This window comes from Pipra filicauda, unplaced genomic scaffold (genome assembly GCF_003945595.2).
Source record: "Pipra filicauda isolate LSUMZ 115617 unplaced genomic scaffold, ASM394559v2 scaffold31_size4109673_pilon, whole genome shotgun sequence".
Lineage (NCBI taxonomy): Eukaryota > Metazoa > Chordata > Aves > Passeriformes > Pipridae > Pipra > Pipra filicauda.
Window position 1 is genome coordinate 2,188,667 of NW_024104443.1, and position 72,089 is coordinate 2,260,755.

Sequence of the window (72,089 nt, forward strand, 5' to 3'; positions counted from 1 at the left end):
GGATCCCACATCTGCTTTTGACCCAGAAGTCTGTTTTCATGATAGTAGAAGGACAGGCATGGGAACAGCACGAATTTTCAGGAAAATGCCACAGGCTATTGAGCACATTGTGGTTTTGGAGAAGTGCTTTTCTCCATATTTTAATCAAGCGTAGATAGTTTTGCTTTCCAGTAACTGAATAAAAGTTTTAGAGTCTTGCTGGTTTGGAGCTTGAAGTCAACTTTTTTGGCCCCTACGGGTAATGGAGGTCACATTCAGTCAGACTGGTTGCAACCAGAGTGAGCAGAGAGAGAAAAGTGCACTGCTGGGCAAGGCACCTCTTGACCACCATCGCCATCAGTTCTCAAGTCCCTTGGATGCAGGCAGAGATTCCTTGTGTGGGAAGAGGATTAGCTCCTAGGAGGCAACAGGGGAGCTGGGTTTTAATCTTCAGGGAGGAGGAAGTGCAGCAGAAGGTGGAGAAGAAGAAGGTGAAGGCACACTGCTTTCTGAATGTGCACATGGCCTGGCAAAGGGCTGCTGTAGCTGACAGTGTAAGCTGCCATTGGTAGCTGTGGGTGGAACCCAGCAAAATCACCTCTGAAGGGAGGTGAACTTGGGATCCTCTGTATCCCAAATGATCCTCATTTTCAACACCTACTGATGATGAGTCCATCTAACTACAAAAATAATCTAATATATAAAAATTATTAAATGTATAAAAAAGCGTATTGCAGATGCTCAACAGGGTTAACAACACTGATGGAATCCTAAGTGTTCAGCTGAACATGTGATGCATTTTTACAGTAGTATTAAACAGAGTTTTGCATTGAATCACTTTTTTTTCTAGAAAAGAATGTACGTCAGCAATTATAGTATAAATATATTATAATTTGAATTTCACTCTCACAGATAAAATGGGCTTTTCTCCTTTTGCTGCTAATGCCTTTTAGAGGTCACTTTCTGACACTAGGTCATCAGAGCCATAGCAGAGAAAAGCATAGAAAGACCAGCTTGATCTGGTTTGTGTGGAAGGAAATTGCAGTCTCCATTCCATTCCACTGAAGCTCAATTAAACCCTTCCTACTACACAAAACTGATTTTCAGAACATAACAACTATTACCAGCAACTTCTCTAACCTTTCTTCACTTCTAATGCCTGTGAGGGAATACTCTCTTAGGATGGAAAAATCTGCACATCACCAAATTTGCTTGCATCTTTCTGTGAAATGTCTGTTACTGAACAGTTCTGGACACAAGATATCAGAGCAAATAGAGCCAGGGAAGGTTCTGTCATCCCATGAGCTCCCACTCTTAACCTAAGCCAAGAAAAGGAAGTCACACTAGATTTGTCACAACCCCCCCCTGGATCCCCGTGGGAGAAAAGTGATGTTGGTCTTGCCTTCTACACAAATGCAAACTTGAGAGCTGTGGGCAGCTCCCTGTCACAGAGCCCAAGCATAGTTCCAGGGCAGCTTAGTCACTTTGAAGAGAGCAAAACAATACTGAGAAAAGCGGATATAGCTAATAATTTATTTTTTCAGGTTGCATTATGCTTTTTTAAGATTTTTTTGTTTCGTTTCGGTTTGGGGTTCGGGGTTTTTTTTGTGAGCTGCAGAGAAACCGCCCCAGCAGAAGTTGGGAAAATAATGGATATGTTGAGACCGCGTGGGTGAAACAGGACGCCGGGGAACGGGGCGCGGGCGGCGGATTTGGCTCCGGAACTCCCGCCAGGGAGTGTGCGGGGGCCACGTCGCTCCCCTCCCGCATGCCCACCTTCTCCCGTCGCGGCTGGGGCAGCTGCCAAGGCGGGCTCCCTCCAGTGCCCTTTTCAACCTCCAACCGTCCATTGGGGCAGAGAAGGGAAAAAAATTAAAAAGTAACAAAAACCGTTCCTTTCCATCGGCACCGCGTTGGCGCTCCTCCGCTCGAACTTTCTGACGCCCAACAGGCCATCGGCGTACTCCCGCCATGTGCCAGGGTCGGAAGCCGCGCCTCCCCCAAACACAGCTACCCGGTTGTACTCACCATCGCTCCCCGGACCCGCGGTTGCCGTCTGTTCGCCGTTCCCAAGGAACCGCCCCCGCCGGGCGCGCATTGGCCGCGCTCCGCCCGCGCCCGCCCCGCCGAGCCGGGGGCGGCACCGGCCGCGCCCCCGGGGCCGAGCGGCGCCGCAGCGGAGCCGGACGCGGAGCGGGAGCGGAGCTTTCTTCTCGGCTCGGCGGGCCAGCAGCGGCGACGGCCGGGCTCGTCTCCCCGGCTCAAGGCGAGCGAGCCACCGCCTGCACGCCCGGCTGCTGGACAGGGCGAAAGAGATACAAACTAAACGCCGAACAGCCCCCCAGGCTCTGCGCCCGCCTGGTTTTATTTTTTTTTTTCTGCTGTAATTATTTCCAGGGGGAAAAAAACCCCAGGCATCGCCGTGTTTTTGGCAGTTCTTGCTGCATGAGGAGTTGTTTCCCCGCACACCCCTGACAAACAAAGGAAAAGGGGGAGGGGGCCCACGTTTCGCAGAAGACATGCGTTCCGTCAGGAAGAGGTGGACTGTGTGCACCATAAGTCTCCTCCTCATCTTCTATAAGACGAAGGAAATAGCGCGGACCGAGGAGCGCCAAGAGGCACCTCTCGCCGGGTAATTGCGGGGCGCCGCGCCGGGAGGGCTCCCCGAGTGGGCAGCGCGGCCGTGTCGGTGCCCGCGGTCCCCTCCGCGTCCCCGCCGGGGTCGGTAGATGCCCCGGCGCCCTCCGGTCCGGAGCGCCTTGTGTCTCGTTTCCTGCCTTGGGAACCTGTCGGGGAGGTGCGAGTTTGCCGGGGTGCAGGTGACTCCTGCCTCCGTCCTTGGAGTTCTGCCTGGGAGCTCGACATAACTTCAGTGCTCCTCAGGGATGCTTGCGCAGGGAGGGTGTGGGTCATTCCGCTTAGCTCCGGAGGTTCCTCTGCTGGAAACTCTGGTCCCTCGCTGAAACCGTCCGTTACATGCTTTCCCCCTCCTGCCTGTCTTCGGCTGAAAACAAAAGGCGAAGAGTCCCTTGCCATTTTTCTCTTTGCACCTCAGGTTTCTCTTTGTCGGTCGCTGTGTTTATGTATGTGAATGCCAGTATTCGTCATTTTTCTCCCAACTTGCAGCTATCCTATGGAGACCTTGGTTTTTCAGCCAAGCTGGGTTTCTCCTTGGAGGAGTATAAGATTTTGTTTTCACTGGAGTATTGCATAAATGTCTTGATCGCTTAATGAAATCAGCAAAAGCTGAGTAGGGGCTCACGCTTTTTGTTTGCTTTTGCAAGTCGACTGGGGGGAGAATGCCATTCACAGCAGATTTTCATCTTCTTGCCTTAATTTGAGGAGTAGGCATAAGGAGGTTCTAAGTACCCGTACAGACCTGGAGAAAGCTGCGGCAACTATAGCCTACTTAGTCCCCGCTTGGCCCCAGAGTTAAAGACAGAAAGTACATCCCTCCTCCCTGTTCAGGCAGTCTAGTGCGACAGCGGGGCACAGGCAGCTGGGCACAGCTGGGCAGCAGTGGCCCCGGATTTCCCGGGAGCAGGGGCTTGCCTCATTTGTGTGCGTGCATTGTTTGCTTCCCATGTTATTCAAGATTTTCACAACTTGCTGGTATCTTTCCCTGTTGTTCAGCCTGGGTGTAACCCCAGCTTCTGCCACAAAGCTATCTGTAGACTTAGGAGATGTACAGAAGTTTAAAATTTTGGGGTTATAGGTGTGTGAAAACACACGTGAAAATCAGTGTGTGAGGCAGAATTGTCATTAAAGATACTCCTTCCTGTTGGACTAGAGGTAGCTGTTAAAATTATTCAGAAATTACCATATATAAGTTTGCAAAGAAAAAGCTCCCTCCAGCTTACTGCACGTGATTTGACACAATTGAAAAGGTACTAAAATGAACTGATGTTTTAATATTAAATAAAAGAAAATAAGTGTAATTTGTCATATGTGTGTTCTTAACAAACACTTTAAAATGTAATGTAATGTACTTCTGCCAGATGATTTAGTGATATATTTATTTCTTTGTTATCAGTGAGACTTCTTGTACAGCATGATGCTAGTCACTTTCGCTGTTGAAATATCATTTCTCTTCACAGCCTGTCATCCCATTCGTTACTGTCTGAAGCAGAAAAAAACTCCTAAGTGTATTGCTACTATCTGCTGCCAATATTGGTGTTACACTTGCCTTTCTCCAGAACTAGGGGTTCATGACATTTGGTTATTTTTGACTGGCCGTGTGGGCGAGCAAAGTCACTTTTCTGCGGGATGCTTTGCTTTCAGAAGTACCAGTAATACAGAACTATGAATGCTCAGGATGGTGTGTTTTATGGTTATCAGTGAAACCTCAAGTAAACTCTAGATATTCCAAAATGGACTGTATGCAGTTCCAAATTATATGATAAACCTTAAACCGTGTGCTTCCGTAGCAAAGTTTGCTATGACAATAATTGCAAAGCACCCCCCGATTCAAATAGACAGTAATGTCCCTTTAAAGGTTAAGCAAGTAATGAAACACGGACGTTGCAGTGTTTCTTAAACAGTGTCATCTTCCAGTGATATGGAATATGCTTGAAGGAAGTTACTTTATTTAATGAGCTATCTTCAGGAGAAGAGATTGTCTCATGATATTGGTCTGATTGGTCGCCAAGGCAAGGCAGTTCAGAGTGAAGGCTGACACTGTAAGCTGTAAGTTGCTGTCACATTATGGCAGCTGTTTCATTTACATGACAGGATTTGCAGTGATTCTAGAAGATACAAAGTAACTCAACTTTATTTCACGGTTATTTACGCAATGAAGAGTTACCTGGAGAAATTTTTTTCTTTTTATGTGTTAGTTTATTTAATATTACTTTAAGTGAAAATTAAATAGAACAATGCCAATAAAAGGGAGAGGAGGATGTAAGTGAGTACATTTGTGTTCATAGTAGTACTTTAACACAAAGTGCCTGGGACCTTCTTTTAGCTCATAAGAACGTACTTTAACACTGTTTTCATGTACAAGCTATATAGCTCACTACAGATGTAAATTGTGAATATGGAAGAAAACGACATTTCAAATGCTATGGCGCTTTAAGTGTTGGCAATGTATTTTGTTGTTGTCAACTATCTCATGTTCAAGTGTCTGCTAAATAATATTTAACCCAGAATAAACTAAAGACATCTCTGAAGTACCTTTAGACTGAGGACTTTACTTGGATATATTTTGGTAATCTTCTTTTAGATGCGTGCACTCAATGCATCTAGAAAATATATGCAGGAGTATAGATGTAATAAATATTATTACAACCATTATGGAAAAATTTTAGGGAATAAAAAAATTTAATATAGCAAAAAGTATAAATTGCATTCTCATTAATAATTTAGGGACTTGCGCAGCATCCTCCCGTGCTCTCAAGTTAGTGGTATTTAGATAATTTGCCGCAGGTCTTGTACCTAAAGTTGCAGGTTTTCGATAGGTGGCAGCCTTACATCTGCATCGGAGAGATGTCAGGGCTGCGGGGTGTTGGTGGAGGGGATGGTGAGGGAGAAAGAGCCGTGAGTAATGCAGGGCTGGTTTTGGTGAAGTGTATAACACCGGTTTGTTACTTATAGAGGCTTTCGCAATGATGGATCTTTTTAGAAATTACTGCATGTTACCCGTTTTCTGAATTTAGCTTAATTAATGTCCCATTGCAGGTTAGCTTGAGTTTAGCCTGCTATATAGTTTACCAGCTATTACTGCTTTATATATCCTGCAGTAATGTTGCTGTAGTTCTTATTGAGGGCTGGGATCCAATTGTTTTAAGAACTTACAGCCACAGGAAAACAAGAGTCAGCAATTCCCTGAAAACCTTACAGTCTCACATCTTTTCCATTTCATTGTTTGAAGGGCTGTGGTCAGAAGTTCTGTTTGCAAGTTATGGTTATTGGCAGTATTTCAGAGCATGCTGATTTAACAGAGAAGGAGATTTCTGTATGTTACTGTTCTGTATACTCCTGTGTTACAAGACGTTCTACATGGTAGAATGTTATATTCAACAACTTTGATATGTTTATGATTAATAGCTGTGTTTGAACTCAGCTGAACATTGCTCTGGCACCTAAAAGAGAGTGGTATGGAAGATAATGGAAACATATGGAGATAAAAATGGATTTTATTGCTAACACCTTAAGTCGTTCTTGCAGTGTTTTGGATTCTTTATCCCATTTGTGTGACCCTACTGGCTAATATTTCAACTGATAACGTTATGATTGCTCATCAGGTGTTCAGTGGTTGACTGACTACTTATTGTAGTTTTTTATTTTTTAAGGTTACCTTGTCAAAAGTTATGAATATTACAAGACTGATGGACATGATAAGACAATTGGGGTGGTTTAGATGTGTGCACACAAATTTCAGGAAGTGAGGGGGAAATTTTGTGGTTTGTGTGCCATTAAATTCCAGAATTTTGTCCATAAAAGTCTTTAAGTATCAACAGGAGGCAAAAAAAATCTATTAGGCCAGTATTGCAGATTTGCAGCAATTGCTGGGCAAAGGCTTGAAAGGTAGCACTTAATTGTTAGTTTAGTACTAGAAATTTGGAACCTAAAAGTGCAGAATCTGCCTCACAAACATAATAAAGTTTCATCCAGGTTCACAATTTGTAGCTTATTGTAGTTTTTCTTATGTCTATTTTATTACAAATATAAACATATTTAGGCTCTTAAATTGCATATTCAACTCTTAGATATAGCTGTCCCATAGATTTTTTCACAGTTACAGTTCATTTGCTTTAGAAAGCAGAGAGAGAATTGCTTATTTTTGTGGTGAATAAAAGGATATATTGCTGGTGCTTGGGATGTAAATTACTTAAAACTGGAGTTAGCCTTGGGTGTAACTGTGTCTTTTATATATTGCATTGCAGAGATGGTGAACTGAGTTTGAGCAGATCAATGATCAATAGCTCTGATAAGATAATTCGAAAGGGTGGCTCCTCAATCTTCCAGCATGCTGTAGAAGGTTGGAAAATCAATTCTTCTTTAGTAATGGAAATCAGGTGAGTGTCTTAAATGAAAAGTTCGTTTCATATTTTCATTTATGTTACTTATAATTTCTGTGGTCTGGAAACAGTAATTTGATTTACAGTTGCAGGTGGATGGTTTATAACTGTATATATTTAGGTTCAGTGTTAAATGCAGTTGCATTGCATTAGACTTGAAATCATGTCATCCTTCGTAAGAATTAATAAAATGTTTTCATCTGGCTGTGGCAGTCAGACCTGTGCAATCAGCATCTACATTATGTATGTCCACATTGAAGCTGCTTGTTTAGAACTCTTCCACAGTCAGTGGTGAGAATCTGGCACTTTTAGGACATGATTTCCTCTTATCCTAAAGGTTTGAAATAGAACAGCCGAAAGTATCCTGAACATAGCAGTTTTCCTCCCTTGACTGCACAGGGAGCTTAGACAGACAGCTTAGGTGCAGGAGTCAAGAGCCAGGGCATCAAGTGCTGTGAATCCAACACTGGCCACGATTGGTCCACATGGCAGGTCAGGCACTGACAGTATCCATGTCCTAGGCAGTTTTCTTTCTTGAAGTCAGAAAGGCCAAAAAGAGCTTTAGGCTGCTGCTGCTGGGGCAACTCAGTAGCAGAGTTAGGGTGAGTGGATAGTTCTGATATGTGTTAGTATTCATAGTGTGTCTGTGCACCCTGAGAGAAGAACAAGCAGATGCCTCTTTATGTTGTTCTGTCATACCTTCCCCATCTTCATCAGGAAGGTGGCCAGTGAAAGAAGCATGTGGAGCGTGACTTGGCAGTGTGGAGGACTAGGAATGTTGCATTCTGTGAAAAATGAGAGAAAATAACTATTTTTAGCAACAATCACATAGCGGACTAGACTTGATTTTCTGAATGTTAAGATTTTGAATAGACATTTGGTCTAATTAAAATGTGGTTTCTGTATGATGTCCCTTTCTACTTATTTTTAAGTTTTGTAATTGTTTTTTTTGTAAATTAAGGGACTTTTTCCAAACTCCTTAAACAGGCATTGTTTCCGTGTACGAAAGCATGGCTTCTCTGAATGAGGAACTTGAGGGTTTTTTTAATGACTGCTATTTTATGTTCCTAATCCTAAAACACGCAGAAGATAAAGGTAGCTCAGAAATGTATGGAGCTGTAGTAAAGGACTGATGTTCTGGAAGCCTTGTGGTATGATGGACACAGTGCAGCCCCATTGCAAAAAGCCAAGGAGCAGCATAAAGGATGGAAAGCGTAGCAGGATTTGGGTAGGCAGAAAATTAATACTATGGAGGATGTAGCTGTCACTCAGCTGCTTGGTAAGTGCTCTGTGGAGTCCCCACTCCTTGACTACCTAGGTTAAAGGACCTCAGTCATTTAGCTGTGTTTCCTACTGATGAAGACCGTGTGGACACTCTGAAATGCAGCTGAGGTGCATTTTAGGAATGGAGTTTGATCCAGAACCATCCTTCAGCCTGTTTGACCAGTGTATGGTTGTTCCATAAAGGCTGATTTCTGCTCCAGGACAGTCTAGGAAAGATAAGCAGATTGTAAACATCGGTGATGGTATTTAAAATTTGTATGCATATAAGTGACAATTTATGTTGGAGAAATATTAAGTAACTTTAGAGGAATACTGTTGAAACTTTGTTTCATAGGCTATGGGTCTGACAACTGGAAGAAAACAACTGTTTTTTATTTGTGAAGTAAACTGATTTGGAAGCCGTTGAGTGACTATAAGTAGAAACAGATAACTATTCTCAGTCATTTTGTTGAAAAATTGAGTATCATATTTCACAACCATGTAAATCCAATATGCCTTGCTGGTCAAACCAAACAACAAAGTAAAAATATGACAATAACTTTTTTTATGAAAATTAAGACATAAAATGGAACTTGGGTTATGCTAATTTTCCACCTATTTCAGATGCAAAATACATCCTTCAGACAAAGAGGTAAAATAATAGAGAATGGTTTAGATTTTTTTTCCAACCTGTTAGTACATGAGTATCATCTCAATGTACTAAAATCACAAGTTGCAAAATAATTTTTTTCTTTACTGTTGGCTGAAGGGGAACATTCATTTAATAAATTACTGTTGTGCACTTAAGAAGCATCATGACATGATAATATGTTTTTTTACAAATATTGTGCAGGAAAGGATTTAATTTTTTGGGAGGGTCTCATAAATACAGTGAAGAAAAAAGTGTATCTTGTACACTAACTTAAGCAGTAGAGGTTCTACTGTATCTTAACATTTTCTGTATAGTAGAGAGCATCAAGCTGAGGTTATGTCCACACTGCCAGTCCTGTTTCGAGATGAAATAGCTACCATCATGAACACTGAGGCAGAGAGCAGGTGTTTTAACTGAACCAGTAAAAGAATTTAAATTATTGTGATGTAGGGCCAAAAGTTGACATGAACTATATGAAAGGAACCAGTGCTACCAGCCAGTCACAGTCTTTCCAGAAATCCTCTTTGCTGACATAGCATGGCATATTCACTTATGGTACTCAGCAGTGAGGGAGGGACATTTGGCAAGCTTTTCACTAAGGAAGCCACATGCAGCCCCTTGTGAGATGTGTTTCAATCTGATGCTGACTAAATGATCTGCTTTCTCTCACTTTTACAGGTGGTTTGCTATACACCTTTCTTCCCTGTTAAAGCAGTAAGAAGCATTTTGGCTGTATTTTTACACTTACACACCTACCAGGACTAACTTCAAATGTGTCTAGTGAAGTCCTAGAGTGTTCTTGTGGTTTAACTAACTGTTCAGCCCTCCAAAGTATATTACGTGCACTGTGTAGACCATGAAGATGATTCAAGCTTTATTATTGCAACTATTAACATGAACAGTGGTCGGTGGTCTTGTGGTGTGAGGTTGACCGTAGGAAGTAACGGTAAGAGAGAAACAAAAAACAAGCTAGTGCCTGTTGAATTATACATAAAACATTTTCAGTTCTTAGGAGTGGGGAAATAATTTGTAAAACCATTAGTGTACAGCATAAAGATATTTCATAAAACTTACAATCACCCATAAATGACAGCTACTTTTATGTATTATATCAGCTTTACACCTGCATTAACAATTTTAGAATGAAGAAAATATTTGATAGTGAGCCTTGCTTTGTGCAAGGACTGTTGGTCAATAGTATGTTGAACCTAGTTGGCTGGCATCTAGAATATTATACTTTGCTGTTTGCTTTGTTGACTGTGGGCATCACCTCCGTCCACTTATTTTTGCTTAGGATGGTGACCAGTCTGTCAGCCTCAAAGGTGAATTCTTGGCAAGGCCAAGCTCAGATAGGAGTCAATGAATGAAAAAGCTCCTTTATCAGGACCCCATGGAAGGATGGGAAGCTTTCACTTGGTTTCTGGTGCTCTGGGACTTTGCAGCCAGAAAAGGCAGTCTGAGGAGTGTAGCAGCTCTCCTGGGAGGGCAGCAGTCCTTTGGAGATGTTAAGCAGACAGAAGAAGAAGGAGCTAGACTTTCTGTGATCGAAGAGGACATTATTGGTATTATTAATTACTTGAGACTGTGGGAAATTTGATGCCTTGCCAATCATGATTGGTCTGGTGGGCGAGTGATTTTTCCAACTGATGTTACCTTCTGATTGCTTACAACTTCTTTGAAGAATAATAGATAATTCTTGTGTCTAGGGAAGGAAGATTGCTTTCTTGGTTCCCTTTCTGTCTGAATGATTTCAGTCATGAGGAAGAGAATCCATCATGTGCTAAGGTTTTATGTCTTAAGTCCTTTCTACTCACTGTAGCAATATGAAGGTTTTCCTTATGGTTATGGAGATAAGGAAACTTCAGTTGTACTGGAAGCCATAGTTTCAGAAAGGAGGGATGTGTCTGAGATGGTGCAAACCTATCTGGGGAAGAATTCCACACAGGGCTGATGCCAGCACATCTCTGACCTATATGAAATGAACTACAGTCTGATGTCTCAGTGTGTGATTTTCTCACACTTATTTTTGATTAAATATGGGCACTTCTCTTGGAAGGAACAGAAGGTTTTGAATTGCAGGAAGGCAAAATTTAAAAAAAGTACATTGAGGATGTATTTATCTCTGCAATGTAACAGAAAATTTCCTGTCAGAAAAGTGTGAGAACTTGTAAGATGTTAAAAGCATCTAAAGAAAAAAATAAGGGCAGCTTCCTCCTTAGAAAGGTTCAGATTGTTATCATTGTTTGTCTTTCAAATTTACATGAAGGAGCTACGATAAGTCCCTGAAGTGCAAGCAGTATGTACTGAACTGGCAATGGAGCACTACAATTGCTCTGAGGCTTTTGGAGCAACATTTTGGGGCCATTTGCACTATTTCCCTCAGATCTTCTGTGTGTCAAAGATTCCATGCGAACTGGGGCTTTCTGGTCTGGTTTAGTCATAGTAAACCTCAGGGGATTTTTGCTTGCCTGTCTGTCTTACTCTACCTTGCTTATCCTCATGAAAAGCTGGCATATGGTAAGCCTAAGTTGAATCATGGTCTGTTTAAAAGTCCTCTTTTCCTTTTGCATGCCCACTCTCCAGCATTACTGTTTGTGTGGCCTCTGTTGTCTGGGGGCTGCCAGGAATTGTCCCAAGGTTATTTGCAGTTAGGTGTGTTTTTAATGAATCCAAATCGTGGTTGGACTAGATGACCTTTCAAGTCCCCTTCCATCCCAGGCTATTCTATGATTCTAAATCTGCTTTCCTTGAAGAGGTTTTCTTTAAACTTCCTTTTAGTCAGACTAAAGCGAAACCCAACAGGTGCAAACACCCACAGTCTCCACTGCGTCCTCAGGAAGCCAACAGGAGCTGGAACTGCAGCCATCTACAGGGGCAAGCTGTGACGTTTTGTGACCACAGAGTTTGTTCTTTTGTGGTTTTTTTTTAAACTAATTTAGCTGACAAAAAGCATGCTTTATCTAGGCTGTAGTCCTTGGTGATTTCAAAGGCTGAGACCCACCTTCTGCCTTCCAGCTGGGGAGCATGAAGCAGTGTCAGGACTTACTAGGGTTAGAAAATTGAGTTGTTTATTAGACTTGTGTGAATTAGTCAGAGAAAGTCTTCAGGAGAGCAAGAAGAGGAATCAGAAATCTACAGTGTGACCTGCACAGCTTAAAAAATAAAAGTTTAAAAAAAAATTTGAGTGGCTTCTTATTCTCAAGTAAATGAAGGATTTTGCCAAGAGTGTAGTCTGCGATCCACAGGCAAGTTACTGTGGGAGAAGTGCTAGCATGAGAAGTATTGTGCTTCTGATAAGGCTAGGGAAGCACTGATACAGGCTGCATGGGGAGTTTGCCAAGTCCCCACCACAAAAGGTTATTAGGAACGTATTAGATAAACACAGTCTGGAAGACTTGTAGATAGAGGCACATCTTCAGTGCACACAGAGAGGATTAGGTAAACACTGAGTTCCATAATGTGGTTGCTGGTGATCTAGCCCAGCTTCCTGGGCACTGAGGATGCCCTTTAGGGGCTTCCCGTCATGGTTACTGTCCAGATGAGCCCAAATACCCCAGCAGCAAGGGTTTCTGGCACTGCCTTCCTCTAAAGAAATGATTTTCCCTGGAAAAGCATTGGAGGTCATACATCAATCTTCTTGAGAATTTCTAAAAATATAAAATTATTTGTAATCTTAAAAGTCAAATGATTTAGTGGTTTATTTTCTTTCCTTAATCCACACAATTCTGCGGCAGAGGAAGAATAGTTTTACATTACAACAATTTCGTAGTAGAAAGGCTACAGTACAAAATAAAACTAAAAAAAAAGGAAGAAAAGGAGAAAAATATCACCATATTGCTCCAGAGCAATACATAGCTACAACATTTGGACAGCTGTGCAGAGACATTACTGTCTGTTACATGAAGTTTATCAGATAACCGGGAGTTTAAGTACATACTTAAATATTGTGAAAATTTGTTTCTGGTTGTCGAAATAAAACTTTAGGTCAACCACAGATTATGACACTGTGTTTTTGTGTGTCAAGTAAAGATGTTGCAAACAACTGCTTGGCTTAAAATAAGAGCAAGCCACATCTGTCTCACCTGCCCACAAAAGGGTTCAGGCTACACCCATGAGAGAGTTTTATTTGTCATAACAAAACTTGGAGACCTCAAATAAAACTGTTTGTTTATACATCGTAGCTTAAGGTTGCAGAACACCTTTGCTGCAAGGTTTGCTAAAAATCAAGCTGTTTTTTTCCTTAGTGGAATTGAGGTTACTTTGAATTTTATATGCAGCTTGAAGTGGATTAGCACTTATTTGACATTATTTTGTCATGTCTGTTTAATAAGAATAACCTTGTTGTGCTATTTTTTATTCTGTGAGACAGAACAGACGTTTAAACAAGTTCTTTTTATTAATCAGCATCTAGACTGACTGAAACACTCATGTACGTGTGTTCAGGTTTTGTCACATCCCTTAGACTATTTCCTCTTAGCACTTATGTGAAAATGGGAAGTACTGCTATCCCCACGGTACAGATGAGTCAGTAGCACAGAGGAACTTAAAACAATAGCATGAACTCTGCATTCTTTATCATATTTCTTTCAGTATTAAAAGATATCTGGATAGAGTCAGACAAATCAATAAAAATATTTTAATGTTAGCAAATCTCTTACATGAGGATTCTATTGTGTTCTGTAATACCTGTGTGTACTTTTAATTGAATATGCAAATGACAGCTTCAGATAAGAAAACATTTTTAAAAATATGAGAAGATACTAAGATTCAGTGATTTCTGCCCATCTCAAAATTTTTTTGTAAAATAAATTCCTTAGACATTTTAGAAATTTCATCTGTTTTAAGTAAGTGGTTGATTATCTGATTTTAATTCAGGTCCACGTGAAACTCTTTTTGGAGGACTTCTGTAAGCATTTAGATAAACAAGTTTTGAATGTAAATAACCAAATTAATAATGGAAGCCAAGGTGCTTTTATTTTTTCGGCACTGTTTACATAACTTCACTGCCTTCCTCTTTTTTAAATAATACATTGGATACTATATTCATGCACAAACATTGCTACTTGTTTGCTATCAAGAAACAGTTTTAGGACCATTCATTCTGGGTGTCATGGATGAGTGCTTTAAATTACTAAAGCAAATCTTCTGGTGATCACGTGACTTTTTGTAATCAGAACTCTAGGTTTCTTACACTTCACGTAATTTTTTTGCTTTTTGAGACTCATTTGTGGTCACCCCTTCTCAAGTCAGAGTGCATGTGAAATGAGTCTCTGGATAGCTTAGGTGATGCTACTCATAGCTTTTGATGCATTTGTCATATCCTTTACAGACCCAGCTATAGTAACTCTGCTTCTAGGTAGTGAATACTTTTAGTAGATTTTAATACTTCTAGATTGGGCAGTTGCTTCTTTCTTGCTCTTTTTCATTGTGTAGCAATTCATGTATCTGTTGCAGAGTGCCCACTAAGTAAAGCTATCAAACCCATGGAGATTTTAAGCCCATTCAACTTAAAGGCTGAAGTTGAGTCATCTTCCTTTTACGGAAATACCTTGCCTGGTCTTACCAAAAGCAACATTTAGGATTTGCCTATCCTGCTCTGTTATTCTGAGCCTCAGTACAAACTGTCTTTGCTCTGATACTGTCATTCATACATGACAGCTGTAACTGATAGCCCAAGATATACCAGATATTCTTTCCCGGGTTTTTTTTCTACCCTAGTTTAAGAAATGTGAAGAATAACTTGAAAAATATTTTTATCGTGTTTCACTTCCCCTGTGGCTTTTAAGATCTGTTGCATGGTGAGTATTTTGTGTCATTGCTTGCAAGATTCAGACATTCTTCCTTCTCGAGGCAGTGACACAAGACCTGGCTCGTGAGCATGGATGTTTCTATAGTTCATCCCTTTTAACTTGTGGGGGATTATTTCCCCTTTATGGCTGTAAGTGAGTGTTGCAACTGCTAGAGTGGCATCTCTAGTTATGTTTTCCTGTTTTGATGTTCTCTAAGGAAGTTCTGCTCTAAAAACTTAATATGTAAAAATAACATTCTCTTAACAAAATATCTGTTCCCTTTCAAATTCCACTTTACTTACTGAAAACAGTGGAAAATATAAAGTTTTTGTTGTTTTGTTGGATTTGCAGAGGCAAAAGTGTCTGTAAGAATTATCACATGCTGAACACCCTGCCCCAGCTCAGCACTGCTCAGTTCCTTGAGAGTATTGTACTTGTGTTCAAATGTGGTCCTACGTCTTTTCACACACATACATGCTTCACAGAGCAAGGGTGGACACAAGTGTGTAAGGCTTTGCTTATTATTCCTGAGCTGCCAGTGGCTCTTGCAGGTCTGGCCTGGAGTCCTTCCCAGCTTTTTATGTCGAGTGTATACTGAAAACTGCTCAGTGCTGTCAGTGCAGGTATTAGTCATCTCATACATTAGTCATTCCATTGCAGTTATTAAGTGCCTCTTTTGAACTTATGTATGAAAAGTGTACCAGTACCCACCTGTCATTGGCAGAATGGAAGCTTTGAATGGCTGGATTCCGTCTTAGCCCCAGACTTGGTCACCAGTTTATGTCTAAAGGATTGTATAGGTGCAATTGAACCTTTACCTAATTTTGTTCTGCAGGATTAAGGATGAGAACCCAAATATACTTACATTAATAAAATTAATTATTTATTGATGATCATAATGATAATTATTAGATTAAAATATTTTGATCAGAATTATTTGTGACACAGTATATAGAGAATTATACCTACTAATATAGTGCACTATTTGTTGAAGCCATATTGAAGCAATGATGCTAAAGCTAGCAAAACTATTGAGCAGAAATTGATGGTACTCAACGCATACCGGTGACTGTGGGCAAGTCTCTTTTGCTCAGTCTTGAGAAGTAACCTTGAGAGGGGTCCCCACTTGAAGGAGGAATCTCCACACACTTTCCAAGAAGGGCTGTGTTAGAAATCCCTACCATTAAAAAGAGGTGATGGGCTTTTGTAGTATTAGTGATTAACTGTCAGTCATACGTCTTCAGGCCAGGTGTGTCAACTCAGCAGCTTTAGGTGAGTTATCAGCTTATTCGTTCCTTTATCAGTGGCTTTGTCTGCTGCATCCTCACCAGTGCCAGTTTCTGTCAGGAAAGATTATTCTTCACATCCCCAAAATGTTTAACTTTAGAATTGACAAGTCAGAGCAGTCTCAGCATTCTTCAAAACCAAAAGTAGGGTCATCTACCCTTCTCCATCCACTACTGATAACTTTTGCAATTAGAGTCAAGTATGAGCTGTTTTACCCACACTTAGGCAGAGCGTCCCGATGCACTAGCCCCATAAGCAGGTACAGTTACCATGACTTGACTTCTTCAGCTGACAAAAAAGCAACCATTCTTGACCTGTTACTTGCTCTAGGCTGGTAGTATATAACTGTTTACTTGATCCATGGTAGCTTATTAAAACAACATGTTTTGGTCACATGTGTCTGAACCTGTCTAACAGTTGAAACAATTAGTTGCAGAGAAGCACAGTAAATGGTTCAAAGTGATGAAGAGTTTGTAAGTGGTTTTGAGTTCATCTAACAGCTTGACTAGACCCTGAGCGGCAGTAGTTTAATTTGCAGTTTAAATTTTAGTTTAATTTTTGTTTAAATTGATACAAAAGACTGTGGGTGTTCTCATTTCAAGTTAATTAGGATAACTTTAGCTGAACTTCAGTTAATTAGGAGGAAGTTTATGCTAACTGAGTATGTTCCTCTTATGGTGAAATAAGAATACATGAGAGACACAGCCATTTCTGAACCAAGCTGATTTCTAAGAGATAATATTTTTAAAATCATAAATACTTCATATATTCAACTGTGTTTCTGTGAAAACAAACGCCACAGTCCTTCTTAAAAATGTGTTTATTCCAGAATTTTGTAAAGATAGTCAAAAACCGTATGCCTTTTAATTTCCAAAGTTATCTTCCCTTGGTCTCTCGGTGCCTTTGTCTGTAGAAGTCATTAAGCTCTATTTCTGTAGTATTTATGTGTTATATTGTAACCATGATCTGAACTCCCTCCTAACAGCTTTTCTCTAACTCCATCCTAGAGCATGGGAAATGACCTTAGTATGACTGACACTGCCTCCCCTCTGCTTTATGTCGTATGCCTTGTACAGTCTGTATTGCTGTTTAGATAAACTCAGTTCGAGCAGGGAGCGTTGGGTTTTATCTGTGCGTTTTTCTGTCAACGCAGAAAGAACATTCTTCAGTTCTTGGATGCTGAAAGAGATGTCTCAGTGGTCAAAACCAGCTTCAAGCCAGGAGATGTAATTCATTATGTACTGGACAGGCGTCGCACCCTAAACATTTCTCAGGATTTGCACAGCCTTCTCCCTGAAGTTTCCCCGATGAAGAATCGCCGATTTAAAACATGTGCAGTTGTTGGGAATTCTGGTATCCTTCTGAAGAGTGGCTGTGGAAAAGAGATTGATAGCCATGACTTTGTAATAAGGTAAGTTTTCATCTGCTGTTGAAGATGAAATATGTTTCTTGGAGAAAAGCTAGGAGAAATGTTTTAATCACAGGTGTATACTGCAGGCATTATCTGAAATTAATCTGAAACAATACTCATCACTGTGTGATTCCTTATGTTTAAATACATACCCGTTTTATTGACAAGGTTATTTTTACAGTGAAAATAAAACAAGGGCCAAAGAGAGAAGCTTGTGCTGCTTATTTTTGCTTTTTGCTGTTCTTATTCCAGACAAAATAAATATTCTTACAGACGCCTTGGTAGAATAAATGCAAAATGTTTTCTCTCTCAAAAAATACCCTTTCTTAGCTCTTAGTCAATACAGATGGCCTTTTGTAAATTACTTTATTACTTATGTGCAGCATGGAGTAAAATTTTGATGTGATGTATTGATGCTGAACCAGGCTGCCATTAAGGTAGTTGGAAGTCACCCATCTATATTCCTTCACATTGCTCTAATAACACATTTCTGCAGTTTGGACAAAAATGTTGATTTGTCACTTTTTATTCATACTTCAAACATGCACAGTAGAATACCTTTGGATTTCATATATCAAAGGGGAAAACTGACCTCATTTGACAGCTTGGTGTTATATAGAGAATGTTGAGCAGGAGATAGGTCTTCTGCTTTTGAAGTAAAAGTTGCAATTGGTTTGGTTTGAGGAGGGTGAAAGGGCAGAAAACAGGAGGGTAGTAACAGAAAACAATATAGAAATAGTTTTCATTGTAAGTTATTTGCTTTTTCTTTTCTCACCTTAAAGAAAGATGGTGGCAAAAAAATATCAAAAGGACATGGAAAAAGAAAAATTATAGGTTTTTAGTGCATAAATCAAGCAGGATATACGTGAGACTTGTATTTCATTTGAAAGGTGTACCAGCAAGCTGCAACTGAAGCAATAACACATTGTTCTTTCATTTTCCTTATTTGTTTTACTTGTACCACTAGGTATTCAAATTAACATCCTTACTGCAGAAGGAATCCAAAAATAATTACCACATTTTTAAACCACATTTAGCCTATGGCATGCTTTTGTACTCTCTCTGAGATTAAATATGATTAATTTAACAGGACTACAGAAAAATTTGGATACTATATTTTCTAGATGAAAATTTTCTTTCAGAAGGCAGGGTACATACTTCTATTTAAATCATGTGCTGAATTTCTTTGAAGTTGTCCCCATGGTCTTCCACATGTTTTAACTAGCCATGAAACTAGGTGATGATATCTGATAGGTTTTAATTTATTCAAGCTATGTGGAAGAATGAAAATATTCCTAAATATTTGGTGAAGCTTAATAGGAATAGTAGGAGGTTACTGTTGCTAATCAGTTATACTGGAGAAACATGTGGGTATTCTGTGAGGCTGGTGAGAAACCGGCATAGGTTGCCCAAAGAAATTGTGGATGCCCCATCCCTGGAAATGTTAAAGGTCAGGTTGAATGGGGCTTTGAGCAACCTGTCCATGAAACATCTCTTATATGGTATATGACTAGTAAAGTGATTGAAATAACAATTAGTCTGACAGTATCATGGTTAATAATCTCTAAGGTTCTGGGAATAGCATGCTTGGCCCTGCTCCCTGTAGGGAATTTTAACACAGTTATTTTATTTTTTTTTTCATTTGCAAATCAAAGTTAATATGTTTTTGAAATCATATATCTCATAAGTTAAACTATATGATATTTATTTGTGTAAGTCTCCATGCATGCATATGTGCATAACATCTGTTTAAATAGCAATAATTTGTTTGTAGTTCAAGTTAAAGAAAAAAAACATTCCTCAGAATTACAGTTTCCCACATTCCTCATCCTCCATTTAGAGAAAGTTATATGCAAAGCAAAATCATGTGGTGTAATTATGAAGTTCTGGTGTACTTCATAAGTACTCACCTCTATTGCTGTTAGGATTCTGGTATTAAAACGTACCATGACACTCTGTTAATACTTTTGCTTTCAGCTTGTCTCTTTAGAAGTGAAATGCACTTATTCTATTTGCCACCTGGTGCTGTTCTGAAAAGGAGTAACTGTATACATCCAGCTGTGTAGGCTGGTGAACAACATTTTTGTAGAATCTTCTGATGCCAAGTGCATTATGCTTATGTGCTGTGACAGTGTGTCATATTGTTTTGGTAAATGTATTATACAGTCATTTTCATAGTATTCTTGGTTTTTTTTTTTTAAATTTGAAGGGAAATTGTGTCTTTGATTGTTTCTTAGAGCAGCAGTTCTAATGTTAGAGCTAACACGAACAATACCATTAATTTAATGGTCAAACTGATAGTGAAGGTCTGTGAAAGTGAAGAGGACACAACAGATAACCAACAGTATTTGCAGTACAATAAACTCAATAGCCTACAGAGGTAACATGAAGGTGTTAATAATAACAAACAAATGCACAGAAGTTACACAAGTTTAGTGAAGTCATCCCTATTTTGACAGCAGAAAATGCTTTCGATCTAATTAAAATGCAAAACAAGGAGACTCTTTGCTATTAAAAAAATCCTGAACTGTGGCAACTATAAACTACTTCCTGTTTCCCATACTCTTTTCCTTTTTACCTCTCATGCTTTTATATCCTTTTAAGTAACTATTGAACTGTGTGCATATACTACTCTTGCAGTGAGCCAAAGCATCCTGCATTTTGAGACCCAGAGAGGGTCTCAGGCATTCCTAAGTCTCTGGAAAGATGAATAAGTACATCTTGTTCCCCCATTGTCCCGAAATTCTCATGCCAGAGCTGAATTAGCTGTTGCATCTTACAGAGCAGATGAACTTGTTATAGAAAGTGGTATGTTTTGAAATGCAGTAGCTACACTGAACTTCCTGGAAAATGTAACTGTGTTTTAAGGTAAGTATAAAGAAACAATGCTAAACCTTGCCAAGTAATAACTTGGAATTACTTCTAGCAGCTAATCAGTATCAAAAAGAATTTAGTTCAGCTGTGGGTTCAGAATTCAAGCAATGTCAAAGATGAGAATAAATATTTTTTTTTTTATTTTTTTTAATTAATATAACTCAACATTCCTGATGAGAAGTATTCAAAAGCAGAGACCAATTTAATTTTGGATTTATTTGGTTAAAACCAACCAGACAAACAAACCAAGACCTAGTAGGTAATATTGTGTATTTTCCTGTGGTGACACCATGTCTGGAAAAGTCCCTTTCATTTTAGTTGGACTATGTGGAGAACAGGCCTGTTGAGTGAAGCTGTTTGACTAGTTTAGGGCTGCTCTGACAAGGAGCAGCCATGAGAGGATATTAATTGCTTTGTTCTTTGAATTGAAGTGACTAGTTTATGTGTTACAACTCTTCTTTTTTCACTGGAGTTTTCTCCTGCTAACTTGTATCAGCATTTAGGAATCAAATCGAATATTTTGATATCGCCATCAGTGGTGATAAAATTTTACTGTGCAAATGCAGCTCTGTATTTTTCCCAAGTAGTTTGACTTTCATTTTTTAACTTGACAATTCTTGTGGTTAGTGAAGTTGACATGGAAAAACTTGGAGTCTTTTTTTTTTTCTTTTAGAAAGGAAGAATATGTCCTTTAATAAATGTCTCGTTTTGCACAGAGGAGGATAGTCTGTTTTGACTCTTTCCATAGTGTATTGATTTTTGTGGACAATTGTGATATGCAGAAGTAAGCATGATATGTGGTATGAGCAGAAGACAGCGTATATATGGTAAGGAAGAAGGACAGACCTAACCATACCATGGAGTTGTGGTTGCTTATTTCAGGAGAGCAATTTAAATTACTAAGAAGAGATTAGTAGTAGCTTCTTTAATCTGTGTTGTTCCTTCAGCTGATAGGAAAAAAGTAATCATACATTTGGCAGAATAAAGATATTTAGAATATTAATTTACTTATATTCTGGAACTTTTTTTTTTTAAATTTGTATCAGCTTTTATGTCCAAATGTTTTCTAGTACCCCTTGCTTGGACAATAGCCATTGTACTGAGCAGAACTGAATGCTTGGAGACAGCAGATCTGTAGAAAGCAAAGTTGCCAATTTAAAAGACATGTTTTAAAACATGAGTCTTCCCTTAAAAATAACATATGAATACATCATGACTAGCTCATTAGACCTTTTTCAGATCTCAGATGTGGCAGCTCTATTTTTTGCCTTCTGTCTCTTCCCAAAAATTGTTACACTGCATTGAAATGAAAGAAGAACAAAGCCACTATCTTCCAATGCTCTTGCTCGGTGATTTGGGTGTCTGAGAAAGGGGAGCGGCAGTGTAGGTCTTCAGTGCCAATTGCTTAATTAGATGTGAGTGGTCTCCACGTCAGGGAAGCCTCTGAGAAGGCCTGAATTTTTGTGGCCACTCTTTTTTTTTTTTTTTAAAGGAAGTTAATTCCTATGGAGGATATTTAAGGACAGAAGTCTAGAAGGCTCAGGAAATATCAGTAAAAGTGATTTCCGTACACCCATATACAAATGATCAAGGATTCCAAAGAGTCTGCTTAAATAGTATCCTGTGAGCATCCAAATGTAGGGCACACGGGGTTAGCCTGAATCTTTTTATAATATGATAATTTATCTATAAAAAGATAAAATTATTTTAAAGTTGCTTACTCCTGCTGTTGATAATACAGAGCTTTTAATTTAGTAGTTTTCTGAATAGCTGCAAACTCAGGAAAACTTTTTCTTTTTTTGTGCATTGACTGTTTTGAGAGGTGACAACATTAAGAACAATTGTAGCCTAGATGTTGCCTTTTTTGCTGTTCTCCATTTTGGAATATTCAAACTACTGCTTCTTTCTACATTCCATGCTAAGAACTCAAAGTGCTTCTCCAAAACAATGAAAATTGTAGTTTGGTCTGAATTTATTGCAAGAGTAATAAAAGTTTTTCAACCCTTTCTGTCCTCACAATATTGTGGGTTTTTTCTAAAATTTTCTTTATCAGAATTACAACACTTTTACAACATCTTGATAATTACCTTATAGAATATCCTCTTTATAGATAGTAATGTGTAAAGTATTTTCACATAAAAAGGCAAAGGTATTCAGGATACTACTAAGTTCCATTTCTTAGTTTTTCTTGCATTAAAATATCATTCTCAGTATTTCACTGCTGTAGTTTTTGTGGTTTCTTTTTTTTTTTAATATATATGAACAAACTTTCAGTGATAGAAATTCCTTGCTTTATTTTACCGTCAAAGGAATGCTGTTGGGAAGAACAGTAAAACTCTAATTCGTGTGCAGCAAGGACACACAGTCAATAATGTGTTTCGCCACTATTTCTAAAATACCACTTAGGCTTTCTCTGGCAGTTCACTATGCTGTATCAGTTGATGATAACTTGCCTTTCAGTCATTGGTGTTAAAGAAGATGCTAGGAAGAAAGAATTTCATGTTAACAGTATAGGTTCTAGTCTAGACAATAAGAATTAATGAAGTTTAGTAGCAGGTGATGTTACAAAAAACATCTTCATACTGAAGTGAAATCAGTCATAAATTCAGTATTCTTGTGGACTTCTGTTGTAAAAGGGGATATCAGGTCAATAATGTTATATTTTACATGACACATCTTAAAAAGCAGCCATGATTGCTGTGTGTGAATAGAATCTATAATGCTGTACCTGAGCCTCTAGGCTTGCAGCTCTCACGAGACATTCTCTGTTGTGCCATGGATAAGGACTGGGATGAAGTGGAATATGTTAGGGGATTCTCTGCTAATCCAGATCCCTGTGGTTAATTTGAAGCAACTTTAGCCTTTTCAGTAGCCAAACAAGTATGCAGAACATATGAGAACCGTACATTTTATTATTAGATTTTTCAGGGGATATAGGAAGTTGATGCATGGCTCTTTTTGTAAATCTCTTTTTTGAGTGTGTGTGAAAGTGATCACAGCACTGCTGCACACCTTTATTTGAAGAGCCACATTAGAAGATGAGCTGCATACACACAGGAATTAGGGCAATGTGCTTCTTGCATGTAGGCTGAGTAGAGACTATGTATTATTGACAGTAGTCTAGGTAATGCCTCATGTTTCAGGGAGGTTTAATATGTCTGCCAGCAACAGTCTGATTTTCATATTTTGGCTTCTCAGACTGTATGTGGTTAATATTGTGTGACTGATATTTTTGGCTTTGTTCTACAAAAAGAGGATATTAATGAATGAATGGTTTTAAAGCACTTTTTTGCAGCCTTTCAGGGTGGTTTCTAAGTGTTTATTTCAACTTGTAATCCTCAAGTGTACCAATTGTTAGAGGATTAAGAAGTGTACAGATTCATGGCCAATTTTTGCATTGTTACTGTATGTAGAATATTATTTCAGTTCTCAATGTCAGGTCAAATGGAAATGGTAGTCACTTTTACTCAAGGAAATTTTCATGGCTTTTATTTAAAATTAACTTGAAAAGAACAACCTATGGTCTATGAATTGTATTGGACATTGGCATTCATATACGTGATCTGTATGTTTATTAGTGACAAAGCAAGTTGAACTGAATCTCTGTGGAATAACTGACTTTTCATTTGAGTTTATTTTTGTGACTATGTTTTCATTATTTTCTTGTTAGGCTCTGCTCTCTAAAAGATTGTGTGTATTATGAATGTACTTGGGCCATAAAGATGTCACAGCAAACCTAGGGCTGATTAGTTTGATGTAAGTGTGGTATAGGAGCGCTTACTCCATTCTTCAGTCTTTCTCATGGCATACAACTCCAGCCATTGGCAGTTTGGGTTTCTTTCCCCTACGCTTTTTCTGAAAATGTCCCAGTGTAACTAATATATGCAACAGATGGTTGTGGAAGAAGAGGGTTTTCAATCACTGAGACTTTTTGACCTGTGTATCTTAGCATCGCAGTTGTTCTACATGTGTCCAAAATACCACGTGATATTTCAGTCGTTATCTACTTTTCCCCCTTTGTCCCAGAGCTCTTTTTAGTGATAATGCAGTGCATCTTCCTTTTGCAAATCTTCCTGCTATTGCACTGAAAACTCGCTTGTAGGAACCCCTGCATTTTTACTATGAATATTTTATATATATATATATATATGTGTGTGTGTGTGTGTGTGTGCCTTTCACTATCACGGTTATACACAAATACTGTGTTAAGTTAGGTGCCCCTATAAACTTATCAATTACCTAAATCATATAATTGATGCCTAATACTTAGTTTAGACTAACTAACCTGTTTAAATGTCTGTACTGAGGTTTTAGCTATGGTCTGGTCTGATGTCATGGGGAGAACAGGGACTGCGGCACTAATTTGAGGCACCTTGCATATGATTGCCTAAGATACTGCCAATCACCAATTATGAATGTTTCCGCTTAGGTTTTTTTCTAACCCCCTCTCCCAAATGTGTAAATCTTTGTCTCATGACACCAGTTTCTGAACACTTCTGCTGTAGATAAGCAGTTAGAAGTAGTAAGGGAGCAAACAATAACTCTAATTATTTGCTAGTTTAATGCAAGGGAAGGATGAAGTAGTAGAGCTTCTGATTAAGCACAATTATATAGGAAAAAAATAGCCATAAGATTTTTGTTTCAAATAACATACTTAAAGTGATTCTCTTATGGGAAAAAAATGACAAAGGAACTCATGAAAACCATTATTTAATAAAATTATTTTTGTGGGGCAAAACGCATTTTATCATTTTCTCTGGAAACAGTCAATAGGTTGATCTCAGGAGAAGGAGGTTTACAAACCTTTTTCTAATGTGGTATATTGTCAGTGCTCATATTTACAGTTATTTGCTTAATTATTAAGTCAATCTTCAGTGCTATGTGTGACTGTTAATTACAATCTGTTCTCATATTCTCGGTGTCAGTAACCTCACAGCAAGTTTATCTTGCTCACCTTCCACCTGCAGCCTGCTTACTTGCACATTAACGTGAAGACAACATTGGAGTTTTTAGAAGGAATGGCATTTGATGGTATGAAGCAGGAAGTTTGTGGTTTGGAATCAAATTTTAAGCAGGCATATAGTTTCAAGGTATCAATAATGTGGCATGTGAGGAAGGGGAAATTCAGTAAATTACAATCCTCTATTTATTCTTCCTGAAATAAACCCCCCAAAAATATGGTTTCATTTATGGTGTGTAAATCCCTAGGTGCATAATGGTAAAGCTTTTGGTGTAGAATCCCTGTCACCTCCTCATCTCTGCTGTGAAAATACTTGGCATTCTGCACCTTATGCCAAATTAGCTAGAATTAAAGATTACAAGAAGGTAATGGTATTACAGTTACTGTTTAGAAGTTGTTCAATTAATAGGCTTCTTAATTTCACTATAAAGAAAATTGTGTATGTTTATGTGTGTGTCTGAATGCAGAGTTTTCTTGAAAGAGTCATGGTAATTGATGAGATCATTGACATTTGCTCACAAAATAAACTTAAAAATTCTAAAAACAGCATGAAACTGAGGCATAGCATAAAGATGCCTTAGAGTTGCAGTAAAAGCTTCAAAACAGGTAAAAGCTATTTTGGTATACTCAGGGCATATACAAATACACATAGCTAGTTTTATGAGCCTTGAAGCACATAAGAAACACAGGGATAAACTTTTTAGCAAGGTCTGTTGCATTAAGACAAGATGCAGTGGTTTTAAACTGAACGAGGGTAAATTCAGACTAGATTTAAGGAAGAAATTTTACAATGAGGGTGGTAAAACACTGTAACCCCGCAGTTACTGAGTGCATTTGGATTGCTCATTATTTTCTGAAGTTACACTTGAAAAATGTAAATATACAGTATGCTAAGTATTTGAACTGCTTACGCTCTATACCTTTCTAAAATACAGTATTTAAGTATATAACTGATGTAGCAGTTAATGACATGCAAAGTAGGAGACTTTGTATTTAGTATACCTATGATGATTTTTTTCCAGGATTTAGGTGAAATTACATTTATGAACTGGTTTAAAAGTACGCTCTTGAGGTTAGGCACTGATGCTGTTGGCAGCTCAGAAAAGAGCTGTCAAAAGGCATAAAATCAAATTAGAACCATAAGACCTATGTTATGTGTGCACACTGTGCATATGGTGTACAGCTTTTTAAATGATGTGGTGTTGTTACATATATGGTCTGCTTCTCAGAGGAAGCAGGGTTTGCAGTGTCAATATCTGTCTTACATTTTTAAGTAATAGATGTCATCATGTGCGTATATGTGACTACCAAAAAAACCCTGCTTTGCAAGAATCCTTCATTATGTTGTGCAGTCTGGCCTTAAAAGAGGTATTTTCAAGAGCAACAGTAATTCAATTAATTTGTTTGGTTGATTTTAAGTACTTGGTTTGAATTTTTTATCATTATTTTTAGATTTTAACAGACTTTTAATAATTACAGGTTACAGGTTCATGCATTAAGCTTTTCAGAAACAATTTTCAAAGCCAGTATTGAATTCAGTGGAAGTTTTTTTTGTGCCCTACCTACCATTTATTTCTCGTAGCAGCCTGAAATGCATGCAGATTGTTTATGGAATAGATGTATGAAGATAATGAAGAATGTAAATCCATTTCCTAAGACAGCCTACATCTGCCCACGTGTTATCAGAAAGTTGTACTTCTTTATCTCCTAGGAATACACAGGTTTTACAGAACATTTCTTTCTGAAGAAGATAGGACCACTTCTTTAGCTGATAATTCCAGAATGAAAATGATATTCTGAGTAATTCATAGTATCAGACTAGATCATCAATTGGTGTTAAGCAATGCTGACTTATTTTTATATGTCATTGGACATCTGGCTGTTAGAAGAAGCTGGTGGATAAGCTTAAGTAAAAAGTTTACTGCACAAAAAAAAAAATAGAAATTGAAGAACTAATGGAGTACTATTTATATTATTTATATTTATAGTAATGTGCAAATGTTTTGAAGGAGCTACTTCTGACATTGCTTCTTAGCGTCCTTTATCTTAACAGAGCAGTCTGTTAAATTATGAAAATACTGTGGTGTCAAGATACATATTTGGGGCACACCAGCTACAGGCTAATTCATTGAGGATGTTGTGGAGACAATTTGTTTCAGTCAGATAATACTGGGCACTGAAATCACAAATGATTTCTGAATCATTTTTTGTCACCTGCATTCAACATATCTGTGATTACATATATATGTATTTATATAACTGAGGTAAAAATCTGCTGAACAAAGGCCCTAAAAAAACCACAAAGGTACTGAAAAATTAAACAAGGTTTCAAAATGAGATATGAAGGAAAAATTGAAAATTTGATACATTTTCCCAAAAATTGCAGTTCTAAGTCAAATAAAAATACTAAATTTCAAAACATCCAATCAACTGCTATGATAATACCAAAAAGCAAAGTACCAAAAACTCATTTAAACATGTGGTAATGTCAGTTTGTAAATAATGTTTAAATACTACATTGTTAAAAAAAAAAAAAAAAAAAAAAAAAAAAAAAAAAAAAAAAAAAAAAAAAAAAAAAAAAAAAGAAGAAAAATGCCTTGACTAATCCTGTATAAGTTATACCTTATTTGACTACCGTGGCTTTCTTTGTGTGAACTCTTGGTAGCATCATGACAAGTGAACATTAATGAGGGGTAATAGGTTTAAGAAAGTGTATCCTTATTCAAAAATGCTGCTTCAGCTGTCGATGCATTCTAGAGCATGATGACATGGTTTTCTAATGTACAGAGAGGGATTTTTTTACTCACAGCATTATGTACACTTAATGTCTTTAAAAATTTGTCTGATGAGTGTCCAAGTTGAGTAAAATGCTATGTGTTATCACATCTATTATTTCTGGTATTTTTTTCTCACATTAAATTGAATTGGACTTGCATGTTCATTTTCAGCTTTCCCTTCATGCACATGTTTTTCTGAGTTAATGTTTCATATTTATTTTCATTTTTCCATTAATTTCTTCCTCTTCAGGTGCAATCTAGCTCCTGTGGTGGAGTTTGCTGCCGATGTGGGAACTAAATCTGATTTTATTACCATGAACCCATCAGTTGTACAAAGAGCATTTGGAGGCTTTCGGAATGAGAGTGACAGAGAAAAATTTGTCCATAGACTATCCATGCTGAATGACAGTGTCCTTTGGATCCCAGCTTTCATGGTCAAAGGCGGAGAGAAGCATGTGGAGTGGGTTAATGCATTAATCCTTAAGAATAAATTGAAAGTGCGAACTGCCTATCCATCACTGAGACTTATTCATGCTGTCAGAGGGTAAGTGTATGGAAAAGACTGGTTTGTCCTTAGCACAATGAAACTCATAACTAGAATTCCTAGCAGGCAGGAAAAAAAAGGTCAATGTTAAAAGGAATTTGATATTTCCCTTATTGATGTAATGGATTGCACTTATGATAAGTTTGTTCAGTAATAAATGTCATCCACTCATTTAGCCTGCTCTAATGCAAATAACTTAAATGCATTAGCACAATAACTCTTAATTGCACTTTATGTGTAAAAATGTACCATCATTACAGTGATAAGCTAATTTAAAAAATAGTCTGAATTTAAAGAATATCTGGGAGTTATCAAATCAGCATACAGTGAAAGTGCAACGTGTCTTCTGTGGGTCAAGACTATGGAGATAAAAAATACAACCTAAGTAGCGTGGGGGGGTAAAGGTAGCAACCATGTAAATAATGAACTCTGGCAGATCTGAAAATACTGAGCTCCTTCATACAACATCTAGGATTTGTAGCAATCTTTCTCCTTTTGAATTTGGCCAGATGCTTGGGCAATTCAAAAACATTGATCAGAATCACTGAAAACATTAATGTAACCACTTGTTAAAAAAAAAAAAAAAAAACGCATCCGTGCTTTGTTGCAGAGATTTTTTTTTTTAACCCCAGAATTAAACAAGACTGTCAGATAAAGGCTCCAATATCTTTGTCACTACAAGTATATGCCCGTGCCTGAAAAAGATTCAGAAGAAGATGGTGGTGCAATACGTTTGTGCAGCAAATTATGACAATATGGTAGTATTCAACTTGAGTTCCTTGAACTGTACTGTCTGAGATAAGTTTAGAAGGGATGTTTAAAATGTTACCTCAATCTAGTATGAGAATAAAGCTTAAAAATAAGTTGTCCTTCAGGATATTAGGACTTTGAATATGCTTTTCTCCTTTTGCCATGTCTCAAATAGATAAACTGCTATTTTCCCCATGTGGTGCACTTCTGGCACTGGAAAAATTTGAAAATCATTTGGAAATCCTTTAATTTTTTACCAAGTTCCTCAGTTTTGTTACAGAGTTACACTTTAGCTATTTTATAGGCCTCGATTGTGTTGACTTTTCACGTATTCGACATGCCCATAGCACTTGGGTAGCTGTAATGGTTTGTGTATGTGTGTGTATAAATCTGAATAAATAAAATTGCTTCCAGTTTACAAACAGCTGCTCTAATTTCCATCTGCTAAATCTGGGAAAAAATATCAAATGTGGATGGTAATTCAGAATGTGCAGTCTTTAAATTGGCCAACTTGTAGGTCCTTTAGGGGACTTTGTCTTAAAAAAAGAATTAGCACCTGCATTGTCTCTCTGAAAGAGGCAACAAAAGCTCTGCCATCAGAATTGAATTAGACAGTGCTGTACTTTACATTATACTTAGCAGTGTCATCAGATATGACTGCAGAAATTTGTCCAGTTGTTGAATCTGTGCTGTAAATGTTAGACTCTCCACTTCAAACCTTGTTGTTTAATCAACTTGCATTCCCATTTTGTTCTTCCAGAAAGTAACCTAATATCTTTGTTACTGATCTTTTTTCGTAATTTGAATAAAAGCAAAACAAGAAGTCCAATTTAGCTTTGGTCTAACTCTTGACTTTATAAAGATGTGGCAGGTATGTCTTGGTGAGTCTGATTTGGAAGTGATACAGTTAGCAGTAATACATTTGAAACAAATATTCCTTAGATGTCTTACATGGCAGTCTTAAAGATACCAGCCCATTATAATGAACTTTGTATTACAGTAAAGTAAAAAACATCTTGGGGAAGAATACTATCTCTTTACAGGTAGAATTACATCTTCCTAGGATCTGTTAGGTTTGTAAATCAAATGGAATACTATGGTAGTAGGAGAATCCAGTAAGCAAAAATTGTTCTTAAAGAAAAGTGTGCCTGAGATAAAAATTAATATTTTCTACAAATAAGAAAAATATCTTAGAAAATAAAGTTAAATGTGAAGCTGCATACCCTGGTTATGAAATCAGTCCATTTTGAATTGTAAGATTGTGAAAGTTTAAGTAAGTTACAGCTGCTAACTTCAGTTTGAAAGTAATAGAAGCTAAGTCTGCTGCCATTTAGAACTGTATGCAACTTACATACTTAGTTTTAAGGAAAATCTTCATTATACTGTATTCTATCTATTATGCTTATGTTTATTTCAAATTCAATTTGACGACAAATGAGTCTCTGGAGAAATAAGGAATTCTTACAAAACACTCCTTGTTTTATGAATCTGAGCAACTGTTGTGTATTTTTTTAATATATATTTGATATATTTGTTTGTATGTTTGATGCCTTTGCAAGCTCTCCACTTGCAAGTTGAAGCCTTTGTGGCAGTTAACAGTGATGACCCAGCTGAGGCCTGTGATGCTGCAAAATGGAAAGGATAAAATAAACAGAATGTGAAGATTGCTGTTAATTGAATGAGGAGCAAAAGCAGGAAATCTACCCACAAAACCTGTGTGTTAAAACACACAGTAAGACCTGTGCAGACCATCTAGTCTCCTTGACAGGATGCCTAAAACGTGCTAGACTGAGATTGCAAGGCTTATGCTGTCTTGCAGCTTCTTAAGCGTCTAAGGGAGATGGAGTTTGGTTTGTTGACGAAAGCATGATAAGGAAAGGTGAACTACAGGAAGTGGGTTTTTTAAACTGTCTTAGTTTACACAGGAGAATTACTTGCATCTGCAACGTTTGTTTTGTAGATTGTGAGTGTTCTCAGGTAGTTATATCTTTGTGCCTGAATGTAGCTAATGATTTTCATCAAATGCCATAAAAGTTCAGAGCAGACGTGTGGACAAGTACCATTTCCAATCACTGTTCTGTATTAGTATTTGTAACATCCCCAAACTACTCTTAACCTCCATACATGTAAGTATTCACTCCTTTAGTTTACAGTTTCTTGCCTTGATAATTCCAAATCATTCTGGTTTAATTCTTTGAATGTGCATATTTTTATTACATAATAATTTATATGAAGATAACTAAAACTGCTTTAAATTAGACTTTAGTGATAGGAGAATCAGTCAAGAAAGACACTGTGGGTCATATGGTGCTTTTTATATCTTGAAGCCCTCACAGATTAGTAACAACCTAAGCACAATAAGATATTTGTTAGACCATGCCAAAGACATAATACCAGGAGGATCTACTGAAGAACTGTCTGCAACACAAAAGCATATTCTTATGGAGGTGAATACAAGGTGCAGTTTTCTGTTTAATAGGCTAAAATATGCCTTTAACCTGTTTCATAAGACTTACACACCCGGGTTGTTTTTCTTTTACCACAGATAACTTGCAGATATGGTACACCACAGGGCTGTATCATATCCGTATAATTCAGCTGGTTGAAATGAGGCTTTTATTTGAAACTTTAATGTATTATGTCTTCTTAATTTAAAAGTATAAAACACTTGGCTAATGAAAACTGCCTAAGAGAGAAGATGACCATCCTAAAAAAGTTACAATTATAAAATCATCTTTTTTGTTTGTTTGTTTTTGGAAACACAAATTCCCAGAGTAAATTGAAATTGATATCAAGAGTTCTTTCATTTAATGCATTTAAAATTTTATTAAAATATGGAAAGATAGTGTATTGTGGGACAAATCATTTAGTATCTAATCATCAGTAAAGTTCATAATTCCAACCTGACATAGTAAATACAAATAAAGAATATTTAATGCTGAAGGGTGCAGGCTGACATCCTCAAGGTTTGGAAAGTATTGTCTCTATTCCTTTCTGTGTATATCACACTGCCAAATTTTTCCGTCATTAGTCTTTAAAGCATACAGTGTAGGCAGTTTCTAATGGCAGAACATGAAGTTTCTTAGACTTCTGATCTACCTGAGGCCAAATTCTATATTTCTAATATACATAATTTTTTTTTATCTAATAATGGGCAGTTTTGCTGCAATCACATACAGTACTTAAATTTTCACTCATATTTTCCCTTCTCTTTTAATGAAAGAACCTTATGAGCAGTATGTAGTATTTCAGAGTTGCAGTTGATCAGAGAGTAGAATAATGACTGCATTGTGAGGTAATTTTTTAAAACTTTTTTATTAGTACACTTTTGGGGTCAAAAAAAAAAGGTAATGTGGTGTTGGAAAAAGAAACTACTTTTTTGCAGATTTCATGCCTTAAACTTCTGTAAGTCATGGCCACTCCTCTAAAATCTCAGAAGGATTTTAGGTTTTAAAACCAGAGTCTAACATGATAACTACTTTTTTAATCAGTAGCATAAAATAAATGGCCATTGGATTCAGATTTTTTTCTTCATTAGATTTAGATCAAGTGGCTTCATGTGCTAATATTTGTCTTTATTTTACCTTTTCACTTTTTGATCAACAAGTTTTGAAAAGTAGATTTGAGAAGTGATTTGGGAGCTGTTGCATGATTTTTTTCAGAAAGCGTCTCTAATTTACAGAACTTTTAATGTAATTGTGCACTTATTGACAAAATAGTTGAGGTAATCAATACGTAACAGAGTTCAAGGTGGAACTAGGATCTATAAATTAAAATCTTAAATGATTAAAAGGATTTACTTACTCTCTAATGTCACTGCCAAGAAGATTAATTATAAAGTGATTATAATGAGCAAACAACACAACTTGAGCCTGAGATTTAATGCTGAACTGTTTCATTAGGATTATTTGTAATAATATTTTTCAAATGAAGTGATACTTTCTGAGGTGTGGACAGTGTCTGTACAGAGTCATGTCTCAGTAGCAGAACTGTGATGGAATATGGATTAAACAGCAGACAAACAGGAACTGAGCCTGATGAGATTAGAGTCCAGATCATGTTGTTTACTTCCAGTGGTGGCAGACAACCAAACTTAAAAGTAGGATCTGCAGACACGTTCTGCTGTGGATCCCCCCTTGCGGTTCTGTGGAGGAATTAAAGAGGGTTCCTAAGACTAACCATGTTGTTGGTGCATTAGGTGGAGGTCAGAGTTAACTCCCAGAGGCTTGCACAGCTCTTTTTTTTTTGTGCGTCTGCTAATGAATATCTGAAGGCATCCTCTGAAGGGGCTGAACACCACCACCTCCTTACCCTGCCAAGCAATACAGTCTTACAGTAAACTAATTTTTTCTCCTATTTCCTTTTCTAACTCCGCAAAACAAAGTTCTCACGCTCATCTGTATGTGTGAGAATGTTTTCTTGGCTTTTTTTCCTACTGGAACCATCCAGTGAACTATTAGTCACTCACCAGCAATATCACTGAAATTGCTCAATGTAAGATTCCTTATCATCTTTTGGGTATGGAACAATTGCGTGGACATCCTGTGGGATTTGCTTGTGCTCCACTTATTTCCTCCTTGATACTGCCTGTAAAAGAGCAGTATTATCCTGCATTAGACGTGGCAGAACTCCCACTGAAATCTCCATGTTTTGCCTATGTAAGGAGTATGATGTGCCTATTTATGGTCACTTTTCAGTGCAGGGTCTTTTTTTTCTATATTAGTAAGAGCAAACAGCTGTTCTTTGAATGTAGTGACCTTTTGCACAACTTTGCCACGAGTCCAGAGTCCTTTACTCTGGGAATTACAGAGAAAATACTTTCAGAAACTCAGACATGCAGAAATCAAGTAGTTCTCCAGCGGCTCTGTTCTAAGAAAACAACTACCGTGAGCAATCTAGAATTGTAAACACTTCTGTTTCTTTTCTTACTGCTAAGAGATTTTACTTAACAGACTCTTCTTTTTTCTTTACTGCTAAAATGTATTTCTGAAGAAAAGACATTTTGCAATACATGGATGAATAAATAATCACCTCAAAAAATAAAAGGTTACAAAAATGGCAATTAAGCTAAAAATAGAATTCTAAATATGAAATGACTATGCCTCTTGCATCACATATTAAAATATTCAAAATATTGGGAAAAAGTTTGCACTAGTTTCCCATCTTTTCAGTGGAGTACAATCCTTTTACATGTATGGATTTTAAAAATAGAAGTTCTACATTATAGTACCCTAACATATCCTTAGAGCTGGATTTGTTTGGTAAGTTATGCAAACAAATTGGATACCACTTAGTTTGGACTTTAATAATTTAATCTGTTGTGTGAAGTTGTTCTTCCAATGCCAGGATTCTGTCCTAAGAGGAGAGCAGGAAGTTGATGCTCCCATTCCTGAAGTGGAGACACTCCAGGGTTGATCTTTCAGTCCAGCAGCTAATTACCAGGGCTGCAGCACCCCTGCACCTCCTGAGAGTGCCCCTTCATCTCTTTCAAAGTTTCTCAGGATAAGCTTTTATCTTCTTTGCACAAGCTTTCCTATTTTATTCTGTTTCTGAAAGATTTAGCGAGGTCTGTCAAGAGAATATCTCACTATTTGGGGGTGAATTTTCAATAGAAGCAAATACAGTTGAAGTAAAGGAGGACATGAGGGGAAACTGAATGTGCACTAAACTGACTGCTTTTTATATTTTTCATTGCCTGGTCCATTCTGTCAGGTAGACCATGAAAAGCCTAATCATGATAGTAGAAAGAGAACCGTTATGCTTATTTTTATTTTCTTTTATCATTCTTATTTTTATTTACCTTTTAACAATAAAATTTGGTGAGTTTTTGTTTGAGGAGAGATTTTTCAACTCTTTTGCTGTGGCAACTGTTTTGTTCCTTATTATCAGCAATGTGTATACTTTAGACTACTAAGAAAAGTCTTCTAAGGTTGAATTTCAGGTTTCAACTAGCAGAGAGCAACAGGATTAGTCATAAGAAAAAATAGTCATGAAATTTCCATTTTCAAGTTTTGCTGCTTAGTTTAACTACGAGCAACAGCACTGTACTTAATGCTAATGACTGCTAGCAGCTATGCAGGGAATAAGTAACATAGTTTATTCATACCATGTATTTGCAGATTTGTATTTATTATGAAAACTATTTTGCTACTTATTATTTTTCAATTTTGGGTGTTTTTTTTCTTTTTAATTTATCATCCTTTACATAAAATCTGTGTTTCTGAAAACTATAAAAATATGTTTATTAACTCCTATTTAAACATATCAGTAGCTGTGCAACTGAGAAGTAAACTAGAAACAGTTTTTGTAGTCTGTCTTTGAGGAACAAATAACAGAGAGGACTGGAGTCCATAGGGAATCATGTTGGCCAGATAGTATTAATAGAATCGAGAGTAGCTTCTTGGGTTTTTTTTGGATGTGTGAGATGAATTATTTGTTGATTCTGGATGGTGCATGTGTACATGAGAAAATTCTATTAGGTTTCCTTCCTGTTTTTAAAGTGATATTTCTAAGGTAGGACAATAATACAAATTCTACTGTTTTTTGTTTTGATTGTAATGCTTACCGAGAGTTTTCAAAGATATGTGCATTTAGTTTTGATCTTACTGAGCTTTTGTGATGAGGAGCAGTTGTATTAAGCATCCAGCTGGTAGTGGATTTCATCAAATGCTTAGTTACTGAGGTAACATGGAAATAAGTAAACAAAGCTGTAGGTTTATGCACTGTATGGTTTGGCATTTCCCCTTGGTCAGTTCAAGTTATTGGGTTGTTAAAATGAATAGTGCTTTGGTGAAATAATATGCTAGCACAGTCCTTACAGTGGTGTCAGTATAGGGAGGAGCAGTTTGGCTTGGAATCTTCTGTAGCCTTTCTTTTTAATGCATATGAGTTTCTTCAAGAATGCTTTAATGGATTTGTTTGAAGTCTCCAAGTTCTTGTTGGTATACAGAGAGAGACTTAATGTTTCAGAAGCACTGAGTAGCATTTGAGCATTTTTTGTCTGGAGTTACCAAATGCCAAGGTTATGGCTACTTTCCTCCCAAACACTTGTGCCGAAATGTAAGGTGGTGTGTTTTGTGTTTGTGGGTAATACAGTGTTAGTAACACACGAGTGTTTTGGCTGTGCCTGAAAGGCACTTGCACAGCTTCAAAACTTCCCTCACTCTCCCTGAAACCAGAGAGTAGGCTGGTAGTGGGCAAAATCTGGTAAGGGACACAGCTGATCTGAACTGTGCCATGCCATGCCATCATTCACCTAGGTGGTCTATCTCTTTATCTTGATCCTCAAGTTTACTTGGTTTTGCCCTTCCTGTTCTCTCCCCATCCCACTGATGTGGGGAATGGGAAAGCATCTGGGCACTGTCAAACTACCATGTGAGGGAAGGAATGTGTTTATTTGCTGCATCAGCCATGTATAAGCTTTTCAGAGACTAAGGGAAGCCTGTTAGCCTGTTTCAGTTTGCATCAGAGAATTAAAAAGTGAGAAAAAGGGTGAGCATTGCTGTATTTCAGACCTGTGGGAGGGTTAGGTCAGTGCTGGGATACCTGGTGATGTTTTAAACATAGAATGTGTTTTGAAAGAAAATAACTGATTATTCAGGTAACAGGTCTGGATTCTACTTCTTTTGTGTTGGGAAGGCACACTGTGGTTGAGTTAGATGCTCGTGTCTGTGTTTTGGGTGGATTGAGATTTAAGTCTCTCACCAGTACTCATTTCTGTCCCATTTGCAACTGAAGTCTCTGTCCCTCTGCATTCTGTTTTACACATTGCTTCCAGCAGAGGTTGTTCCAGTGAATCCTGTTTTAGGTGTCCTGCTGTCGTTATGCTCATTTGTAGACATATGGATGTATCTGTACATGTATGGGAGGTTAGTGTGATTTGTGGATTCACATTATGAGTTCAATACTGTAGGGTTACTGTATTGAAATCCTTTTTTGAGGTTCGGCCTTCAGTCTTCAACAAGTGAATTAGTAGGCCACAGGAAAAATTAAGAGAATAACAGCTACTTCTAAATATATATATATGTAAACCTTTGTTTCTACTTTTTTTTATTTTCAAACAATATTCTGTATACAGTTGATATACCTAATAAGCATTGTAGAAACAGCTTTTTGATGTTTTCTATTCTGTATTTAGTGGGAGAAAGTGTCATAATTTGCATTTTTGAAGCATATATTTAGTGAAGTAGACAAAGAAAATTGACTTAGAGAAAGTTATTTCTAGATTTGCTTTTTCATTTTACACTGAGTTGTGCTTCACTGTCTAGCTTTGGGATACAGGGTACTTTCCAAAGTAAATGAGTAATCAAGAAGACCTATAAAAGGATGTGAGAGAGGAGCCTACTGAGAACAAGTGCAGCTCCTGGTTTCAGAACATTCTGGAGGCTCACAAAGGGGATTTTGTTTGTTGATTTGTGGGTTTTTTTCCATTTCAGTACAAGTGTGGACACACTTACTAGAAGAGTTGGCAGAGAGGAAGTAGTAGTGGGTGTTTCATAGTCATACTGAAACCAGCAGGTGGTACAGCTTCTGATTGTATCAAATTCTTTAGCCTTAGATGAAATGGAATATACGTTAAAAGGACTGAGAGGGCAGTTGTCTTTGAAAGAGTCATGTGTGGCATGAACTTTATGGGGGAGGCCTTGCCTTTTTCACCTTCTGGTCTTTAAGGGTCAGAACACAGCAAATAGAATAAGAAGAAGGTAGTCTACAGAACATAGCTCTCAATGACAAGGAGCTTTCAGAAAATAATCTGAAGAAACCAATCACTAAAGAGAAACCCCAAGGTCTGATAGAGAGGAGGTCAAGGGGGAAAGTAGTCCCTCCATGCTATAGTGCGTTCCCTCTAAACAGCGAGATGTGCACTCCTGATGAGGACCTGTGTGGCTGCATGAGACCTCACGAGTACAGCTGTGAGCCCTGCTGGGGAGACTGTGTGCCCAGGAGATGGGCAGCATGGCCTGCTGTAGGAGGAGATCTGTAAGCTGGCACTGGAAGCAAAATGCAGGGCTTGACCCATAGATCCCTGATGGCAATTAGGATTTCTGCTTCCTGCAAGCAGTTTGTCATGGGTGTGCATAGAGGAGTTGATTTGCTGTAGTTAGTGGGTTTCCCCCAGGGATGTTTCATGGTGGGAGCAGATCGAGAGAGATGATGCTCACTGGCTCTGGAGTTCAGTAGAAGGTGAACTGGATGAATTCAGGAGAGAGAGAAGAACAGGTTTGAGAGGATGTCGGTGGAGGAGGATTTGACTCATGCATTTGTGAATGTCTGCTCTCTGATGTTAGTAGCAAACTGACTTTTCCAACTGAATCTGTTTAGAGAACATTCTCACCAATGGAGATAGTGCATAAAGACTGTGTAAGAGCACAACATTTGCATCGAATCTCCTTGCTTTAACTCATGAGATTGCTGAGACATCATTGCTATTTTGGTGTATGATCATCCTCTAAAGCAGAGGTGAAAGAGAAGAGGAAATCTGTCTTTCTGAGTTCATGTTCAAATCCTATAAACTTGTTTGTGTTATGCAAATATCTGGAAAATGTGCCAATGTGTAAATACACTTTATTTCTGTACCATTGATGACTTGAAGTTGAGTAGCTTGAATTCAGACCGAAGATCTCACTTCAAATTTCTGTTAATTACATGGTTGATGGTAACTTAGTAAAGCCACTGGCAAAATACTGTGGTAGCATAATAGTAAATAGTAGTAAGACGGTTGAGATTTTGTTTAAAGGCTTTACTTCAGAAAGTGACAACTATTTCCTTTCCTTTTAAAATAATTTTTAAATGCATTTACAAGGTCTTTTTTTTTTCCTTTTTCTTTTCTTTTTTAAGATTTTATTTTATTGTAATCTTACAGTCTAGTGAACTAAGTAACTGGTTGTGTTAGGGATTATCATAATCATAATTCCTTTTTTTCTGTATTTTATTTATAACAGGAATAATAATGTAGACAAATAGTACACACCTACCTGCTACATACCTCTATTGATAAATTTTAAATTACACGAAACCCACAAAAAGAAAATAAAGCAAGTTGTACAATGGAGAGGACACATTTCTAAATTTTTTAAGAAATACTAGCCAATAATGACAGTCTTTTGTCATATTTCTCCATACTCCTCTCTGACATACATAGTAAAAAGAAAAATTGATGCACAGGCCGTCATCAGCAAATCTTGGAGGAAAGCAAGCTAAAGACAGCAAATCGTTTTGGAGTAAAAACATCCATTAATCTTCCTACTTAAAAACCACAGAAATTTCTCTTGGGAAGTTATTGCTTGTAAAATCAGTAGTGAGATATGCAGCCTTTCACATAGATATCATATATTTGTTTCTGACTGAGTGTAGCCATGACTGAAAACAGTTTTTTCCTTGGTGTATTGCATATCCTTGTGAAACCAGTTGGTGGGCTTGGCAGAACTCCAGTCACATCTTATTGCTGCTTAATTGGCATTTTGGTTGGCATTGTTTGCAGTGAATAGAGCTTAATAGGATGTGAAAAGTGAGCAATATTCATTCTTTGAAGATGCTGGTCCTTTGACATGGCAATGTGTGGACTCCAGTGTGTTGTTTAAGTGTGCTTTTCATACTTAATGGATTTTCTGAGGCAATCTCTCACTTTTGAGCTCTACTTTAAGTTGTAATGAAGCAAATTGTTTCTCTTCAAACATGTTCTTCAACACATGCTTGCACATGCTTCAGTGAATGCTTTTTGACTGATTAAAGGTTTTGTGTATAATCTTGATCCTGAGGAGTAACTTCTGCCTCTGTAATTTACTGAAGTAGTTTACATTTATTTGCTTGAAGACTCTTCTGGTTGAGTAGTTCAGTGACAACAGTGGGATTTATTAAGGTATAATCAATAGCTTTTATATCTGATTAATCTGCTCTGGTTCATTACACTGATCAAATTTAAGGACCTGTAATGCATATTTTCTATAATAGTCTCTAAAAAGGAAACCTCAGATTGTATTGATTAAATCAAAAGAGGTCCAGTTTTCTTCTACATTATTGAATTTAGTCTAACAAGTAACATAGCACTGAACATGTTGTTTTACTATATCTATGCAGAGCTGATGTTAGGCATTTTGACTTCAGATATCAGGAAAAGTCGGGCACAAGCTGAAAGCAGTTTTAACGTGCTTATAGTCCAATAAGCAAGGAGCATCCTGAACATATGCTCAAATTCACAGGTTGCACTTTTCAACATCAGCTTCAGTATCAGTGCCATTAATAAAATGCTTTCATAGTAGAGGGTATAGTCCTCATCCTGGAGTCATCTTTATAAATTTCCCCCCTTGCACATACACAGCATATAATATATAGCAGGGAACAGAATTTCCCATAGTTTTCTCTTTTTTTTTGTCCTTTTAGGGTAGGTTTAAGATTTGTAAGTTGTTAGAAAATGGTCTCTGAAGAATACAGACCTATGGAAGAGATATTCTGGGCAACAAATGAATTATTACAGGGTTTTTTGAAGTGACAAAAGCAGAATTTGCAATTTGGGTAGATCCTTCCATTATTGTGTTCCTAATTCCTTAATATACATAGTGGACACACTGCATTTTATTCTTTTTCCTCATATATTTGATTTTTCTTGTTTTGTTTTCTGAACATGACTTCATTTGCATTGTTTTGAAAAGAGACAAAATTAGATAGAGGTTTTTTTGTTACAGAAATACATCTACTGGGCATTAGCATAAGAACAGATATTCACATCAGTAGGAAAGACTAGATCTAATGGCAAAAGCTAGAATTAGGGCAAGTTACTAATTTTAATTACACCTCTCCAGTAATATTCTAACGAAATTTTCATGGTAAAAATGCTAATCAATTGTAAATTATAGTAATGCTTTCATACAATGTTAAGAATTCTGTAGGTTTTTGAAAGGTGTGTCTTATAAATTTAATCCAAAGTTGCCTGTGTGTTTCAAAGCACTTAGTAATGTCCCCAGTTTGATGCATCTTACTATTACAACTTTGTAGTAAGACTACATAGTTCTTTTTTTAGCTTACTATCCTTCAACTGAATTGTTTATTCCAACAGAAGATTTTTTCCTGTTCCTAATTTAACAGGGCTTTCCAGGGAAGCCTTGGTTCACGTAGTTGAAGAGCATTATCCAATCAGACCCACTTTTTACAAACCAAATTCCTTTTTCACTTCATTTGCCCATTTTTTACATGGGAGACAGCTTTGCATGTGGTAATCTTTAATGAACATTTTTTCATGCCCTCACTAATTCCCAGAAAAAAGTCAGAACCCCAGGGCACAGTTTACAAAGCACAGAACTTCAGGATTAACATGAATATTGGGTACGTATAACCAAATTACTGGCAGAACATGGGTCAACTTCGTTTCTTGCCTGCAGTACCTTTGCTGACTCAAGTCACTGTCAAATTTCCTACGAAGCAACTCCTTCAGTAGTCTTTCTGGGGCCTAAATAGCTACTCTGAGAAATATAAATGAAGTCTCTTTCAGGAAGGGAGTATGGCTGGTAGAAAGCAAGGAGCCTATTTATCACCCTGCCTGATCTCTGCCTGTTAAAATTACCCCTATGGGCCACGTGAAATTGGTACATTCTTGGGTTCTGATTTCTCAGTTTAGCTCCAGCAGTAGGGGGGTCCCAGAGTGAGCTTGTGTTTCTGTCCTTCAGCTGGAGATTGACCTCTGACCAGCCCTCCTGATGCCACAGACCAGACTTCTGCCCAGGAAGCCAGCCAGCCATCACAGTTAGTCTGGATCTTCCCCTTAGGTCCATGAAATGTTCCAACAGTAGGGAACAGTGATGCTGTCTCTTTTGCCACTCCTGAATGGAAAGGGATCCCCTAGAATATGAGTGAAGAGGAAAAGAACTTTCCAGCCATGGTTACCACTCAGGGCAAAGCTTCTTTTTCAGTGGAGGAGTCTGCTTCAAAAACAGACACAGCATGGTCATGAGTCAAAATATAAGCTTAGGCTATAAATGTCCTAAAACCTGAAAAATCTCAGTGAAGTAAAATATCTATCTCCTATGACTGCCTTCTTGTTGCTGTTAGAAAATGCTGTTTTTTTCTGTACAGTACACATTTTCTGTGTGTGTGTGTGACACTTTTTCCTACTTCCAATCTTATTTCCCCCACCTTTACATATGATTCTGTGTGTGCAAGAGTGGTAGTAGTCTTATTTTACTGAGTAGAAAATTTAGTCTTTAAAACCAATAAAGTATTCTTGTGCCATCTTCAGTGTGTTCATGATTCATCCCTTTGCTTCATTGCTTCTGCTTAATCCAAACTAATGCCAGTATCCTTTTTTTAGAGAAGAAAATAAGTAATATTTACAACATACACTAGAGGAGAAAAAGCAATTGACTCCCTCTAAAACATGCTTCATTTGTAGTCCTGTGTACTTAAAATGCAATTGCTTTCTTTTGCCTGCATTTATAACTGTTTTGTTAGGATTGGGCTCAGTGTGCTTTCCAGAATGGAAATCCAATACAACTTTTCCTACCAAAGTTTTTTTCTTAGCTTATTTTATATTACAGCTATACTTTATATCTATAGACATAGATATATAGTTTATCTTCTGAGATTTTATGCAGAAAGAATGAAACAAAGGAAAAAGGAGGACTACAAAATTATGGCAAATAGTTGCATGGGTTGATATTCCACTTGGTTCTGTTTCTTCCTAGTTAATCAAATACTTTCTCTTGTGTTTTGTTATCATTGCTACTGTACTTTGCTACAGCCATTTGTTTCATATTAGCTTAGATTTGACTGTTTATGTGCCATCTAAACACCTCTCCCATCTTACATTTCAAATTCTCATAAATTCACATGCATGCTTCCTGATCACAATTCGTACACCTACAGGTGACACTGTTCAAGTGTTCTCCACTGTTTTTTAAGGTTTTATCTTAGCCCTTAATATTTGCATGTTTTTAAACTTTTCCGTGAAGCAAGACAAAAATATATGAAACAATAGTCATTTAACTGTTGGAAGTGTAAAGAGACTGTCTAAAGTGTAAAAAAAAAAAAGGCCAGTAATGCTAGCAGCTTTTAACAAATGTGTAACAAAAAAAATAACTTATTTGATTCAGGTTCAGTGTATATTAATCAAAAATAGATTGATTTGAACTTACAGACTGCCTTTTATAAGTGTGAAAGTAGTTCATTAATTTATAATGGGGGAGAGTAGAAGAAAAATAAATTGATGCAATTTTATTATTTATGACTGATGGGTTCTAGTTTATGACCACAAATTGATTAACAGAAAAGGGTTTTTTGAGCAGGTCAGAATTTTTTAACCTGAATGAAACATTAACATATCTTCATGTTTGTATGAGCCAGCAATATATGTTCACAGACCAGAAACCCAAGTGTATCCTGGCCTGCATCCAAAGCAATGTGGGCAGCAGGTTAAGGGAGGTGATTCTGCCCCTCTGCTCTGCTCTGCTCTGCTCTGCTCTGCTCTGCTCTGCTCTGGTGAGACCTCATCTACAGTGCTGCATCCAGCTCTGGGATCCACAGCACTGGAAAGAAATCTACCTGTTGGACTGAGCCCAGAGACGGGTCACAGAAATTATCTGAGGGATGGAACACCTCTCCTGTGAGGAAAGGCTGAGACAGTCAGGGCTATTTGCTGTGGAGAAGAGAAAGCCCCAGCAAGACCTCGTTCTGGCCTTCCAGTACCTGAAGGGACCCTACAAGAAAGCTGGAGAGGAAAAGACTTTTTTTACCAGAAAATAGGACAAAGGAAAGGAGTTTTGTACTGAAAGAAGGTAGGTTTGGATTAGACAGAAGGAAGAAATGTTTTATGATGAGGATAGTGAGACACTGGAACAGGTTGCTCAGGGAAGTTGTGAGTACCCCATGGCTGGAATTGCTCAGGGCCAGGTTGGATGGGGCTCTGAGCAGCCTGGTCTAGCGAAATATGTCCATGCCCGTGACGGGGGGACGTGGACTAATTGATCTTTATAGAATTAGTTGGATTGTGTTGTTTTGAATAGGAATAAATGTATATTGTTTATTGCTTAAACTTTATTTCATTTTCATTTCTTTTTTGTTTTGTAAGGTTTGCAACTCCTGATGCTTAAAGTCTCTTCTGCAGGTCTTTACTATCTGCTTCTGGGACAAACCAAGCAAGGCTTAAACTTCTTAAACAGTTGGGGTGCTTCTAGTAAAAATCTTAACATTTATTTGAAATTTCAGTGCATCTTTTAGAATTTTTTTCCTTTTTGACTGAGTCACCACTCTACTTATTTTAGTTAGTTTTGAACGGCTTTATATCCCTTCGGGTACATGGGCATTAGCCAATTTCACAGATATAGTGTACCTCATAACAGTGTGAAAATAAAAGAGCATTTACCAGTGTTTAATGGCTGAGTGAAGACAGTGATCTGGCTTCAGCTGAAATACATTATGCACAAGTTGGTTTACATACGGTCATATGTGTTCAGGGAAACAGCTTGAATTTTGCTAAAATTTGGAATTCTGGTCACATGGTTTAACTCTTACGGAATGCCCAGTTCTTCTGCAATACCTTGGTCATGGTGGCAGTGAGCAGGATGCCAGGCACCTCATTGCTAGCAAAGCTTTGTAGAGGTGTGGACAGCTTGAGAGAAGAGCTTGGTCTTGTAGGTGTGCTCTGTAGGAGGCCCTGTGCCCATTACCAGTCAGTTTTCACACAGTTGCACTACTGTTTTCTTTCAGCAGATGGAAGATGATGACACTCATTCTACTTTTGCACTGCAGCACAGAGTGCACAGCACCTGCACAGTCTTAAACTTGTCCTCTTCCCCACCTGAGCAGATCAAACCCCGCATTTCCCGCCATAATATTGTGCCTCGTATCTGCTGGGGGCCTTTCTGGAGGAAGGGATGCCATCTGTCTGTCCTGCTGGGATGCTTCTACTTTAAAATAAAAAAATAAAAAAATATGTGGACAGTTTTGAAAGTCTGTGTTTATGAAGGAAGGATCTAGGACTGGATCATGGTTATCTTATGCTTTGAAATTAATGATGGTTTAACATAAAAAACTGTTGCCATTGGTTTATCAAGGATTGAAGCATAGGTCGTTTCCTTTCGGTGAATGCTTTTATCCAATACTTAAAAAGACTTATTCATCCTGTTATCTCCTTCTAAACCTAGGTCAATAATTTCTGTTTGTTTAGATGAAAACAGAAGGAGCTTGTGTGGGTTCAAATAAAAGTACTCTGATAGTTTGGAAATATTGCAGAAGTGGGACAGAAATTGAGACTTGTTCCCAGACTTAAACATATCTTGTTACTTAGCTCTGAAGGCTTTCTCCTTCATGTATCGTCCTCACTCTACCATTCCTTTTAAATGTTATGTAGGGCATGAGGATGTGGAGGATTACAGTTATTAGACTAAAGCCTTTTTATGTATTAGAAGTGTTCATGAACTTAATTAGTTTAAACTTTAACAAGTGTTTCTTAAGAGCAATATTTGTTTATTTTGATACTTTTTGTATTTAGCGGATTATTTTCCTATAGAGGTGATTTTCCAAAAGTTGACTAAAGCACCTTTGGAAGCAGATCATGCCAGGACAATGGTGCAAAGCAGAGTAGTCTCCTACACCAGGGAAGCTAAACAATTTTAAGACAGGTGAAAGTGAGCTTTAATATATTCTTAATTATTTTTCCATAGCCAGTAAAGGCTATGCTCACAGTGGTTAAAATTATCTGCCATGGCAGTGGCAGTGTAGAGCAGCCTACTGACCATGCACTCACTTAGCTGTGGCACTGGAAAATATGTAACATGACTGCATCTACCACTGATATCACTGGTCTTTTCTTTCTCTTGAAGAAAGATTGCCAGATGGAGACCAATTTTTCAAGTGGTACTTGAAATCTTCTTTATAAGTAAGAATTTTAATTCACTTGACAGTATAGGTGAAGAGGTAAAGGAAAAATGAACAAACAAAAACCAACACTTAACATGAAAGTAGTGAATTAAGTTTGATAAAAAGTAAAAGACAATTTTTGGGAGTGGTTCAGCTCTTCATAAAGGGCATTATTCCTTTAAAGAAAAGAGTTTTTTGTATATGCTCTTTCAAAATATTGTGTGTTGAAAACTGTCAAGTAGATCTTGCGTAAACACTTACTGGTGTTTCTGTGCTGGCCATCACATTCTCAGTATTGTTTTTCACACTTTAATTCTTTCACACTCTAGATTCCTTGTGCAGTATTCTGCCCAAAGCGTGTCTCAGTAAGAAAAGGGCAAATAGTGCATTTTTAATTAAAATATTGACATAAATTTAGAGTGTCAGTTGAAGAATTTTTCATATCATTGGTGTTTTTAATCCCATTGAAGACAAGCAAGCACAAGGAAAGGCTTTATTCTACCTGAGTTTGAAGAAGATATTTGCACTAGCACCTTCCAGAGAAAGCAGATGCTGAGTCCTAGTACATAAAAGTGACTGTTTAAGAGATCCCTTTTTAGCCTGTGGTCTTACTAGTGGTGGGTGCCAACACAGAGGCTTAGAAGAAAAGTTAGAAACAGAGAAATTCTCAAGAGCTTACCTTCTGATATATGCACTCATGGCCAGCAGTTCAGCAAACCATTGAGAAGGAGGTTCACCAGCACTGGGTGTTTGTGAACGTTAAAGATTTGTATCTTTTTAGTCAGTTCGCTGTTGGCATCCAAAACATCCTGTTGCAATGAATTCCCAGTTGTGTTGTATAAAAATTGCTTTCATCTGTTTATTTCAGACCTACCACTGAATGACTCCACTGGGTCAATGGTTTGTTGTGTTACATTGCTTGTGTTAAAGTAGTAATTAAATCCCTATTTCCCATCTTTGCACACTACATAGTTTTAGAGCCTTCTGCCATCTTCCCACCTAGTTGTATCTTTTTCAAGCTACTCTATTTAATCTCTCCTCATACAGAAGTCACTTTATTCTTCTGATAACCTGTGTTGCTTTACTCCATGTCTTGTCCTGTTCTAAAGTAACTTTTGAGAAAGTGTAATTAAGAGAGTATATATCTTCTAGCTTCTTACACTTCCACATATGCTCTTGAGTAACACTGAAATGTTTTGTCTTCTTTCTCAAAATCTTTTTTCCCTTCTTCTTAATGCTAATATTTTAACTTCTCAAATATCATGTAAGATTTCTCAGAAAGCTCTTTTAAAAATGTTTGCTTTGTGTAATGGCTGTAAAAGGAACAAAATTTGAGTGACAAGTACGTGTGTTGAGAGGGTTTACTTGGAGATCAGCTTACCAGTCAAGGAACAGAGCTTGGTATATAATCTTTTGAACCTATTCAGGGTTATATATTTTTCCTCAGATTCAACCTTGTCCAGAGAAAGGAGTTAAAAATCCATTGAAATATACACAACCAGATTCTATTTATGCACAAACATCTTATGGAATTTGTAGATATGGCAAATAAAGATGTTGAGTGTGCTAAAATATTTGATATTTGAATGTAACCCATCATATCTGGTTTTCCTTGTCTGAGATGACACTTTGAGTACAGCAATGGGAGAGCACATCTCATGTTTTAATCTAGCCTGAAGTCATCTATTCCAGTAGCAGGGTAAACAATTATAATTTGAATTCCCCAGTATCCAGTTGGATATGACGATTGCCATAAATTGTTGTGTGTATTTGTCATTGTATTAGAGTTTTCTCAGAAGATCATTTTAACATTAACTATTTTTAAAACAGATGTCTGCTTTTTATTTTTTTATTTGAATTTAATTTTTGTCAACAACTGCAGGAAGTCATTATCAGGTAGCAACATGCTATTCAATTAACATTTCTTCTGCAGTCATGCTGACAGTAGAACATTCCATTTTCATAAATGTAAAGTTATCTAGCTAGATACAGGTGAAATTAGGGTGCATTTGACTGAGTATTAAACCACAGGTGATATATTGATCTGGCAGAAGCAGGTTCAGTGCTTTTATAGGCCAGAATATTGAAATTCTGTAAACGCTAAGACAAATTTAAGTGTCAAAGCAATCTTTTAACAGTGCTTATGGCTGTAAAAAATGTATCTCATATTTATCAGGGCAGATTTTGACATCTTTAATTGCTTATTTTCAGGTGTGGAAGGAGTTTTCCCCTAAGGCTCTGTCCCTTCGTGGTTCCTCTTATTTTTCCAGGTCGTTACAAAACATACCACTTTATTGCTGACACAAGGCTTAAGAGCAGTGCATAGTACACCTGATCTGTAAACCTGTAACTGTTTTGGACCCCAGTGGCAAAGAGTTGGTTACAAGTATTGAAGTCTTGTACTAGTGATTGGGGACAATCATTTTGCCAGAAGATTACTGCTGACCAGAGAAGGAATGTTTTCTATTATATACTGTTAACACTCTGTTTTTCATTTGGTTTCACTTTATTCAAAATTTCTTTCATGCAAGATTGAGTTAAATAGTGTGAGGTCAGCTGAAGTTAAGAAAAGATGAATGTTTGTGAGTTTTGGAAAACACAGAAAAATGTAAAAAAAAAAAATACTCAAATGTATATTTAGAAGTCCAAAGCTCAAGTAGACTGAGAATTTGTAGACATCAACGGAAACAAATTCTTACGTTCTTACTTTCCGATGTAATCCCATTGGTTCTGATGGAGGTACAGCAAATACAGGAGTTGATGTTCATGACAGAGAGAATTTTTATGCTTTCTGCTTCTTTACTTGAAAGGGAAAACCTTCTTAAAGCTCTGGGAGAGCAGGAATTGGCATGCAAATACCTGAAATTGCCAGCGTTAACCTCCACTTGTGTCTCTGAACAAGTACCACTTTAAAAGTTTTTACCAACTTTGACAGGCTCTTCTCTTCATAACTTAGATTTTCTATTTGTTAAATTGTGTCCATTTTTTTGTGCGTAGGAGAGTATAATGGATTGTCATATGTCTCAGTGGTATCAAGGCTTTTGGCACTGTTTCCCACAGTATTCTTGCATCCAAATTAGGATGTTGTGGTCTGGATGACTGGACAATTAGATGTCAAAGTGTAGCTGGATAATGGGGCAGGACACATAGGCTAACAGGAGAAAACTCAGCAAGGACAAATGTGGAGTTCTGCACCTGGGAGGGAGTAGTCCATGCAGACTTACAGATGGGGGCTGACTGAGTGGCTGAAATCATCTCTGCTGGAAGAAATCTGAACATCTTGGCAGGCAGCAAGAACATGAGCCATCAGTGGTCCTTGTCAGCAAAGGGACAAAGCCATCTGGAGCTGTATTGGCAGGACTGTAGCTGGTCAAGCAAGGAAAGTGATTATCCCCCTTCTACTCTGCACTTGTTAGACCACACCTGGAGAAATTTACTCTATTTTGGGCCCGCCTAAGCAGGAAAGATATTGCCCAACTGAAGCAAGTTGAGCTGGGAACTACAAAGGAGGTTGGGCTGGAGCACAGGCCCAGTCAGCAGGGGCCGAGGGACAGTACTCTGAGAAAGAAGTTGGGCTAGAGATCTGCTGATGTCCCTTCCAATAGGAATGATCTCATGATTTTCGTAAAAGTCATTATTACTGAGATGTTTTGTTTTGGTACCCATGTCTCCATTTAAAATCAATTTTTTTGTTATATAGCTTTTATAGATTTTGGTATTATCTTGGTAGAGACAAAGAAGTCTTTCATAAAAAATTACATTTTTACATAAAGAATTTTAAAATGTCTAAGTCTTTTATTCATGGTGTGGAACTGCATGTAAGAGCTAGGCTTCATTAAGATGATAGCATTAAAAGGGAAGGAAAAAAAAAATTATTTCTGAAGCACCAGAAGGTGTTAAAATAATGCCGGTGCAAATCCATTATTGACAGTACTTATCTCCAGTCTTACCAGAAATACCAACATTGTCTTTTGATTATTTCCCTTTTGTCTGTAACATACAGTGAAACATGCAAGACATCACTGTTCAGATTTTAAAATCATGTGAAATCTGTTTGAAGTGTGTATACCCCGTAAAAGAAAAGATTGCAGAAAGGAGATCCATGTTGTACTGGATGAAAGAGAAGGTCTCACCTGTGTGCCATGGTCTAATATGTCTGAGGCAAGTAAAACGTTTTGGAGATACAAGATGCTTGGGTTTGGGATGAGGAGCTGAGGTGAAAATAGACAGAATGATATTAAAAAAAAACCAAACAAAGAGTAGAAGCAGAAGGACACTGTTAGAAGAAGCAGTACCTGTTTGAATATACCTTCTTTTCATGAGAGAGAGAATTTTAGGAGTCCCCTGCTGTCAGCAGGGTGAGCTTTAATCTTACAGTGTGGGTTTCTTTAGTCACCTGTTCCAAACATGATATATATCAAGTCTAGTTTTATAAAAAAACCAATACATGGACCTGTTTAAGTCCTGATCTGACCTTCCTTTCATTGCAGATAGTTCAACATACTCTATTCTTGCATGGGCTTTTTTATGTTTTTGGGGGTGCTGTGTTTTTCCCTTACTCCTGGAGGTTTGTTTTTAACTTTTTACTACTAAACTGAAAGTCATGACACATTGCCAGTGTTTCTACTACATTACCATCAGCCATGTATTTAAAATTAATTTGAAGTGAAATCTCTTTGATTTCAAGCTATTCAACCTCAAGTCACCAATATTATAGAATTGAAGTGTTTTATGCGCTGGCACATTTTGATAAATTCGGAAATCTTCAATAAATTCAGCCTTCAGGCCCCACAAATTAGTTGTTTTAGCACAAAGTGTCGAGAACAAGTGAGCACTTGTAGTGGTGGACTGTGTGGCTGCAGCCTTCTAGTTATAGTCTTCACAGTGATGCCCATTTTCTAATATGGTAAGATGCACCTACTCCTTTTTCAATTAAGCTTATTTCTTTATCCAGCTGGAAAACAACGAATTGGTCAAAAGAGAGATTCTCATGTGGTTCCACGGTAAATTGCTTCCTTCATGTTGTAATCTTAGTTATGCAGAAAATGAGCTCATCCCAGAAAAATAAGTCAGAAGAGTACCTTTAGGCTTTAAGCTGAAGTTATAATAAGACTCCAGAAACTGAAAACAGGTACAAAAGTGCTCATTAGTTAAAGCAGCTACAACCATTAGCTTTTACTTTTAATCTGTTTTGCTGTTTCTGTGATATGAAGTGCTAAAAGTGTTCAGATTTCTTCAATAACTTTTCCATAAGTAAACGTTTATTTTCTAGGGTTGGAGTCTCTTCTTTGACTTGTTTTACAGTGTTGCAGTTTATCAGAGTAAGAAGCAAACTACCTAGCATCCTGTGTCTGAAAACTTGTCTTTTTTAAGACAATGACAAATGTTCCATTTCCTAACCATTTCCAATTGCATTTGTTCCTTAAATATGCTTTTTACCATCCTGTTTTTTACAGCCGAGCAAAATTCTGAGACATTCCTTATCTTCACTTTGGAGAAGCAATCACTCAGCCTAGAACTGCTGTTTGCTTGCAGAGGTCCTTAGCTTTCAAAAATAAATTAGCTTTCACATACATAGGTATCTGTGGTTCAAGGCTATGGTTTTGGCAAACAGTGAGTCTAAAAAGGCCAGTTTCAATTGGATGGTTAATTTAACTGTTGCACATTATCTGATGCTTTTAGGACACTTTAAACTTTGATTAAAGACATAGTTTTGCTATCCTGTCTCATGGAGGGGGGGGGAGGTGTTTGTGTACTTTAAGTTCCAACCTATTGTAACCCTGTTTAAGCAAGGCTAACTCTGGTCTGATGAGGTTTATCTGCCTTGACCCCCTTTCTAGACTATGGTAGAAGCCATTCACAGCCCACAACTAAGAGTGTGGTGACACATTGCAATAATTTTACATTTGTGTGGTAACACTGTGTAATGCTTACCTCCCTTACTTGGCATTGCACATTCCCACAGTTTGACCAGTTCAACCATGTGCATGGGTGCTGTTTGTCTGAACCAACAGAACGACCATGTTTAAGAATCTAAATACCCTTTTTTATTATAAAAATGCTAAACGAACTTTATATTGAATCAGTCTTAGAAGAAGTGTTTTACCAATAATAGGCTGACACTATTTTAATGTAATTCTGTTTTTGAAAGTTAGGGATGTAGAACAGTATTGGTGGCAGATTTTGAAGGTACCAATGTGAGCTATATGATGCAATCCAGATAAGTTCCCATTTTCCTCTTTGAAAACATTCTGCTGCTTCTCAACCAGTAACCAGACATGTTGTTACTGGCTTAGGGAAACTGTCCTGAAGCTTCAGTCAGACCTGTTAAGTGCAAAACAAAGACTTTTAAAAATCATTAGTGTAAGATCTTGCTTTTTTGAAGACTGCTGGTAGCAACCAGGAAGCTTTATGTGCTTAATCACAAGCAATTAATTAAAACTTCTGTTTACTTGTGAAAGTTACATTCTTAAAGTGTTATGTTTATTATTTCCATTTGCTTTTTACTTAGACAAGCAATCTGTGAAATAATCACTAGGCTGATCAAATATTCAGTGTGGGGCTGACTTGATCAGGTGAATTGGATATCGCAAGGGATTTGAGTTTGTAGCAAGAGATTGTTCCCTGGTCTGACTGAGGAGATTAACTACAGCTTTCTAGCATCTGCAGACATCATGACTTCTGTTTAGGGTTAAAACTGAACTTAAAACCCTTAGTTTGCCAGCTTTTCTTCAGCACTATGTTAAATGCCTCGCTTATCCTCTTCTAAGAGGAATAAAGGTGCACCAGGACAGTGTCATCATTTACGATCTCGGTTTAGAGAAAAGAATGAAACTTTCATCTTTTCATAGTGTGAAATCAATGCACAGTAGATAAAATAAGTTCACAGGATTTATTCATGTGAGGTTTTATGATAGTTTCTTAATGTACTTTTTCTTTCTTTGCAGCTATTGGCTGACAAACAAGGTCCACATTAAACGACCCAGCACTGGTCTCCTCATGTATACGCTTGCCACCAGATTTTGTGACGAAATTCACCTATATGGATTTTGGCCATTCCCAAAGGATTTACGTGGAAAACCGGTCAAATATCACTATTACGATGACCTGAAGTATCGGTATTTTTCTAATGCCAGTCCTCATAGGATGCCATTAGAGTTTAAAACATTGTATGTATTACATAATAGAGGAGCACTTAAATTAACAACAGGGAAATGCATACAGCAATAAAGCACATGTAAAGTACAATAAATACAGAATACACACTTCTTCATATAGATGTTGTGGAATGGCAATGGGACCACAGTGGGGATTTGTTTCAATACCCACTAAGCCATTGGAAAAAGGAATTTTATCAGAAGTACATAACCAGCTATTATACCTGTAAAGTGCTATATAACTAAGCTATCTTGACTGCAAGGGTTCAAGTAAGTGCCACTTTCACTAAGAACAAAGCTTGAATGTATATTCAGTAGTGTTTACAGGATTCAGTGACACATTCATCATGAATTGAAGAAATAAAATGAGCCTGCTGATTTGCAACTGTGGTCAGACAGCTCACAAAAGAAATACCCAGTGGATGGAACATTTTCTTGAGCAGATAAACCAGGCTTTGGCAGAAAAGATCATGGTGGATTTGAGTAGAGAAAGTGAAGTCTGGAAGATCAAACAAATCAGTAAATGCCTTCAGTCAGAGAACTGTTTCTGATCTTGTATTATAACCTCAGCTTTTGTTGCTGTTTTTCTTACTGCTGTTGGTTGGGGTTTTTTTCTTTTAAGTATTGGAGCCCTTACAGGATGTTAAAGATGTTATGAGTAACTAAAGTATATCTGTTTGGAATTGTCTTAAGAAAAAAAGATTCATAAGCGTGAGAGGGTAGAGGGGAACATCAAATATTTTATCTAATGCTATTTTGTTGTATCCTGCTGTCACACAACCCTTAACATCCCAAGTGTTCTTCTAACTACCGCTGTCAGTACCCACTACACTGAACCACTCAGAGATCATTTTGATCCATTTTTAAAGAGGAATTTTTCTCTCATGTACAGATTTGAAGACATACAAGAAGGTGCCCTTATTTTTGGTGCCAAAGATTACTCTTATACACATTTTTTCCTTACCTTGAAGAAATTGTGTAGATCATAGAACCATAGAATTAGATTTAGTCTTATGTTTCTTTGCTGCTCAAGGGAACATAGTCTTATTTACATTTTTAAGCATCTCAAAGAAAAGCCTCTTTACTGACTTCTCGTATAGAATTCTTCATAAAAATCTGCAGAAGTAAAGAAGTTATTTCATACATTCAAATATATATGTGTAAATACACACGATTTTATTCCTAGTAGAAAGGAAAACACAGTCTAAAGAAACTCAGGTGACAGGGGAACAAATCTAAAGAAAAAAAAACAGCCAATTAAATGGAAAGTAAAAGGACTGCAGATAACACAGTTCTTTTAAACCTAAACTTCTAATGCTGTTGGATGCTCTCTTTATCTAATATACCTCTTTTGTATCAGCTTGATGTTCTGATATGTAGTCGACTGAAATAACACAGAGCTGCATTATCTCACAGTCTTCTTTTTATAATCGTTGTTTATCCACAAAACCAAGAGTTCTTTCACTTCCTTCACTTTTACTTCCTTTTCTTCAAAAAAAGGAGAACAAGAAATTAGAGGAGGGTAGGAGAGGGTGTAGTGCCAGTACAACATACACCAAGAAACAAAACCTGTCTGCCTGTGGTATGTCTTAGTGCTAAAGGAGCACATAAATGAATAACACCATGGTTCCATGTCTTTCATGTCATGCTTTGCTAAAGAGGAGGCATGCAGATTCAATGTAGGAGTATTTTCTTGTTATACTTTCATCTTTATGTTAGGTCTTCATCTCCAAATATGATACTCTACTGAATTTTGAATTAGCTTCAGCAATTTCATATGTATCACCACACTCACAAACACTTACTTGCTGAAAATGCCATTTATTACTCATTTTCTCCTCTTAAATTCACATGTATTTTATCATGCATGACTGGAGATCTGGGATTGTGCAAATTTGGTAGCTAAATCACTGCCTGGCAGACAGTTTTGCCAAAAGTTATGGGGAATAGAGTCAGTTCTGCTATGTCTAAGATACAGTAGCATCTTTCCTTATTCACCAGGCTCTCTTACCCAGGACAGTTTACTTTGGCCATATGCTAATATGTTGGATATGGTCCTATCATGAAACTCACTGAAACCAAGGTATCACAAGGAACTAAACAGCCATACAGAAAGGAATGTTTGTAATTTGTTGTTGATAAGCCAGAGGTTGTTATTTGTTCACTATGTACACTTGCATTTTAAGACAAGATTATTTCCTTGATGAAAGGTGGGCATATTCCTGTTCTTGTTGTTAGGGTTTTGCTGCTTTTGATCTTCTAAAACATATTTCATATACATTGACAGAATTTCTATTAAATAAAGAATTCACAGTTGCCAGTCTCTCAGAAGCTCAGAGGAACATCTGCTTAGATTTATTTTCTCTTCTGGAAATGTCTTCTTCTCTGTAGTGTCAGGCCATCAACAAAAAGCAGGTTCAAGGAGACTACTATATTAACTGACAGGTGATTCTGTTCACCTCAGGGAAGGTTTGAATATGCCAATTGATTATGTTTCTGACAGCAAAGTAGGTGGGGACACTTAATTCCTGTGGCAGTAAAATTGTGTAATTGAAGAAATGAAAAGAATGACGCACAGTTAGAAAGCTTGGTGAGAAAATTTGTCTTTACAAGTCAGCAGACAAAAACTTGACGTGAGTTGTTTTGCAAGCTTCACATTTGATTCGCTGTGAGTAAAGTTAACTTCAATACACAAGCCATGGAGGCCAGATTTTTACCATTAAGTTTCTCTGACTTGGTGTTGCTCAAGACGTGACAATAGCACCTACTTCCAAGACAACAGTGTTTGCTTATACCTTCTCAAAACTGGACCTTAAACTCATCTCCTGCAGGCTTTCCACCTTCAGTACTGCACACTTTTGGCACCATGAGCCATGGTCTCACGGCTCTGTACCGTCATCCACATTAATCCTCATAGCCCTCTCCCCTCAAACAGGCACCCACGTGTGCCTCCCTACCAAAACCATAGGACTCCTCAACAACACACCTCTTGTCTCACTGTATCCTGAGCTGAGGTGTGATGTAGTGAGTGGTGGGTTTCAGACCATTCTCTGAGGTAAGTAGCAGTTGTGGTCTCTGACTGTGCAGGTTTTCACAAATACTGACTAGGAGTCATTTTACTCTACTGTTCTTGCATAAGAATTCCATGTGGAGCCCAAACACTCTTGGGAGGCTCCCTGGTATGTGTTGTGCTACAAATTGTCTGTTTTGAGGTGGTTTGTGATCACCAACTACAGGTTAGTCTAGGGTGACCTGAGGTGGGAATGCCCAGGACTTTCCCTGTTAGGTTACATGGCCTTGGTTGGTAGCCCTTGCCCTCTTGGGAAGCTGTAGCAGTGGAGTCATTGCAGACACCCTTTCTTACCTTTCCCTTGTACCTCCTGGGGCTCCTGGCGCATTTCTGTTGAGGCACCTCAGGTCCTGAATGGTCACGCACTTCCACTGTGTGACTTTTTCCCTAAAGGTGACCCAGAGCATAGCAGCAAAGGCTTAGCTGCTGTATAGAGACTTCAGAGTGGAACAGATTTCACCTTGTGGTCCTTCAGCAGTCAGTAAACAGCTTAAGCCTCCATAGTTGCCTTGGATGATTTCTGTTGATTTATGTTCATTCAACAACTAATACAAAGTAGGTAAAATAAAAATAAGTATCCCTAATATTGTAATAGCCGCCCTAGTGAGGAACAACTGAGAGATGCCAATCAGTTTTGTTCAGAGTGTTCCTTGGATTTATCCTCTCATCAGCCATATTGATTGACACCTATAGTTCCTAAATGTATGTTAGAAATAAGAACTGGGAGCTACGTCAATACAGCAGAACATGTATATTTTTCCAAATCTTATGGCAGCTTTGCATTAAACAACTTGATTTCATTCAGATAAATTTATGTAAATTGTTTATTAAGATACATGTTAGTGTTTCCGTGACAGAGTCTTTCATATTTCATTAAAAAAATAGATAAATGTTTGATTGTTAACTTTTCAGCTTTGGGACAGTTCTCTCCCACAGCTCTGAGCCACTCTCCAGTTATAACATCTGCTGAACCTTTCAAATCTTGTCTGGTTTAGAGAGTGATGTGTAATAAAGACTGTATCATTCTGTTGTTTAACAGTATAAGCAACATGTGCTTGGGTCAGTACCTTTTCTCTAATTGACTGCAATTTGAAGCAAATCAGGCGTAGGTTCAGTAATTTTTTTTAGTGTTTGGTCTAGCAAAGTGCTGAGCACTTTTTGCAGTGATTTTCCTGGGAGAGACATATCCAGGATTTAGATGGGGATCTAGATTAGCATATTTCAGAATATAACTCTGAAATTGCACATTATTTATTTTTAAGAGCACTGTTACTTTGTGTAGGGAAAAGCACAATTGTTATAAATGTAGATAAAATAAAGGAAGAACGTTTACAGAGAGCTTCATTCCTGCACAGTACTATTGCTACTGAGTGTATGTAATACAATTTGTGTAGTTTAAAGTATTGATATGTATTCTGTCAGAATCGTCATGTTTGACACTGTTAATATTATTTCAAGTATGGCTATGGGGATTGTTTTTTATTTGTATAACTGTAAAATAAAGAAGTTTTTTCATTTTTTTCTGCTATATTCTGTTCCATATTCCTTTGTAACATAGTTTTGGTTAATTTTTTCAATCATGTGCTACTTGTAAGGTTATGTGGAAGGAGAGTGTCTGCTCCTTTAAGGTGTCTGATTGAGGACTTTCTCAACACAAAAGGGGATATTAAGAAAAGAAGGAAGCCATAAACATGAACAGAAGGACACAAACCTGTCTGACCAATGATAAGGGAGGCAGAGAAGAGAACCAAAACTGATCAGTCACATAAATTGGTAAGGGTATGTGCAATGTAGGATTTTTTATTCCAGTAAGATTTTCTGATCAAGGACCTTGTCAAATGGGATACTAAGGAAAAGGGGGAAACCATGTATGTGAAGACCCAAACCTGACAAGCAAATCATAATGGAGACAAGGACAAGAAGCCAACCTCATCTGTCACACTGAACAACTACCAAGAAACTGCGGACAAACAGAACTCTGCGACTGATAAGGATGCAGACTGGGGGTCTGGAATGTTGGAGGGGAGGCAGTGGGACTTTGCAAAGTGATGGGGCAAAGCGTAGGGGAGGAAAAGAAGAGGAATAGACAGAAAAGGGGCCGGTTGTGTGTAAACCGTGGCAACTCAGTATGCTTGTCTGGTAGAGTCCTGAGACTGATTGCTGCAGTCTGTCCTAACTCCCTATTAAATCTTCTCTTACTACCTCCTCTGTGTAATCTCACTGTCTCTCCCATGCATATGCATCCTGCAAGGACTCAGTACCAGACAGTGGGTGACTGCTGGGAGAAGAGTGGGTGCCAGCTGTGCTAGTCAGATGAGGGATGTGGATACCACTGGCTTGTGGTGTTGGCTGTTGGACTCAAGTGGTGGAGGTCTCAGTCACCCTCTACAACTCCCCTCTGAAAGGGGGGGTTGCAATGTGGATTTTGGCCCCCTTTCCCAATAACAAGGGACAGGATAAGAGGAAATGGCCTCAGGTAGTGCCAGGGGAGGTTTATATTGGATATTAGGGAAAATTTCTTCATTGAAAAGGTCGTTAGGCATTGGAACAGCCTGCTTAGGAAAGTGATGGAGTCACCATCCTTTGAAATATTTGAAAGATGTGTGTATATGATGCTGACAGAAATGGTTCAGTGATGGACTTGGCAGTGCTGGTTTAACAGTTGTTCTTAGTAATCTTAAATGTCTTTTCCAACCTTATGATTCAGTGCCAGCAGCTGGAGCAAATGGCAGTCTTTAACATCCTGTCATGGGAGGGGAATGCTGGGTGCTCCCAAAACCAGCTGCTGGGTAGCACCAGCATAAGTGTGGGAGTCAAGGGCTCAGTACAGATGGCTGCAGCAGGACCACGGGTCACAGCCCATGTGTGTGTTGCTGGTTGCTGGGGGGAGAGTGTTTGTGTTCCCCCCACTCCAAACCCGTTGTGCTTGGAATGTGTGTGTGTGTCGTCGCCAGCAAATTTCTAGTCAGGGACCCTGCATCGGGGCAGGGTCTCAGACGAGGAAAGTGTCTGTGCTGGTGTGCCCAGTGGGACCTGGAGAGTGTTCCATGAGTGCCATACTGGGGGCCTTCCGCTTGCCAGCGCAGGAGGAGGAAGGGGCTGGGCTGTCTGCCCCGGTGGTTTTGAGTCCTCTATGGGGTGATCCCAGAGGCAGAGCTTCCTCAGTGCCAGCGTGAGTGTCCAGCTGTGTTGGTGTCCTCTCTGTGTGTGTCTCTGTGTCACAGGGACACATGCTCAGCTTCATCTCTGGGTGCACCTCAAAATTGCTTGAAAGAACGTAGAAATCATACATAATTCTGCAAATACTGTACAGTATATTTAAAGCCTATTTAAATATATTTAAATCCAGTGGTATCATGATTTTATCAATAATAGATTTCTAAACCTTTACCAGCCATGGTGCAAGAGTAAATACACACTGGTTATAGAAACTAGAAACTCCACTCTGGTTATAGAAACTAGAAAACATCATCCCCAACCTTTTCTATAATGAATTTGATATTTTTAATCTATACTTGCAGTTTCTGTCTTCACACACTGTTGGAGCTTGTGTGTCTTTGAAAATTCTATGACAGTCAATATTTTGCTGAGCTGTGTTCTTTTTCATGGCACAGACATAAAAGATGCCAGATTTTGCTGAATTCTGCTTATAGCTCTGTAATATTAATTAGATTATTTTAAATTGCCATCCACTTTTATTGGAAAAGTACAGTCTTTGATTGCTTACTACAGCAAAAATATAAACATATAATTGATGAGCAGTAATTGTGTTCATGAAAAATTGTTGCACTGTAATGAAGACCTGCTCACACTGGCAATATTCAGCCATACTTTCTCCTCTGCCTTTGACAGTGGCCTCTCCTTTCTGTATTCAGTTTATGCCTTTTTATCTTCTGCTGGTTCTTTATGTACCAAAATAAATGCAAATATAAATCAATGAGATGTTCTCAACATTTTCTTACTGCAAAACTTCAAAGATATTTAATGGGATTCAAGCGCTGCCGTAAGAAACCTGATTAACAAGCAAGAGTGCTTCTCAAAGGAGTACTGCCAAAAGGAGTACTGTCACTAAAGGCAGGTAATTTCCTCTTCCAGTTTAGTTGTCCCTTTACGGTACTCAGGTAGTAACAGAGCTTGCCAACTGTATAGGTAGTTAGTCAGCACAGTATCACAGGGTGGTTTGTTGGAAAGGACCACTGGAGGTCCTCTAGTCAAGCCCCCTTGCTAAAGCAGGTTTATCCCAAGCAGGCTGCACAGCATTGTGTCCAGGCAACTTTGGAATCTCTCCAGAGATGGAGTCTCTGCAACCTCTCTGTGCAGCCTGTTCCAGTGGTATGTCACCCTCAAAGTAAGGAAGTTTTTCTTCATATTCAAATGGAACTTTTGTGTTTCATTTTGTGCTGTTGCCCCTCAGAGAGGTGGAGGTCTCAAAAAAAAAAAAGAATACTTCCTTCCTGGAAACTAAAATGTATTCCAAGGGAAGTGCATTGAGAAACATAAAATTACAAAGATGGAATTAGAAGAGTCTTTATAGAGGAGACATAGTTACTTGAGTTTCAATACTCTTGTTTTAGAGCAAACAAGAAACTTTTCTCCTTGAAAGGAGTCTCTTAATTACAAATCAGCCTCTTAACCTCCTCACAAGTCACTCTATGTTCTCTAGGCTGTGCCCAAGAGCCACAGCAGTTCCGTGAGCATTGCCTGGCAGTTCCCCAGTGATGACAAGGTGTTCCTACAGGAAGGTAAACATGAGCCACCTCCCCAGAGAAGTGAGCTTTAAAGGTTTGCTTTAGGGTCACGGAACTGTATTATTTGGAAATGTCTCCTAGCCTCTTTTACCTACCCTTCTTTGTTTTGTATTAAGCCAGTGGCTGTACGTTTATTAGGCAGGGAAAATTAGCTTTTGAGCAACAGAAATTTTAGTTCACTTCTGGACAAGGGTGTACACACAACTGAAACTTAAGAAATAAAAACTCCTCTAAATTTAAGAAAGAAAAGCTCCTTTAAATTTAAGCATCATTGGCTTTGCCTCTGTGTTGTCTTCTCCCTCTCATGGTGTTTTCTGGAATATGACTGCTAAATACTGAAGCGTTATTGACCTCAGTGTTGGGGGGAGATGGCAGGCCCATGGAACCCCCGGGCCCCCTGGAAGTAGAAGAACTTGAGGCGTTAAAGGGAGTAAGACCATTCCCTTGAGAAAAGTAAGAGATAACTGCACATTCCCATGGAAACAGCCCTGAGTGCTGGACAGTGCAAGGTCGAGCTGTTTAACAAACTGCAGGTGTTGCATTCCTAGGTGTTTTGCAGGAAAATGTTTGTAGTGTGTGGGGGGGGGGAAAGTGGAACTTAGCACTAAATAAAAAGCTTCCTGCTCAGTGTAGCAGGCAGACATCTCTTTGTCTCACAACCCTCATGTGTGTTGTGTGTCATTCTTCCCCCTTCTGACCGAGACCTTTCGACAGGTACCCAGCGACACCTCAGTATAGACATAATTCAGAAAATGGGTAGCCAAAAGCAATTCTGCTGTTGCATGCTCTCTGAAACAGTTCACTGCCTATGACATAAAGTTTCTTACACAACCTTGAAGAACAGGAGATGATGCTGAAGTTGTTAATATTACCAGAATACAGATAAAAGCTTTGAGATGGAAAGAAGTAAAATAAATTATTCTTGAGGACAGTTTGTATGTCTATTGCAGTCTGACAGGAAATAGATGCGATGGAAAAGCAGCCTTACTCCTTTAGGTACTTTTTAAACAGATCCTGAATATTGTGAAATACTGAGACTGGTTGGTTCAGTGACAAAAATTTTTTGCCTGATGGCAACATTTTTTTTGCTATAAGTGTTGGGAAAAAAAAAAAAAGAAAAAGAGAAAAAAAACCCAACAGAGTTAGTGGACTAGAGATTTGAACACACTTGAAAAGGAAAGAGCATTTCCAAGCAATGATCACTAAAACATACTTCAGTCCACATTAACCTGCTTGGGATGCCAACATGTTAAATCTCCCACTTGTCAGCCAGGTCACTTTCCAGTGCTGTATAAAAAGCACTGAATTTCATTGTCGTGACTGTTAGACCGTTTTGCTTGTCTGCTTTACTCTCATAGGAAAAAAAAGTGCTATTTCAGTGCTGAAAGTAAGCTTAGGAACAGATCATGAGTGTGAGGAGAAAGAAAACTAATGTTACTGTTCATAACTAGAACATATGATGGACACAATTTTGGGTTACTAGCTCTAAGAATGTCCCTTTTAACATTAAGTCAAATATTTCTTAATAGGTAGTATAAAATTAAAAATCAACAGAGTATATCTGAAAGTAGAAAACTTTATGTAATAATAAGTCTTCACAATCGTTGGGCTTCTCACAATTATTTTTTTTTGCCTTTTTTTGCCTCTGTAGTTCCAATTTCATTGTTCTTATGTTTCTAGTCTCTGGGGGAAACTTTTACTGCTGGCTGAATTTCCTGAATTTTCATCCAACTGAGAGATATGATAGCACAAGGTCTTTCAAATCTTGTGTATGGGCAAAGAGGAAACATGCTTTACACATAAATCCAAGAGTTTATGGTTAGTATCACCAAAATCTGAACAATGTAATTCAAGAACCGTTATTAGTCTAGTTCTATTACAGAAAAATAATAACAATAGACTTAAAAAACAGTAAAAAAACCCCTTAGTAAAAGTAAGAATACCTTTTAAATTGTAATACACACACTTAGTTTCTGTTTGTTTGGGGTTTTTTTTCTGGTACTATGGTTGTCCATTCTGTGCTCCATTTGGTTTAATGTCAATGTGTTCATTCTCAAGGTTCATGGTAAGTTATAGGAGTTCGTCAGCATTCAGTGTCCTTTGCCAGGAGGAATGTGTTGATTATGTTAGTCATTTCTTTCTCACTGAAGGATCCACTTGGGGTCATTTTTATATGTGCTAACACATCTTTACGTCTTGCTTTCGTTCATTATTTTTCAACTCCATGTTACACTCAACCTTACTATATACATACTTTGGATGCATTTGTGTATGTTGCTTACCATTTCTTTGTTCCCTAAAATCAGATTTTATTTCCAGTTACAAGTCTGTATTTCTTAACTGACTACAAGTGAGATGTTTGTTGTGGTGGGGTCTCCAGGGCCAAGCCAATGATTTATCTCTCAACAAACTCTACTGTGCCAGATCCTGGGCCTCCACTTTACAAAACTTCTGCTGCTTGTAGAATGGTTCGGGTTGGAAGGGACCTTAACGATCATCAGTTCCAACCTCTCTGCTGTAGGCAGGGCCACTTTTCACTAGACCAGATTGCTCCAAGCCCCATCCAACCTGACCTTGAAAGCTTCCGGGAATGGGACATCCACAGCTTCTCTGGGCAACTCATTCCAATGTCTCACCACCTTCACAGAAAAGGAACTCACAGTAAAGAATTTCTTCCTAATATCTAATCTAAACATACTCTCTGCAACTCCCTGCTGTACTAGACCAGTGCTGGTCTACACAATATGTCAGAATAGAATCTTATGCTACACGAGATGACTGCTTGTTGCTAGTTGCTATAAATATAAAAGATATTTCTCTGCCATACAAAGAAAAACAACAGTTAGAACAAATTAGCCATGGACAGCTTGTCAGCTGGAGTAATTGCTGCCACAGCTAACACAGGCAAAAAAAAGCTGCTGGCAGGTCAAGAGAACTCAAACAGAGCAAGCCTGAGAAAAGTCACAGTCACAGTGCTGAGGACTTGCAGGCTCAATACAAAATAAATGGCCTATTACCTCCAATGGCAATGGGATTTTACTGGGCTACATGGTCACTCACAGGACTAGGAGTGGGCCATGAGCTTAACAGCAACCTCTTGTATCCCACCTCTGAAGTACTACAGACGTAATATTGAAGTGATTTCTCTTTCTACTTTTTTTCAGTCCCCCCTGAAATTTTATCTTAGAACTGGAAACACAAGTCACCTGAGTGCCTTTAAAAGCTGTATTTGTTGAACTCAGTGTGAGGTTGGTAGGGGAGGGAAATACAGCATTTTAATTTAATGGTAAATTTCCAATAAATCTGTATTAGGAAAGATTTCTGAGTGAATGATGCTATGACATTTATGAATATTTTTTACATGTAATACAACATTTCTTATGTCGTATTAGTCTTCAGTTAAGAGAACAAATGATCTTGACCTTGCAAAATACTTACCATCATGAAATATGCCATTTTAGATTGAATTTTAGAGTGTTCAGGAAGCATATTTACTCAATTTGCATATGTATACATATGCAAATATTTACTCTTAATTTGCATAGGTACACACAGGAGGATAAAGTGGGGTTTTTGATGTTTGCTTTTTTTTTCCCAATCATATCTGACTTACAAAGGAGAAATGGGCAGGCAATTCTGTTATATTTCAGTGGTCAAATTCTGGCCCTTTCATTTAAGGGAACTTCCCAAAAATCCTCATGAGCTTACATGCGTATAAGATGGATTTACTACAGAGCATGGGATGTTACGGTTAGTGTTATTATTGTGCAAAAGTTACTGCAAATTGGGAACTAATATTTTAAAGCTACTGCACTGGAACTTTTGTGTAACTTCCATTGCCCAACAGTCTTTAATGGGTGTCTGACCTGGTCTGTGATGAAGGTCCAGATGCACATACCCATTAATGCTTCAGCCAGGGAGGTAAATCAGAGAAGGCTCTTTCAGGTAACTGTATCCTGAAAAGAAGAGCCATGGAAACATGTGACAGGTTTACAAGTTGCCTCAGACAATAGCTCTAATTAGCAAAGTACTGCTGTGAAATTTGTGTTGCAGATAGAACATCTCTTCAAAGATACCATTTAATTCTCAAAAGTTAGTAAAATCTTCATCAATCCTTTTGACTTTCCCAGATATTAGACAAGGATTAATTGGTTGATGATTTGGATTTTCAGGCTTCTTATATTCATAATACTGTAAGCCTACACAAATGATTTCTTCAGTAAAAGAAAATATGTTAAGCTATTTAGCTGTCAAATATATGTGAAATAAATAATGATGGCAGGCTTATCTCGCTCCTAATTTTAGGAAGTAAGAAGTTACTGTAACCTTTTAGGCATTCTCCAAATATATGGTTGTCTCCCTTTTTTGGATACCTCATTCTTTTAAAACAAATTCTCTCTAGTAGTTATCAAACTAAAATGGTCAGCAGAGAAAAACAGCAAAGTTGTTCATCACTTGCTAAAAATAAGTGTCTACAACATAAAACTTGTCTTCCTTCTTTCAGGTGTAAAGTTGCATTTATTTTTACATATAATCCTTGGCATTCTGTATTTTCTTTTGTTTCCTCTTTTCTCAAGTGTTATTCCACACATATGCTTGTCTGGAACAGTGAATGATCACATTTATTTTCCCAAGAAAAATATGTCAATCACCATAAGACTTTCATGAGGTTTAGAAGAATCTCATAGGCCTTAGCAAAGTCTGTTCCACTTCACTCATATAGTATATAGCTTTTACTAAATTAAGAAAACTTTTGATGTTTAAACTCACATGTAGGAAGATATTCAAAGTGAAATATTCCCAAACTGACCAGTTACAGATGTTTAATATTCAAGATGAAATGTTTTCAGAAGTTGTGCTTTTCAGAATTTGATAAACGAGGCATTTCTGGATGGAAAATACAGACTTTTCAAAATCCATCACACTGAACACCCTAGAATAAGGTAACCATAATCTCTAGTTTATTTCAAAAAAATTACCACCATTATAAAAAAATTAACATTACATGTTTTTTTAAATGAGAATGAAAAATGACAGTTAATATGTTTTCCAAATAGCTTTGCTGAGTTCTTTCATCTTGAGAGCTCCATGAGAAACATGGGCTGCTGTGGTCTTACTCCTGTGACTACTCTGCACTGATATTTTACAAGATCTTCTACAGTGGTTAAAAACTTTCAGCACCAAGGAGATTAAATTTGTAATGTGCAAAAGCTTCACAAAGAGAATAACTGCCCTAATACACAGGCAACAAATGTAAGAGACCCTTTAGAAATTACATCATTGCAACCCACTTTCTGAGTGCACAGAATCCAAGTCAAATTTCAGCCTAAACCTCAAACCTTGCATTAGCTTAAATTCATTGCTCCATTAGTATCTTCTGCCTCTAAGAACTCATTAACTTGATTTTCTGCAGGATTCTTCTGTTTAGCTGAAAATATGAGCAAAACAAACTTTCATATGGTCATGTCCTCAGATGATTTTTCACAGAGAAAGACTGATGAAAGTTTTAGTTCAAAGCAACTGTAGATGAATAAAAAGTTCTCAGAAAAGTCTGTATACTCATCTATTTTTATATCTGCAATCAAATGAAATTAACATCTGCTAAGTAGAATCCCATTTATGACAAAGAATTATTTTACTATGTGAAGAGACATATTTTGTACTGCTTGTGTGCAAAATATAAATAAACTTCTATGTAAAGGCAGTTTATATTTGGAAACAACATGCACAAGAGATGGTGACATTATTTTTAACAATGATAGGGGAATGAGATGTGAATACTGTCACAGCATAGGACCCAGAATGAACCACCAAAACCCTTTGTTTTTTCAGCAGTCAAACTCCACTTTGGTGAAGGGAGCCCTTTTATAGTGAGAATATGACATGATTCTAGGCAGTCTTGAGCACTTATGTAGCTGTAATTTATGCACTGAAATGTCTAAAAATGACATGCTTCATCCTGAGTGAGGCTCTCTTTAAGACCTCGATTGCCCTAATCCTTTACCCTTCTTCTTTTTTAGATTGATACCAAAAATGGCCAATCCAATTTATTTAAGCTGTCACTAACATGCTGTCCCAGTATATGCTCAGCTGCAGAACAAAGCATCTCCAGATGTGCCTAAGCAGTGTATTCTGTTTGTTGAGCAGTGTGATTCTGTACTGTTTCCTTCTGTAGGAAGGTAAGGTGTAATTAGTTGTGTTTTGAGTGGAGAGTCTTCTGATTTTTGGATTTAGACAATTAAATGCAAGTCCTGCATTCCTATCTGCCTTCTAGAGGAGTTGTAAAAGAGACTTACCAATAGAGATACAAATCACACATTGACAGAGGTGTGTTGATGGTAGCAATATTTAAAGTGAGATATCTTCGGGAGGAATGTAAAACACTTCCTGCTGTTGTAGTAGTCGTTCCGGGGAAGTAAAACAACCCCACTTTAGGATTGTAGACATACATTCTGGCTGTTTATGCATATTTTAGGTAAAATCTGTTTTTTTCTTTCATATTTTACCACAGGTTGTGCAAAAAAGCAAATGACTAATTAATTAAATTCTTCAAATCCAATGGAGAGGGAGCTTGTTACTCAAGTGCTGCTTAAAATAAAGCTTGGTTTTAAAGACCTGTGAAATGTCATGTTTTCTGACATTCTTCTCATTTTTCTGAGTATTTAAAGAACAAAGTAACAAACCAGTACTTAACTGCATAATCAAAAGCAGGTGGAGGGTGGAAGGTATATTATTTTGCGTTTTATTAAAAACATGATTCTAAACCCTTACTTTATACATGAGTAAGGGAAGACAGTGGGGTAAAGCTGTACATGTTTGTTTTTCAAGGAACAATACAAACCCACAAGGAAAAGGCAAAAATATAGTCCTTACAAGGCATATATATTTTAAACAATTATCATTGAGGGAAATTGTAACTTTTTTATTCTGAAGGTCTTACAAAAAAAGAAAAAAACTACTTAATGGGTTTCTCATACTTTGTCCTTGAAAAGCAGATAACATTTGTTTCACTATTTTTATAACTCATTATCCTATATCATTAGGTGAATGTGATTATAATTTGTCTGCGTATTTTTTCCCCAAACTATTCAGCTATTCCTTAAAAGTGGTTTTTTTCAGTTTTTTCTATAAAATATGCATGGAATGTTTATGCAAATTTTCAGAAGGCAATAACTTTCAAAAGTACATAATTTAATGGGATGGCTGTAGCTCAAGTATCTTCAGTTTGCGTGATAAAAACAATGAACTGTAAAGTTGTATTTGTCCATCTCTGTGTTGTCTTATCTGTGGAGTGGCCCTTCAACAGTATTAGAATTGTGCTGAGCTGAAGTGGCCTTGAGACACCCACCAGTCATTGAACTGTTACAAGAAAAGAAATCCTGTCATCTGTGCACACTCTATCTGCAATAAACTAACTGGGAACCACTATGGAAAACCCAACACCTGATTTTTATTTTTTTTTTCTGATATCACCCAAATATAACAGAGAACTATAAGTAAAATCTTTGTAGAGCTAGCTGCCTGGGCAAATCCTAGAAAAATCCTTGATCTCTCTACCTACAGTGTGAATTGCTTTTGACATGGATGTACTTATAGGAAAAGCGCTTGGCACTGATAACCTGAGAGACCTAATATCTTCTGAAAAGTACCTGGATGTGGACTTCTGGGCTAAACATTTATGACATTAAATGCCCTCAGGTTAACATGGTGCTTTGTAGGTGAATGTGTCAGGTTTATACACGACAGGCATTCTTGTAGTTTTTAAAATAACCATATTTGCTAGTAGGAATTATAGGAATGCATCATGACTTGATGCTTTTTATTGCTTGCAAGAAAATACTTAATTCTTAGCAATGTTTTTCAAAAATTTAATTCTTCCTGACTGGAAATTTGTCTGAAACAGTATATAGAAAAAAAATTGGAAGATTAATCTCATGTGAGGATTATTTTGGACTTCAAGTTTCTTTGGGTTAGCATGATGCAAGATCCAAGTGATAAGATACTGCACACCCCCTTATCCTTTCCCCCATCATTAGCACAGAGAAGAGGAAGTTCAAGCAGTGTTGAGCTGATAGACCACAGACAGCAAACCAAGCTTTACTGCCTGAGCATCATGGTTCTCTTGCATCCTTGCCTCTTCAGAGGCTGCTGTGATGTATCAACATGGAGAGCAGTAGCAGAGTTGTACGTGGGAAGACTTTTTCCCAGAATAGCCTGTGCATCCACTTACAAAGAAGAAAGAAGGTGTACATGAACACTGACAGAGAAATTGTCCCATTTTCATTTTTATTAACCGTGTTTTGACATAGGATTAGATTAAAGCAGAATATGATCTCTTTATCATTTTCAGAGCATCTTGCATGTCTTTTCTGCTTTCAGCCTTGCAAATATTTTAAGATGAAATCAGAGAAATCCTTTAGAAAAGAGTATGCAAATCACATGAATAAAATTATTGAAGGAGCATTTAATTTAGGGTCACTTGCTCAGAGCTTGTGACAACTCACTGGGAAGTGTTCAATAACCCTTCACATCTCTGTTGCTAATGTACGGTTGTTCTGACAGAGGCTTTCAATTCCATATTGGTCACAGTTTTCAGGCCTTCATTCATATTACTCCACACTGCATATGGCGAGGCACCATCAGAGATGAACATGTTCTGCTTGGAGTCTGTAGTTAACATCCCGAAAAAACGCCTGTGATGAGGCAAATCAGTCTTTCAGAGACAGCAGCGATAGCCCAGCTGAAGTGCTGCAGCTGATGACATCTTATTAAAACACTGTTTTCATTTTAATCAGGAGAGATTATTTTATTTAGTGTGCGCAGTGAATATAATGAACTGCCTCTTTCAGACTGAGTCTTTGGCAGGTGACATATGGGGGTTGGTCTGGGCTTTTGTCTGTGAGGATTTTTGGTTTTTTCCTTCTTGCTTCTGTACTCTGGGTTCAAATTGCAATAAAACTTCTGATTCTTGTCATCCCAGTTTAATACTGAATGATCGTCAGATGTGTTTTACAGAGGTACTGCTTTTGTGCTGAGTAGATCACAGTGCCTGGAGTAGCAATACAAGTCCTCACCTGCTTACCTGTAGAAAGGAATTTTTGAAAAAATTCATCTGATATTACAGCTTTGCAGTACTCTAGTACAAATCTACCAGTCTCAGGGTAGATCAGGTCCCTGGACAACACCTTGGAGTTGGTGTAAGATTTGGGATTACGGCTGGTTGGCACTGATGTCAAAAAGTGGAATAGTTTTGCTTTTGAGGGAGATTTTAAAAATGAAGATGAAATCCAATTCAGAAAAATAGAAAAATTTATGGCAGGTAAGCAAAGTTTAATTTTCTTCAGAAGTTATGTCTACATTTCATTAGATGTCATAAATCCTTCTCAGTCTTACTAATAAAATAAAAGAGTTGTCCCTTGTGCTTCTCTCTTCCTCATGCATATTTTCTCTCTACCCACCCCAAATTTTCCTTTTATCTATCCATCCCTCCCTCTTTCTTTCACCCTTTTCTCATTTCATGCTGTCTCTCTATTTCTCTCTCTTACTCTCTCTTACACCTGTCTCTGATCCTTTCTCCCTCATGTTCTGCCCCTCTCCCCACTCCCAGACCTACTTCCTTCTCTCTCCATCTCACACAAAAGTAATGAAATGGAAAATTCACCTAGAAAAGCTGCTTCTTTTGCCCTTAGTTTAAGGTAAATGATATTTACAAAGTAAACAGTTTGGACTTAGATTTCCTTTTTGTTAGAACAAATTATTTTTTGTTCTAACAAATTATTTTGTGTTCTAACTTGATCCTCTTTCTGTGGGATAATTGTGAACAAAACTGTATTTAGATAATAGTATGAGCTTTAAGAAACAAAGCAAAACTCTAGATTCTTCTAAAAATGACATCTCTTTGTCTTGCTATTATTATCTAGATAATTCCATGAATTGAAAAAAACATATTCTGCCAATATATAGAGAAAATTATTTTCTTCTTAACAAACTCTTTGTTTAACTGATGATCTAGTTAAAGAAGCTATAACTGCCTCTTGTATGATCAGATATATAGGTGATATCATGCAAGAATCGTCTGTGATTATGTATCTATTTTTTAATTTTCTTTTTCCTTGGGTAATTTTTTTTTATTCTTTCCCTTCCAGATCTATCTCCTTACGTTCATTCTTCTTCCTGTGTTAACCTATTTTAACTTTTGTATGTCTGGTTTTTCTTTAAATAAACCTTCCTGACAAGGAATGGTGTTTTAAAGGGGAAAATGAATGTGTTCAGGCTCTATCTTTTCTTTCTTTTCCAAGGACTATATAAAAAAGAATAAGCCATTCTTCAGCTCAATTTTACTAACCAGCTACACCAACAGAGAAGTAATAGTAACATAAAAAAGTAAGCCTTGAACAGTAATATTTAGAAGATTTAATAAAATTCAAGTTGCGTCTGAAATATAAATTCTCTTTTGCTTTTTTGTAACTAGTTTAGCTTTGCAGCAAAGTAAATTACTTTCTCAGCTGAGTACTCAGATGAGGTCACTTGGTTGGATTACCAGGTAATCTTGATATTTGCTCCTACTGATGATTTGCAGTTTAGTTGATTTGCACAAATTTGACTAGAACTTCTGCTAGGAAGGTGTAATGAACACTGGGACCTAAGAAACAAGGCAAAGTATGATTAAAGGGAACAAGCTATTTGGGGAAAAAAGGGATCCTGCATCTCACTGCTAGGAGGAAAAGTAGCCATTTGGCATCAGCGGCTGGTGTGTGCTTCTGACCTGGACTAAACATGGCTGATTACAATGTCAGAACAAATGGAGCTTCTAAGAGGCCAAGGAAAGGAAAAAAATTACAGCAGGGGCTATATAACACAACATCCTTGGAATGAAGAGGTAGCAATATAGAGTGGAAGTGCTCCCCTTCCCTTCAGACTTAGTGTGGATTTTGTATGTGCATAAGCCGAAACACATGGAAGGG

At 37.7% G+C, this 72,089-nt stretch overlaps 1 protein-coding gene across 2 annotated transcripts; it reads left to right on the plus strand.

Moving 5' to 3' along the window:
- Positions 1 to 2,196: 2,196 nt before the first annotated feature.
- On the plus strand, positions 2,197 to 58,581 carry ST8SIA4 (ST8 alpha-N-acetyl-neuraminide alpha-2,8-sialyltransferase 4). Of its 2 annotated transcripts, XM_039383681.1 has the most exons (6): positions 2,197 to 2,611; positions 6,864 to 6,995; positions 9,592 to 9,627; positions 17,143 to 17,400; positions 28,262 to 28,555; positions 53,098 to 58,581. In XM_039383681.1, the coding sequence occupies exons 1-6, from the start codon at positions 2,499 to 2,501 to the stop codon at positions 53,378 to 53,380; spliced, it is 1,116 nt and encodes a 371-aa protein (XP_039239615.1). In that variant the 5' UTR covers positions 2,197 to 2,498; the 3' UTR covers positions 53,381 to 58,581. The 2 variants fall into 2 exon arrangements, with proteins under 2 accessions (XP_039239615.1, XP_027574792.1); XM_027718991.2 differs by lacking the exon at positions 9,592 to 9,627.
- The last annotated feature ends 13,508 nt before the right edge of the window (positions 58,582 to 72,089 follow it).

What these genes read in the sequence shown, in the direction of transcription:
- ST8SIA4 (XM_039383681.1), top strand. Translation starts at nt 2,499, where the DNA reads ATGCGTTCCGTCAGGAAGAGGTGGACTGTGTGCACCATAAGTCTCCTC. An exon ending in TCTTTAGTAATGGAAATCAG is followed by an intron (nt 6,996 to 9,591) that starts GTGAGTGTCTTA and finishes TCACTTTTACAG; the next exon opens with GTGGTTTGCTATACACCTTT. An exon ending in CTTATTCATGCTGTCAGAGG is followed by an intron (nt 28,556 to 53,097) that starts GTAAGTGTATGG and finishes CTTTCTTTGCAG; the next exon opens with CTATTGGCTGACAAACAAGG.